The 72,089-nt window shown below is 43.9% G+C and overlaps 2 protein-coding genes and 1 pseudogene across 2 annotated transcripts; 2 read left to right on the top strand and 1 right to left on the bottom strand.

Moving 5' to 3' along the window:
• LOC109879285 (ras-interacting protein 1-like) overlaps positions 1-395 on the bottom strand; it is a 12,255-nt pseudogene extending 11,860 nt beyond the window's left edge.
• A 1,965-nt stretch (positions 396-2,360) lies between these two features.
• LOC109879278 (cytochrome c oxidase subunit 6B1-like) lies at positions 2,361-5,249 on the top strand. Its single transcript, XM_031787240.1, has 4 exons — positions 2,361-2,491; positions 3,171-3,308; positions 4,284-4,384; positions 5,037-5,249. Exons 2-4 carry the CDS (start codon positions 3,203-3,205, stop codon positions 5,088-5,090), a joined length of 261 nt encoding a protein of 86 aa, XP_031643100.1. The 5' UTR covers positions 2,361-2,491; positions 3,171-3,202; the 3' UTR covers positions 5,091-5,249.
• A 29,480-nt stretch (positions 5,250-34,729) lies between these two features.
• LOC109879295 (solute carrier family 2, facilitated glucose transporter member 3-like) lies at positions 34,730-60,381 on the top strand. The gene is made up of 11 exons (XM_031787239.1): positions 34,730-35,026; positions 35,434-35,608; positions 45,334-45,438; positions 45,985-46,145; positions 48,021-48,261; positions 48,520-48,682; positions 50,451-50,638; positions 53,443-53,547; positions 53,689-53,790; positions 56,556-56,759; positions 56,944-60,381. The coding sequence occupies exons 2-11, from the start codon at positions 35,585-35,587 to the stop codon at positions 57,202-57,204; spliced, it is 1,554 nt and encodes a 517-aa protein (XP_031643099.1). The 5' UTR covers positions 34,730-35,026; positions 35,434-35,584; the 3' UTR covers positions 57,205-60,381.
• Positions 60,382-72,089: the final 11,708 nt, after the last annotated feature.

The raw sequence follows: 72,089 nt of genomic DNA, 5'->3' as shown, positions 1-72,089 counted from the left end.
TGTGACCTCTAACAGCTTATCATGGATGACAGCTCAAATGTTAAAAAATCGAATGGAAAAGTAATGAACCAATGCAACACAATAGGCCCTCTAAAATAAAAGCGTACTTGAAAGTACTTACGAGAACGACTGCAGTTCCCTCTTCGTATAAGTGTTTTATTAGTCCTTCTCAATAGAAAAAAAGAAAATGGTTAAAAACAACTTCGTATTTTCCTTTTTCCCCAAGACAAAAACTCCATTTTCAAAACGTCTATCTGCGCCACAGGTATTTCTCTTTCTAAATCAGAACATATTTTTCTCCACTTTCTCTCGTTTTCTTTGTGTTTTCCAAGTAATGGTGGTACGGGCTCCTTCTCTCTCTTTCCCTGCCTCTGTGGGTCTATAGATAGAGAAACAGGCCCATTGTTCTAAGTGACAGAATTTCCTTCCTTCGCGCTGGACTACACCTATATCCTGAGAGAGAGAGAGAGAGAGAGAGAGAGAGAATGGGGAGATTATTTTGTGATGCACACACTTGCTGGCCCCTTGTACTGTATATACTGTACATACACGCGATAAAGAGATAAGACTAGAAATAGAGTTTGGGGAGAGGGTTTAATCCAGCATTCCCCTGTCTCCCCCAAGCACACATGCACACTCGTGGACACTGGTCGGATTCCGTTAGACCACTGCCTTTGGCATTAGGGTGCTTTGGAGCGCTGGGGTTGGGTACGAAGAAGATTGGGTGGAGGGGAGGGGGGGGGGGGGCAGTGAGAATCTGTGTTTAATTTGGACAACTAATTACTTTAGCCACTCAGAGAAAATAGGTTTATGATCCCAGCTTAAAAAGGATAGCAGTCAGTCAGAACGTATACCTTTTGTCTAGTTGTCCACAGGAATGTAACTTTTGAAGTGTAGTCCAGAGTTCAGCTCTTTGATAGTCCAAGAAATTGCATTGTAGTACATCAAGAAACAGGCCTATAATGTTTTCTAGAAAAGGACATAATTTGAGCAGCAGGTTTTTGCTGAAAAGAGGAAACACTGAGACAGGAAGTCAGAGAAAGAGGGACACCTGTGACCTCTGACCTTGTCTACAACAGGAAGATGGTGACAGGAAAAGAGAGGACAGGCAGGGAGAGGGGGAGCAAGAAAAGGAACAAGAAAAGGAGAAAGAGAGAAAGTTACATTGGATTCATCATAATATCTGAACCAATAGGATAAGGCTACATACATCCCTTCCACTATAATAAAAGATATAGTTCACACTATCCATTCTTAAAATGTGTTAATAACTGTACAATAAAGCTTGAAACTATGCAACTGAAATTATAGGCTATTACAGGTACTACCAAAACACACAAAAACTAGACACTTCCTTCGAAATGAGACAGTGTGCCAGACAGCGTACTTCCACTGAGAGGTAGTGAGCTCGTCCAGACACTCGGAGGTCTTTGGTTTGGAGAGGTGCTCACAGACAGGGATGGCCGGGTGACAGCAGCCTGTGAACACTCCTTTGCGTCATGGAGTTTCTTTGTTATGTTTGCTTTTGGCGCGCGGGTGATAACTCATACCCTTTTCCAGGTAGGCAACCCTCTGTGGGTTTTCGTTGGAATAACTGTAAACTTAAAGAATGACACTTTAAACTTGGCATTGTTCAGGTGTGGGCCTACATAGTATTATCTTCCTTCTCTATCTCTTTTCTTTGGGAACAGTGAAGAGTTAGAAGCTATTTATCTTTACTATTGTTAGACATACTGACACAGTTGCGGTGGATCTATTTTAGCCTGGGCAAAGCTTTATCACAATGTCCATTTTGGCCTGCTACTGTGGGCCTTGCATTTTCGAAACAAAACAAACAAGTTCTTCTCACAGGCTACATTGCTTACAAATGTGTGAGCAACTTTTATGAGCAAGACAACACTGCTGGAGGACAGAGATTTGCAGAGGTTTCTAGATGTTGAGAGGCAGGGGTAAAAATAAATGACTCTCAGCATTGGCCATCCTGTTGACTTGGGACGGAATTTCATCTTGTTGATTTGAGGCAGGATATCAGGCTTTTGATTTGGGACAGGATCAGGTGTTTTAGTCTGGGGCTACAGCAGAAAATGTGCTATTGGGGGTAATGGGAGACTGGCATTGGGAAACACTGTACTAGGCTGTCACTGACATGTTTGACATGATGTTCTTCGTGTAAATAATTGATGCAGTGATTACACTTCATATGGCTTGAAAATCCCAAAGTGATTCCCATAATTTATTTGTGTTTCTAATCATTGTTTATAGGCAATAGAGAAGGAATTATGCATAAAAACCTGGGAAACTGACTCATTCCTTTTCTCATTCCCATGCCAACTTTTCTCATTCCCATGCCAACTTTTCTCATTCCCATGCCATGGTGATTACGCTTGCTCGTCCACTCACAACCTCCAACATCCCAGCATACACTGCGTTACGGTTTTCCGGTGAGAGAGGACATCAATCATACCAGAGAGGACACAAGAAACAGTCCAAGGTAGGTCGTGGAAAATCATAATAATTAGGCTCTTTCAATTAATATACTGAGGGTCGTATTTTTTGTTTGTGTAAAAGTATTTTAATTGGGAATAACGTGTTCCGTGGCACGGTTTTGATACAGCCGGTTAGCTAGCTGGGTTCAAGCTACTGTAGCTAGCTAGCCAGCAAAAGCAAGCCAATAAATACATTTGAAGCTGTGCCAACAATGCTAGCAAGCTATGCTACATTAGTTCATTCGATGTGGTTAGCGAGCTGTAATTTCTAACTTTCTAGCTAGTCAGAAATCTCCATTCAAGTCTTTTACTTATTTGTTAATTACTGTTAGTTACCTGGAAATAAGGATTGATAAGTCCCCTTCCATGACTGAATTCTAGCTAGCTAAGGTTACCAGCTTTTTATCAGTCTGTCTGTCCTAGTTGTGAGTTGTTATTGCGGTAGCTATGACCTAGTCAAATAGACACCTGTACAGGTTCTCATGGATAAGTATTGTGCAAGCTAATAGGCCTATCTGAACTAGTCGATTCCATATTCTATTATCATGAAAATGACAACAAGATAATGTCCTACTCTATTTATCTTCGGAAGCCCAGTTTGGAAGGATGGCCTCGTGAGACTACTGTACAGCTCATGTTTAGTTTCGTGACATTATATGACATCTCCCTATCGATGTGTGTCAGTGTTGACATAGTGAGACCGCCAGCTAGCCAGCATGTCTGACGTTATTGAGGAGAAGATAAAGAACTACAGGACGGCTCCCTTCGACGCCCGCTTCCCCAACACCAACCAGACCCGCAACTGCTTTCAGAACTATCTGGGTAAGTTAGCTAGCTGATCAACTACTTCTCTTTTCTGACCCACCACACACATCTCCCCCTCTTTCTCCAGCCCTGCCAGCAGTCTACTGCTCATTTCTACCTCCCAACTGACACACACACACACAATGGTGAAAGGACAGGACACTTCTGGCCATCAGGCTCTTCTGCCACCCTGAACACTCTTGATTCCCTTCCCAGCAATTTTGTTCACAAAGATAAAGATCTTGGTTGGTTAACTAAACAAGGATTTTTATCTGCAGCCCAATTTAACCTCGTTTGCCTGGGCTAAGAATCATGTGGTTGATGATTTGCAATTGATGTGCATTGTAAACAGTGGTATTTGCTCTCGTAGCATTGATGCATGTCCAACTTCTTTGGTTGATAAGAGCTCCATGAGAAGCACCTCCTCTAAATCACTATCGGTTCACATTAGACCAGATAGAATGTTGGCTGTCCCTCAGCTATTCACCAAGGTACACCATCATAAGCCAGTCTGTACTGACTGACATGTCCGTTAGGCAAGGGTACTACTTGGGTAAGCCAGATCTTTTTGGTCTTCAACACTCGTTTAGTAAGGATAGCCTAATGTATTTGTCGTTGTACTTTTTTTAATGTTGACATTTTAGTCATTTAGCAGACTAACAGTAGTGATTGCATACATGTATTTTTTTTGCTTCATACTGGTCTCCTGTGGGATTCAAACCCACAACCTTGGCGTTGCACGCGCCCATGCTCAACCAATTGAGCCACACGGGACCCCACAGGTTCTCTCTCTGCTCTGTTAGTTTTAATTAGTGTCAGATTCATGTTGACATCATTTAGCACATCAGATAAGGGTCCATTTGTGGTGGCTGTTTGCATTTAGATGTTGAGGTTCAGAAACGTAACACCAGTGTCAGTAGAAGTTCTATTAACTGTCTTAATGCTTACCACTTCATTCTGTCAATATTAACTCTCTCCTCCCTCTCTTTCTAGACTTCCACAGGTGCAACAAAGCTTTGTCAGACAAAGGCCAGGATGTGGCTCCCTGTGACTGGTACCAGAGGGTCTACAAGAGTATCTGTCCCATGAGCTGGGTACGTATGCTGCTACTGTGGCTCATAGTATGGTGTGGGCACTCCTTTATAAGGTTTAGCAGAACTATTCAAACAAAGCCTAAAGGAGTGGGCATACACACAATGCCCCCTAACTGCCTTCCCATGGTTGTGTAGTATTGTCAGCAATGATTGGACCTCCCCTAGAGATGGATGATGAATCACTTTAATCAGCTCACGTTAGAACCTACTTTCACTCACATTAGCAGTGCCTCAACTATTCACAATGTGCCAACAGTCTGAGCACCACATTCCATAGAAGCCTTTAGTAGTTCCGGCATGTCTAAACTCTGCCAACAGTCTGTTCTGACATGTCCACTGAGTGGAACAGTTATGAATGTACCTGTTCTTCTGTGTCTCAAATGTCCTTACCTGAAGTGGTAGTTGGTATACAGTGTGGACCTCTGTTATGTTGCAAGTGTTCATACACTCTGTTTGTTGTGAGTCCAATAACTGACCATGTTCCCAGTCTGAAGTCGATTCCTACCCCCTACCCTTAGACACTTTTCATAGATCTGAAAGCATGGGATGGGTGTAAAGTGAAGGCAGAATGAAGGCTACAGTAGCTACTGTGTTATACCTGCATGTTACACTGATAGGCAGTTTAACCTCATGAGCGCATTTCCTCCTGCAGGTTGCCAAGTGGGACGACCAGATAGAGGCCGGAAGCTTTCCCGGCAAGATCTAAAATGGCTGACATCAGGACTTTCTGTTAGCCACACCTTCAACTTTGACCCTTGTAGTGTGACTAAAGACATGTGTTGACCACGTACCACATCATTCTTAATGTTATTAACAGTGTTACTTATGTTACAAGCACTTAATAAAAATGCACACCCGTTTTGAACCTGTCTGGTGGTGGTTCATTTGGTATTTTATTAGGATCCCCATTGGCTGTTGCAGATAAGAACAATAAAACTTAAAAACACACAACATATACAGTTGAAGTCGGAAGTTTACATACACCTTACCCAAATACATTTAAACTCAGTTGTTCACATTTCCTGAGATTTAATCCTTGTAGAAATTCCCTGTTTTAGGTCAGTTAGGATCACCACTTTATTTTAAGAATGTGAAATGTCAGAATAATAGTAGAGAGAATTATTTATTTCAGATTTGATTTCTTTCATCACATTCCCAGTGGGTCAGGCTTGCAAGCCTCCCCCTTTTTCCTCCAAACATATCGATGGTCATTATGGCCAAACAGTTCTATTTTTTGTTTCATCAGACCAGGGGATATTTCTCCAAAAAGTACGATCTTTGTCCCCATGTGCAGTTGCAAACCGTAGTCTGGCTTTTTTATGGCGGTTTGGAGCAGTGGCTTCTTCCTTGCTGAGCGGCCTTTCAGGTTATGTTGATATTGGACTATATAGATACTTTTGTACCTGTTTCCTCCAGCATCTTATGACAGCTGCGTGGCCCCATGGTGTTTATACTTGCGTGCTATTGTTTGTACAGATGAACATGGTACCTGCAGGTGTTTGGAAATTGCTCCCAAGGATGAACCAGACTTGTGGAGGTCTACCATTTTTTTCTGAGGTCTTGGCTGATTTCTTTTGATTTTCCCATGATGTCAAGCAAAGAGGCACTGAGTTTGAAGGTAGGCCTTGAAATACATCCACAGGTACACCTCCAATTGACTCAAATGATGTCAATTAGCCTATCAGAAGCTTCTAAAGCCATGACATATTTTTGGGGAATTTTCAAAGCTGTTTAAAGGCACAGTCAACTCAGTGTATGTAAACTTCTGACTCACTGGAATTGTGATACAGTCAATTATAAGTTAAATAATCTGTCTGTAAACAATTGTTGGAAAAATGACTTGTGTCATGCACAAAGTAGATGTCCTAACTGACTTGCCAAAACTACAGTTTGTTAACAAGAAATTTGTGGAGTGATTGAAAAACGAGTTTTAATGACTCCAACCTAAGTCTATGTAAACTCGACTTCGGCGATGTCATCTACAAAATAGCTTCCAATACTCTACTTCGCAAACTGGATGCAGTTTATCACAGTGCCATCTGTTTTGTTACTAAAGCACCTTATACCACCCACCACTGCGACCTGTATGCTCTAGTCGGCTGGCCCTCGCTACATATTCGTCGCCAGACCCACTGGCTCCAGGTCATCTACAAGTCCATGCTAGGTAAAGCTCCACCTTATCTCAGTTCACTGGTCACGATGGCAACACCCACCCGTAGCACGTGCTCCAGCAGGTGTATCTCACTGATCATCCCTAAAGCCAACACCTCATTTGGCTGCCCTTCGTTCCAGTTCTCTGCTGCCTGTGACTGGAACGAATTGCAAAAATCGCAGAATTTTGAGACTTTTATCTCCCTCACCAACTTCAAACATCTGCTATCTGAGCAGCTAACCGATCGCTGCAGCTGTACATAGTCTATCGGTAAATAGCCCACCCAATTTGACCTACCTCATCCCCATACTGTTTATATTTATTTACTTTTCTGCTCTTTTGCACACCAATATCTCTACCTGTACATGACCATCTGATCATTTATCACTCCAGTGTTAATCTGCAAAATTGTAATTATCTGCCTACCTCCTCATGCCTTTTGCACACAATGTATATAGACTCTTTTTTTCTACTGTGTTATTGACTTGTTAATTGTTTACTCTATGTGTAACTCTGTGTTGTCTGTTCACACTGCTATGCTTTATCTTGGCCAGGTCGCAGTTGTAAATGAGAACTTGTTCTCAACTAGCCTACCTGGTTAAATAAAGGTGTTCTCAACTAGCCTACCTGGTTAAATAAAGGTGTTCTCAACTAGCCTACCTGGTTAAATAAAGGTGTTCTCAACTAGCCACCTGGTTAAATAAAGGTGTTCTCAACTAGCCTACCTGGTTAAATAAAGGTGTTCTCAACTAGCCTACCTGGTTAAATAAAGGTGTTCTCAACTAGCCTACCTGGTTAAATAAAGGTGTTCTCAACTAGCCTACCTGGTTAAATAAAGGTGTTCTCAACTAGCCTACCTGGTTAAATAAAGGTGTTCTCAACTAGCCTACCTGGTTAAATAAAGGTGTTCTCAACTAGCCTACCTGGTTAAATAAAGGTGTTCTCAACTAGCCTACCTGGTTAAATAAAGGTGTTCTCAACTAGCCTACCTGGTTAAATAAAGGTGTTCTCAACTAGCCACCTGGTTAAATAAAGGTGTTCTCAACTAGCCTACCTGGTTAAATAAAGGTGTTCTCAACTAGCCTACCTGGTTAAATAAAGGTGTTCTCAACTAGCCTACCTGGTTAAATAAAGGTGTTCTCAACTAGCCACCTGGTTAAATAAAGGTGTTCTCAACTAGCCTACCTGGTTAAATAAAGGTGTTCTCAACTAGCCTACCTGGTTAAATAAAGGTGTTCTCAACTAGCCTACCTGGTTAAATAAAGGTGTTCTCAACTAGCCTACCTGGTTAAATAAAGGTGTTCTCAACTAGCCTACCTGGTTAAATAAAGGTGTAATAAAAAATAAATAAAAAAACTTCCGACTTTAACTGTACATACAAGATGTTAGGTCATGCAGCAGGGTTCCCCAACTGGTGAGCCAATTCAGGCCCACGAGTGATTTTATTTGGACCCCCAAGTTATTTTTTATTGTTGGACATAAAAACAGTAGCACATCAGCTCAAACTGATTTTAATTTTGGTAATCCAAAGTATTCCCACACATAATAGAGATATATATTTTATCATATAGGAATGTAAGCAAGGTTTGCAATTTTTATGTTTTAGTCCAGTGTTATGTCTGTTTGGACTTCTTGTGGTCAATTTTCAGTCTACAAATTATTTGTCATTCGGCCCGTGGCTGAATCTAGTTGATGATCTCTGTCATACAGGGTTAGAGGCCATGAGGTGTTGCCTCACTTTGTTTTTTTTAAACCATTTTTGCCGCTTGCCTAAGTGACCCGAGTTGTAAGTGAGTTCCATGCAACCATCGCTCGATACGATACTGTGCATTACCCTGAGTGCATTCCAGATTTGGGGACTGTGAAGTGACCCCTGGTGTTATGTCTGGTGGCTTAAGTACTGTGTCAGCTGTATGTAAGTGAATTATACAAACAATTTGGAATTTTCAACAGTATGTTTCTTACAAGAGTGATGTGGTCAATCTCATCTACTTTGCGCAATGAGAGACATTGGCTTGTATTTTCAACATTCATTCTCGATATTTTGACAGGGTACTTTTAACTTTGATATAGCATTTAGTTCAGCTTGACATGTTTGAGTTACAATGATGTTTCTGTGATAGTCGGTCTATTCAATAGTTGTTGGACATTAGGAATGAATATTTGACTGAGAAATTCCAATCAATCTTATACATTTTATGACTGGGCTCAGTCACAGCATAGACTGACATTGATTCTGCATCTTGTAAGTGTTCCATAGAAGCTAATCTCCATATGATGGCAGTTGTCATTACTGGAAATCTGTTCAATGCAATGCCCACTTTGTAACACAGGGTGGCAGTGTTGGATCAATTCAATGCATTTCTACTAATGTAACCAGTTTCTGCATACTGGTAGTCTTGGAGAGCTTTCTGATCAGTGAGAATGTCTGCAGATTTAAAAAAATAATAATAATAATAATTTGTGCCTTATATCATGACCACATCAGTAGGGTGGAGATGTAGTGTGTGAGTGCACATAACACACCACACACGCCTCATCCAAGATGGCATAGCAGTTCAGAAGTCTTTTGTCCTCGTCTTGTCGTGTCCCGTATATATATATATATATATTTACAACTTTTTTCACATACATTTTTTAAATTTTCCATAAACTCATCTTCAAAACACTCTCCTGCAACCCGCCTCACCAATTTATATTTATAAAAAAGTATTATTTACCTCAAATCTGTAATTCTCCAAGAAGCTAGCCAGAAACTAGCCAGAAGCTAGCCAGGAGCTAGCCAGAAGCTAATCCAGAAGCTAGTTAGCTTCTTTACTGGCAAATCATTAGTATTCAGCTAACCACGGTTTGTGGTCATCAGCTATCCTTTAGCTCGAAAATCTATCGCCAGTTTTGTACGGCGCAGCGCGGCTCGGAACGGAACATACCGGACCAATTTTTCTCTCCATGTCCCTGGATTTCAACCGCTAACTCTGGACATTCATACCTGGATCTCACAGCTAGCTAAGCTGCTATCCGTGTGACTACCGGCTTTCGTCGTTTCCGGAGCAAACATCAATTATTCCGGAGCTAGCCAGCTGAAGAGTTCCATCAATCACTCCTGGGCTGCAGTCACCTATCCGGACCCGTTTTACTGCCTACGCGGAGCCCCACCGGGCCTTCACAACTGGACTGCCGACGTTATCTACCCGAAGGAGTTAACCCGGCTGGCTCCTCCGTCGCGACGTTACCTGAACGCCCATCTGCAGCCTGCTAACCGTTAGCTGTCTTATCGGCTGCTATCTGAATAGACAATCGGACAATTAATTTATTTATTTGTATTATTATTATTATTTTTTCTTCTTCTTGGGCCTCTATAACTATATCTATTGTTTTTATTTTTGTTGTTGTTGTGTGATTTGGATTAATCCCCTCTACCACACTAATCTACTGACGGAACGCAAGAGGTGGCTAATAACAGACCTCCATCCTATGCTAGCTTGCTACCGATGGCCTGGCTAGCTGTCTAAATCGCCGTGACCCCCAACCAACCTCTCCACTCACCGGACCCTTTTGATCACTCGACTAAGCATGCCTCTCCTTAATGTCAATATGCCTTGTCCATTGCTGTTCTGGTTAGTGTTTATTGGCTTATTTCACTGTAGAGCCTCTAGTCCTGCTCACTATACCTTATCCAACCTATTAGTTCCACCACCCACACATGCAATGACATCTCCTGGTTTCAATGATGTTTCTAGAGACATTATCTCTCTCTTCATCACTCAATACCTAGGTTTACCTCCACTGGATTCACATCCTACCATACCTTTGTCTGTACATTATACCTTGATGCTATTTATAGCCCCTAGAAACTTCCTTTTACTCTCTGTTCCAGACGTTCTAGACGACCAATTCTTATTGCTTTTAGCCGCACCCTTATTCTACTCCTCCTCTGTTCCTCTGGCAATGTAGAGGTGAATCCAGGCCCTGCAGTGCCTAGCTCCACTCCTATTCCCCAGGCGCTCTCTTTTGATGACTTCTGTAACCGTAATAGCCTTGGTTTCATGCATGTTAACATTAGAAGCCTCCTCCCTAAGTTTGTTCTATTCACTGCTTTAGCCCACTCTGCCAACCCGGATGTTCTAGCTGTGTCTGAATCCTGGCTTAGGAAAACCACCAAAAATTCTGAAATTTTAATTCCAAACTACAACATTTTCAGACAAGATAGAACTGCCAAAGGGGGCGGTGTTGCAATCTACTGCAAAGATAGCCTGCAGAGTTCTGTCCTACTATCCACGTCTGTACCCAAACAATTTGAACTTCTACTTTTAAAAATCCCCCTCTCTAAAAACAAGTCTCTCACTGTTGCTGCCTGCTATAGACCACCCTCTGCCCCCAGCTGTGCTCTGGACACCATATGTGAACTGATTGCCCCCCATCTATCTTCAGAGCTCGTGCTGCTAGGCGACCTAAACTGGAACATGCTTAACACCCCAGCCATCCTACAATCTAAACTTGATGCCCTCAATCTCACACAAATTATCAATGAACCTACCAGGTACCTCCCCAAAGCCTTAAACACCCTCATAGATATCATCCTAACCAACTTGCCCTCTAAATACACCTCTGCTGTCTTCAACCAAGATCTCAGCGATCACTGCCTCATTGCCTGCATCCGTAATGGGTCAGCGGTCAAACGACCTCCACTCATCACTGTTAAAAACGCTCCCTGAAACACTTCAGCGAGCAGGCCTTTCTAATAGACCTGGCCGGGGTATCCTGGAAGGATATTGATCTCATCCCGTCAGTAGAGGATGCCTGGATATTTTTTTTAAATGCCTTCCTAACCATCTTAAATTAACATGCCCCATTCAAGAAATTTAGAACCAGGAACAGATATAGCCCTTGCTTCTCCCCAGACCTGACTGCCCTTAACCAACACAAAAACATCCTATGGCGTTCTGCATTAGCATCGAACAGCCCCCGTGATATGCAGCTGTTCAGGGAAGCTAGAAACCATTATACACAGGCAGTTAGAAAAGCCAAGGCTAGCTTTTTCAAGCAGAAATTTGCTTCCTGCAACACTAACTCAAAAAAGTTCTGGGACACTGTAAAGTCCATGGAGAATAAGAACACCACCTCCCAGCTGCCCACTGCACTGAAGATAGGAAACACTGTCACCACTGATAAATCCACCATAATTGAGAATTTCAATAAGCATTTTTCTATGGCTGGCCATGCTTTCCACCTGGCTACTCCTACCCCGGTCAACAGCACTGCACCCCCCACAGCAACTCGCCCAAGCCTTCCCCATTTCTCCTTCTCCCAAATCCGTTCAGCTGATGTTCTGAAAGAGCTGCAAAATCTGGACCCCTACAAATCAGCCATGCTAGACAATCTGGACCCTTTCTTTCTAAAATTATCTGCCGAAATTGTTGCCACCCCTATTACTAGCCTGTTCAACCTCTCTTTCGTGTCGTCTGAGATTCCCAAAGATTGGAAAGCAGCTGCGGTCATCCCCCTCTTCAAACACACTCTTGACCCAAACTGCTACAGACCTATATCTATCCTACCATGCTTTTGTAAGGTCTTCGAAAGCCAAGTCAACAAACAGATTACCGACCATTTCAAATCTCACCATACCTTCTCTGCTATGCAATCTGGTTTCAGAGCTGGTCATGGGTGCACCTCAGCCACGCTCAAGGTCCTAAACGATATCTTAACCGCCATCGATAAGAAACATTACTGTGCAGCCGTATTCATTGATCTGGCCAAGGCTTTCGACTCTGTCAATCACCACATCCTCATCGGCAGACTCGACAGCCTTGGTTTCTCAAATGATTGCCTCGCCTGGTTCACCAACTACTTCTCTGATAGAGTTCAGTGTGTCAAATTGGAGGGTCTGCTGTCCGGACCTCTGGCAGTCTCTATGGGGGTGCCACAGGGTTCAATTCTTGGACCGACTCTCTTCTCTGTATACATCAATGAGGTCGCTCTTGCTGCTGGTGAGTCTCTGATCCACCTCTACGCAGACGACACCATTCTGTATACTTCTGGCCCTTCTTTGGACACTGTGTTAACAACCCTCCAGGCAAGCTTCAATGCCATACAACTCTCCTTCCGTGGCCTCCAATTGCTCTTAAATACAAGTAAAACTAAATGCATGCTCTTCAACCGATCGCTACCTGCACCTGCTCGCCTGTCCAACATCACTACTCTGGACGGCTCTGACTTAGAATACGTGGACAACTACAAATACTTTGGTGTCTGGTTAGACTGTAAACTCTCCTTCCAGACCATATCAAACATCTCCAATCCAAAGTTAAATCTAGAATTGGCATCCTATTTCGCAACAAAGCATCCTTCACTCATGCTGCCAAACATACCCTTGTAAAACTGACCATCCTACCAATCCTCGACTTTGGCGATGTCATTTACAAAATAGCCTCCAATACCCTACTCAACAAATTGGATGCAGTCTATCACAGTGCAATCCGTTTTGTCACCAAAGCCCCATATGCTACCCACCATTGCGACCTGTACGCTCTCGTTGGCTGGCCCTCGCTTCATACTCGTCGCCAAACCCACTGGCTCCATGTCATCTACAAGACCCTGCTAGGTAAAGTCCCCCCTTATCTCAGCTCGCTGGTCACCATAGCATCTCCCACCTGAAGCACACGCTCCAGCAGGTATATCTCTCTAGTCACCCCCAAAACCAATTATTTCTTTGGCCGCCTCTCCTTCCAGTTCTCTGCTGCCAATGACTGGAACGAACTACAAAAATCTCTGAAACTGGAAACACTTATCTCCCTCACTAGCTTTAAGCACCAACTGTCAGAGCAGCTCACAGATTACTGCACCTGTACATAGCCCAAACAACTACCTCTTTCCCTACTGTATTTAATTAATTAATTTATTTTGCTCCTTTGCACCCCATTATTTTATTTCTACTTTGCACATTCTTCCATTGCAAATCTACCATTCCAGTGTTTTACTTGCTATATTGTATTTACTTTGCCACCATGGCCTTTTTTTGCCTTTACCTCCCTTATCTCACCTTATTTGCTCACATTGTATATAGACTTGTTTATACTGTATTATTGACTGTATGTTTGTTTTACTCCATGTGTAACTCTGTGTTGTTGTATCTGTCGAACTGCTTTGCTTTATCTTGGCTAGGTCGCAATTGTAAATGAGAACTTGTTCTCAACTTGCCTACCTGGTTAAATAAAGGTGAAATAAATAAAATGAAAAAACACCCCCCCCTCCTTCTGTTGACTTACAGCAGGCTTTCACAGCTCCTTGGCAATGCAATGTTATTGGCTTAGAGAGACCACATGACCAGTGGAGATGTTGGCCGATTGGTTTCCCTGGCAACAGCTCTGAGACCACAGACAGGATGTGACAGAGGAGGGAGACAGTGATAGACTAAGCAAAAGTCATGTCTGTCAATCCCATGTAATCAAACTTGTGGGTCCCTGTCAAATGATCAAATTCCTTTTGTCAGGATTTACTTGTTTTTGGACCGAAAGCAAACACATTCCAAACTAGACTTAAGCAATGCATGTCATTCAGATTTTTGGTGGATAGTTGAAAGTGTTGAAAGATTTTCCTTCTCAGTAGTGAAGGTACCTCCTCTACATCCTTCTCATTTTATAGATGTTTCATAGGCAATAATGTCTTGGAGGAGAACAGGCAGGATTTCATAGGCAATCATGTCTTGGAGGAGAACAGGCAGGGTTTGTGGGTGCAAATATAACACATAGACAAATGCATAAGATGTATAGAATAGCTGAAGGAGGGGGTCAGTCAAATGACTAACTGATGACCAATAGACATAGTTCGCATATTTTTGAGCTAAGTGCAGAGCCAAAGCATAGGGCTGTAAAATAGAGGAATGTATAGTATTTTTAGTATAGCTGGACACGCTAGAAACTGAGGAGACACATAGTCTGCTCATCCGAGATAAAAGACACACATACAAAGGGACACATGGAGTTAATTACAGGGTCAAAACATAGGCCATAGGATAGAGGGACGTATATTATCTTTAGGTCAAAGCAAGGGTCTTGTCATCATTAGGATCTAATGGAAAGCAGATGTGGGCGTTATTGGCTGAACAAGCAGGATGCACGGAGTAGGATGGACTCATGTATTGTGTGTGTATAAAATGAGAGCCAGAAAACTCTGAAAGGTGTGTGTTCCGCGGAGCACTCCGGCTTGCTATACTCTTGTATTAAAAGTCTATAATTGAATTCAAAGTTCTTGAGTGCATCATATATGAACCAATTGTCCACGACAGGTTTCATAGGCAATAATGTCTTGGAGGAGAACAGGCAGGGTTTCATAGGTGTTAGCAGTTGATGTTACTCTTCAATAATACAGGCCCCAAAGCAAATCAGGGGGGAGGAAAATAGGTTTATTGAAAGAGAACAAATCATGTGGGGAGGTAGATGTTCATTCTCCCCTGTCCTCAGTGATACCTCAGCCACGCTCAAGGTACTAAACGATATCATAACCGCCATCGATAAAAGACAGTACTGTGCAGCCGTCTTCATCGACCTTGCCAAGGCTTTCGACTCTGTCAATCACCATATTCTTATCGGCAGACTCAGTAGCCTCTGTTTTTCGGATGACTGCCTTGCCTGGTTCACCAATTACTTTGCAGACAGAGTTCAGTGTGTCAAATCGGAGGGCATGCTGTCCGGTCCTCTGGCAGTTTCTATGGGGGTGCCACAGGGTTCAATCCTCGGGCCGACTCTTTTCTCTGTATATATCAATGATGTTGCTCTTGCTGCGGGCGATTCCCTGATCCACCTCTACGCAGACGACACCATTCTATATACTTCCGGCCCGTCCTTGGACACTGTGCTATCTAACCTCCAAACGAGCTTCAATGCCATACAACACTCCTTCCGTGGCCTCCAACTGCTCTTAAACGCTAGTAAAACCAAATGCATGCTTTTCAACCGTTCGCTGCCTGCACCTGCACGCCTGACCAGCATCACCACCCTGGATGGTTCCGACCTTGAATATGTGGACATCTATAAGTACCTAGGTGTCTGGCTAGACTGTAAACTCTCCTTCCAGACTCAAATCAAGAGTCGGCTTTCTATTCCGCAACAAAGCCTCCTTCACTCACGCCGCCAAACTTACCCTAGTAAAACTGACTATCCTACCGATCCTCGACTTCGGCGATGTCATCTACAAAATTGCTTCCAACACTCTACTCAGCAAACTGGATGCAGTTTATCACAGTGCCATCCGTTTTGTCACTAAAGCACCTTATACCACCCACCACTGTGACTTGTATGCTCTAGTCGGCTGGCCCTCGCTACATATTCGTCGCCAGACCCACTGGCTCCAGGTCATCTACAAGTCCATGCTAGGTAAAGCTTCGCCTTATCTCAGTTCACTGGTCACGATGGCAACACCCATCCGTAGCACGCGCTCCAGCAGGTGTATCTCACTGATCATCCCTAAAGCCAACACCTCATTTGGCCGCCTTTCGTTCCAGTTCTCTGCTGCCTGTGACTGGAACGAATTGCAAAAATCGCTGAAGTTGGAGACTTTTATCTCCCTCACCAACTTCAAACATCTGTTATCTGAGCAGCTAACCGATCGCTGCAGCTGTACATAGTCTATCGGTAAATAGCCCACCCATTTTTACCTACCTCATCCCCATACTGTTTTTATTTATTTACTTTTCTGCTCTTTTGCACACCAATATCTCTACCTGTACATGACCATCTGATCATTTATCTCTGCAAAATTGTAATTATTCGCCTACCTCCTCATGCCTTTTGCACACATTGTATATAGACTCCCCTTTTTTTTACTGTGTTATTGACTTGTTAATTGTTTACTCCATGTGTAACTCTGTGTTGTCTGTTCACACTGCTATGCTTTATCTTGGCCAGGTCGCAGTAGCCTACCTGGTTAAATAAAGGTGAAATAAATCAAATAAATAATAAAATACCCGTGTGATTCTCTCCACAGAATAAAGCGACAGGGTGTAATTTATAACCCACAGCCCTAGCCTATGGTTGACCAATTATAATTCCTTGCAGTAAAATTGGGCCTATGGCAAAATAACAAGTGTCCTATATTAAACTCAATGTACAGACGATTCAGACCAATGAAAACGGGACACACGTAGCTATGAGTCCAGGACTGATAGTACTACACAGATTATAAACATGTTGAACTGAAAACCTTTAGTCTTCTTGTCCTCTGCGTTGTGTATTATCTTAAAATATTCTTACATAGGCATGACGTCTTGGAGAACGGGCAGGGTTTCATAGGCATGACGTCTTGGAGAACGGGCAGAGTTTCATAGGCAGTGACGTCTTGGAGAATGGGCAGGGTTTCATAGGCATGACCTCTATGAGAACGGGCAGGGTTTAATAGGCATGACCTCTATGACAACGGGCAGGGTTTAATAGGCATGACCTCTATGAGAACGGGCAGGGTTTCATAGGCATGACCTCTATGAGAACGGGCAGGGTTTAATAGGCATGACCTCTATGAGAACGGGCAGGGTTTCATAGGCATGACATCTTGGAGAACGGGCAGGGTTTCATAGGCATGACCTCTATGACAACGGGCAGGGTTTCATAGGCATGACCTCTATGAGAACGGGCAGGGTTTCATAGGCATGACCTCTATGAGAACAGGCAGGGTTTAATAGGCATGACCTCTATGAGAACGGGCAGGGTTTAATAGGCATGACGTCTAGGAGAACGGGCAGGGTTTCATAGGCATGACCTCTAGGAGAACGGGCAGGGTTTCATAGGCATGACCTCTAGGAGAACGGGCAGGGTTTCATAGGCATGACGTCTTGGAGAACAGGCAGGGTTTAATAGGCATGACCTCTATGAGAACGGGCAGGGTTTAATAGGCATGACCTCTATGAGAACGGGCAGGGTTTAATAGGCATGACCTCTATGAGAACGGGCAGGGTTTAATAGGCATGACCTCTATGAGAACGGGCATGGTTTAATAGGCATGACCTCTATGAGAACGGGCAGGGTTTCATAGGCATGACCTCTATGAGAACGGGCAGGGTTTAATAGGCATGACCTCTATGAGAACGGGCAGGGTTTAATAGGCATGACCTCTATGAGAACGGGCAGGGTTTAATAGGCATGACCTCTATGAGAACGGGCAGGGTTTAATAGGCATGACCTCTAGGGTTTCGTGCAGGATGGAAGATGCAAATGGAAGTCAGTGGTCGGCTCTCACTGTATGATCACACTTCTGATAATCTGTCTGCTGCACTTGGTGACTGGTTCCTGTTCTCATTTCACAGTTTCCTGTTTCAGACAAGGAAGTTGACTCAAGACTCACAGTTGCAGACAGAGAAAGACCGAACAGCAGTATCCCTCCCCAAGTTTTAAAAACAACTGAAAACAGAATTCTTCACCAACCTTATATTTCTTGCACTCGTACCTGAACTTGTCTTATCTTTCTGGCACTGATTCTGCTGATAACCGCTATTTTTAAGAAGAGTCTACTCTCAATGATTGTGATATGTGGTTGTTTTACCTTACTAAATATGTTTGAAGGCACTGACCATGAGTCATTCTGGCTTAAGCGTCTGCTAAATGACTCCAATGTAAGAAGTTTTTCAGAAGTGCATATACAAAATGAAATGGCAGCACCCCGCATTAAGTTCTTCAGAAGTGACACAGACGCACACACACACACAATGTAGCTGTTGACAGATCCATTACTAGCAGAGAGAACAGAGTCTAGTCCTTTCGTTCACTGTGTTCCTCCACTCTCTGGCAGGGTCCAGGCCTCATTTGTTCTAATTAAGAACATTCTTCACTTCATACCCTCACCCTACCCTCTCCCACAATGCACCACCGGCCAACTCCAACAAGCCCTGGTCAGGCCCTCTCTGTACGCAGCCTGCCTCTGTTCCGTACCTACAGACATCCATCCATCTTCCAGGTCAGCACACCTGTCACTACCACGCCAGTTTTCTCTGTTTCTCTCTGTTCTTCTCCCTCTTTGTTCTGCAGGAGGAGTTCTGGATTTAGAGAGGTAGTGTGTTGGTTAAGCATAATAAATAAATAAAATTGTGAGGGATAAAAAAGTAATATGCTACATGAAAGCAGAATTTGTATGAACAGAAATATTTAGTAGACTAATTATTATGCAGTAGTCTAGGCAGGAGAGTTTGTCAGGTTCCAGACAGGGAATTTGTGGGTAATGAAGATTAGAATGTGTTGATCGAGATTAAAATGAGCAGGCCATTCTTACTGTTGTTTTACCACCCACTGTGCTGGTCTCATGATTTCTGCATGACCGTGCTTTTGTGCCCTAACTCATTGGCCATAGTCTTTTGTTCTCGGGCTTGCGGTGGGCAGCACAGAGCTTCCATTCACCGAGGCTGTTTGTTGTCAATCTCGCGATCCGCACGCATTCCCGAGCACTCCGTCCCCCAGTCAAGCGCAAAAACCAAAAATATTGTTGCGCCACTGGTCCACACATTACAGTATTCACTAAACACGTCTACTCAGAGCTGATGGCGCGTCTGGCATGTAAGGCCTGAACAGCGCCTAACCGGCAGCTTTATCTCCCAGGCTGTATGCCGCCAAGACCATACCGGAAAAAAACACTTCTCATCTGTGGTAGGCTAAGTGAATAACGTGATGCGCCTCCTCCTGTAATATTTTATTTTATAAGGGTGGGGGACAAGTTTACCATTGAAGCTGCTTCACTCAACTCTGCCTCACGCCTTACACCAATACATAGTTTAGTTAGCTTCTTTGCTATCTGTAAAAAGTGTTAGTGTTATTAGCCTTAGCCCATTTAGCTAACTTGAACCAGATAATCTCCCACTGCCACGATGGACATCAAACATTGGCTCCGCCGAAGTATCCAAACAAAGCCGAAGGAGAGCAATGAGCAGCAGCAGCATCAAACCACCGAGGCCGCCGCCAAGCCCATTAGTGATGATGCTGCCGAGCTCCAGCTAGCTCCGCGTGCAGAGCCTTCCCCCTCTTTCACAAGCTCTGCCAGGATAATGGCTCCGCAGCCCATTCCACCTCCGACTGTTAACCGGAGCCAGCCCCGGTTAGCCTAGAATCCTACCCAAGCTGTAGGTTTTCTGTCCAAAAACATTTGTTTCATAGCAACTGGTTCATAGGAAGAGAGTGTCTGGAATATTTGGTTACTGCAGATGCAAAAAAAAAATCTCCCATGTCGAAAGTTCTGTGTTGGGTCCAATGTTAATGCAGACAAGGCCTTCACCAAATTTTTTATTTATTTTATTTTATTTTACCTTTATTTAACCAGGTAGGCAAGTTGAGAACAAGTTCTCATTTACAATTGCGACCTGGCCAAGATAAAGCAAAGCAGTTCGACAGATAAAACGACACAGAGTTACACATGGAGTAAAAACAAACATACAGTCAATAATGCAGTATAAACAAGTCTATATACAATGTGAGGTGAGAAGGGAGGTAAAGGCAAAAAAGGCCATGATGGCAAAGTAAATACAATATAGCAAGTAAAATACTGGAATGGTAGTTTTGCAATGGAAGAATGTGCAAAGTAGAAATAAAAAATAATGGGGTGCAAAGGAGCAAAATAAATAAATAAATTAAAATTAAATACAGTTGGGAAAGAGGTAGTTGTTTGGGCTAAATTATAGGTGGGCTATGTACAGGTGCAGTAATCTGTGAGCTGCTCTGACAGTTGGTGCTTAAAGCTAGTGAGGGAGATAAGTGTTTCCAGTTTCAGAGATTTTTGTAGTTCGTTCCAGTCATTGGCAGCAGAGAACTGGAAGGAGAGGCGGCCAAAGAAAGAATTGGTTTTGGGGGTGACTAGAGAGATATACCTGCTGGAGCGTGTGCTACAGGTGGGAGATGCTATGGTGACCAGCGAGCTGAGATAAGGGGGGACTTTACCTAGCAGGGTCTTGTAGATGACATGGAGCCAGTGGGTTTGGCGACGAGTATGAAGCGAGGGCCAGCCAACGAGAGCGTACAGGTCGCAATGGTGGGTAGTATATGGGGCTTTGGTGATAAAACGGATTGCACTGTGATAGACTGCATCCAATTTGTTGAGTAGGGTATTGGAGGCTATTTTGTAAATGACATCGCCAAAGTCGAGGATTGGTAGGATGGTCAGTTTTACAAGGGTATGTTTGGCAGCATGAGTGAAGGATGCTTTGTTGCGAAATAGGAAGCCAATTCTAGATTTAACTTTGGATTGGAGATGTTTGATATGGGTCTGGAAGGAGAGTTTACAGTCTAACCAGACACCTAAGTATTTGTAGTTGTCCACGTATTCTAAGTCAGAGCCGTCCAGAGTAGTGATGTTGGACAGGCGGGTAGGTGCAGGTAGCGATCGGTTGAAGAGCATGCATTTAGTTTTACTTGTATTTAAGAGCAATTGGAGGCCACGGAAGGAGAGTTGTATGGCATTGAAGCTTGCCTGGAGGGTTGTTAACACAGTGTCCAAAGAAGGGCCGGAAGTATACAGAATGGTGTCGTCTGCGTAGAGGTGGATCAGGGACTCACCAGCAGCAAGAGCGACCTCATTGATGTATACAGAGAAGAGAGTCGGTCCAAGAATTGAACCCTGTGGCACCCCCATAGAGACTGCCAGAGGTCCGGACAGCAGACCCTCCGATTTGACACACTGAACTCTATCAGAGAAGTAGTTGGTGAACCAGGCGAGGCAATCATTTGAGAAACCAAGGCTGTCGAGTCTGCCGATGAGGATATGGTGATTGACAGAGTCGAAAGCCTTGGCCAGATCAATGAATACGGCTGCACAGTAATGTTTCTTATCGATGGCGGTTAAGATATCGTTTAGGACCTTGAGCGTGGCTGAGGTGCACCCATGACCAGCTCTGAAACCGGATTGCATAGCAGAGAAGGTATGGTGAGATTCGAAATGGTCGGTAATCTGTTTGTTGACTTGGCTTTCGAAGACCTTAGAAAGGCACGGTAGGATAGATATAGGTCTGTAGCAGTTTGGGTCAAGAGTGTCCCCCCCTTTGAAGAGGGGGATGACCGCAGCTGCTTTCCAATCTTTGGGAATCTCAGACGACACGAAAGAGAGGTTGAACAGGCTAGTAATAGGGGTGGCAACAATTTCGGCAGATAATTTTAGGAAGAAAGGGTCCAGATTGTCTAGCCCGGCTGATTTGTAGGGGTCCAGATTTTGCAGCTCTTTCAGAACATCAGCTGAATGGATTTGGGAGAAGGAGAAATGGGGAAGGCTTGGGCGAGTTGCTGTTGGGGGTGCAGTGCTGTTGTCCGGGGTAGGAGTAGCCAGGTGGAAAGCATGGCCAGCCGTAGAAAAATGCTTATTGAAATTCTCAATTATGGTGGATTTATCAGTGGTGACAGTGTTTCCTATCTTCAGTGCAGTGGGCAGCTGGGAGGAGGTGTTCTTATTCTCCATGGACTTTACAGTGTCCCAGAACTTTTTTGAGTTAGTGTTGCAGGAAGCAAATTTCTGCTTGAAAAAGCTAGCCTTGGCTTTTCTAACTGCCTGTGTATAATGATTTCTAGCTTCCCTGAACAGCTGCATATCACGGGGGCTGTTCGATGCTAATGCAGAACGCCATAGGATGTTTTTGTGTTGGTTAAGGGCAGTCAGGTCTGGGGAGAACCAAGGGCTATATCTGTTCCTGGTTCTAAATTTCTTAAATGGGGCATGTTTATTTAAGATGGTTAGGAAGGCATTTTTTAAAAATATCCAGGCATCCTCTACTGACGGGATGAGATCAATATCCTTCCAGGATACCCCGGCCAGGTCGATTAGAAAGGCCTGCTCGCAGAAGTGTTTCAGGGAGCGTTTTACAGTGATGAGTGGAGGTCGTTTGACCGCTGACCCATTACGGATGCAGGCAATGAGGCAGTGATCGCTGAGATCTTGGTTGAAGACAGCAGAGGTGTATTTAGAGGGGAAGTTGGTTAGGATGATATCTATGAGGGTGCCCGTGTTTAAGGTTTTGGGGAGGTACCTGGTAGGTTCATTGATTATTTGTGTGAGATTGAGGGCATCAAGTTTAGATTGTAGGATGGCTGGGGTGTTAAGCATGTTCCAGTTTAGGTCGCCTAGCAGCACGAACTCTGAAGATAGATGGGGGGCAATCAGTTCACATATGGTGTCCAGAGCACAGCTGGGGGCAGAGGGTGGTCTATAGCAGGCGGCAACGGTGAGAGACTTGTTTTTAGAGAGGTGGATTTTTAAAAGTAGAAGTTCGAATTGTTTGGGTACAGACCTGGATAGTAGGACAGAACTCTGCAGGCTATCTTTGCAGTAGATTGCAACACCGCCCCCTTTGGCAGTTCTATCTTGTCTGAAAATGTTGTAGTTTGGAATTAAAATGTCTGAGTTTTTGGTGGTCTTCCTAAGCCAGGATTCAGACACAGCTAGAACATCCGGGTTGGCAGAGTGTGCTAAAGCAGTGAATAGAACAAACTTAGGGAGGAGGCTTCTAATGTTAACATGCATGAAACCAAGGCTATTACGGTTACAGAAGTCGTCAAAAGAGAGCGCCTGGGGAATAGGAGTGGAGCTAGGCACTGCAGGGCCTGGATTCACCTCTACATCGCCAGAGGAACATAGGAGGAGTAGAATAAGGGTACGGCTAAAAGCTATGAGAATTGGTCGTCTAGAACGTCTGGAACATAGAGTAAAATCTGGGTGTTCTAACTGGAAGCATGCTATTGATACTAATGGATTCGCTAGGCATGCATAATGAAGAGCATTTTAAATGCACTGTACTGTGGAAAGAAAAAATAGTTTGGGTTTGGGTACTCAGCGGTCAACACTTGTTACTGATGGGCGGCTGGCAAGAAATCACATGTAAGTGTCGGCGATTGTTTCAAACCAGCAACCACTGAGGGGGGGACATTGGATGCAATAGAGTCAAGAGCGGAGGGGGGCAGTGGACTTTTTCTGTCTATGATGGAACATACTCTCTGAGATGACAAGGAACTCGCCAAGGTGTTTAGCACCATACCCCACAATACCACATACACGTCACACATTACTCTAAATGAAATCATAGGGCTTATTAGTGGTATTGTCACTGAGGAAGCTAAGTGCGAGAACTAATTGTCCACTTAGAGAAACGCGTTCAGCCAGCAGAGAAGAAGCATGCTACACTGAATGAAAGCTTAACTAATCCAACTGGCATTTGAGGGGGATCTTACAAAAAGTTTTGGAGAGAATGGAATGATCGATTACTCAGGAAGTTCCACAGAGCATCAATGAGGCTGCAAGTGTTCAGAAAAGATGAGTTACAGTTCATATAAGGAAATCAGTCAATTGAAATCGATTCATTAGGCTCTAATCCATGGATTTCACATGACTGTGCAGGGGCACAGCCATGGGTAGGCCTGAGAGGGCCTAGGCTCACCCACTTTGGAGCCAGGCCTAACCACTGGGGAGCCAGGTCCAGGCAATCAGAATGAGTTTTTCCCTAAAAAAGGGCTTTATTAGAAACAGAAATACTCCTCAGTATCATCACCTGTCCGGGTGGCTGGTCTCAGACAATCCCGCAGGTGAAGAAGCCGGATGTGGAGGTCCTGGGCTGACGTGGGTACACATGGTCTGCGGTTGTGAGGCCAGTTGGATGTACTGCCAAATTCTCAAAAACACCATGGTAGAGAAATGAACATGAAATTATCTGGCAACAGCTCTGGTGGACATTCCTGCTGTCAGCATGCCAATTGCACGCTCAAAACTACACATTTTAGAGTGGCCTTTTATTGTCCCCAACACAAGGTGCACCTGTATAATGATAATGCTGTTTAATCAGCACTAATCACCTGCCAGATTGATGGATTATCTTGGCAAAGGAGAAATGCTCACTAACAGGGATGTAAACACATTTGTGAACAAAATTTGAGGAAAGAAAGCTTTTTGTGCATAGAGAACATTTCTGGGATCTTTTATTTCAGCTCATGAAACATGGGACTAACACCTTACATTGGGTTTATATTTGTGTTCAGTAGATTAGGTCATGCCTGGAGCAAACCCAACGCCTCTCATCACCCCGAGAACAGCATGGTGGTGGCAGCATCATGCTGTGGGAATGTTTTTCATCTGCAGGGACTGGGAAACTGGTCAGAATTGAAGGAATGATGGATGGTGCTAAATACAGGGAAATTCTTGAGGGAAACCTGTTCAGTCTTTCAGAGATTTGACACCGGGACGGAGGTTCACCTTCCAGCAGGACAATGAGCCTAAGCATACTGCTAAAGCAGCACTCGAGTGGTTTAAGGGGAAACATTTAAATGTAAATGTTTAAAGCTGTTTTGCAAGGAGGAATGGGAAAACATTTCAGTCTCTCGATGTGCAAAACTGATAGAGACATACCCCAAGCGACTTACAGCTGTAATCGCAGCAAAAGGTGGTGCTACAAAGTATTAACTTAAGGGGGCTGAATAATTTTGCACGCCCAATTTTTCTGTTTTTGATTTGTTGAAAAAGTTTGAAATATCCAATAAATGTCGTTCCACTTCATGATTGTGTCCCACTTGTTGTTGATTCTTCACAAAAAAATACAGTTTTATATCTTTATGTTTGAAGCCTGAAATGTGGCAAAAGGTCGCAAAGTTCAAGGGGGCCGAATACTTTCGCAAGGCACTGTATATACAGTTGAAGTCGGAAGTTTACATACACCGAAGCCAAATACATTTAAACTCAGTTTTTCACAATTCCTGACATTTAATCCTTGGTGAAATTCCCTGTCTTAGGTCAGTTAGGATCACCACTTTAGTTTAAGAATGTGAAATGTCAGAATAATAGTAGAGAGAATGATTTATTTCAGATTTATTTTTTTCATTACATTCCCAGTGGGTCAGAATACACTCAGTTACATACACTCAGTTAGTATTTGGTAGCATTGCCTTTAAATTGTTTAACTTGGGTAAAACGTTTTGGGTAGCCTTCCACAAGCTTCCCACAATAAGTTAGATGCATTTTGGCCCATTCCTCCTGACAGAGCTGGTATAACTGAGTCAGGTTTGTAGGCCTCCATGCTTGCACACCCTTTTTCAGTTCTGCCCACAAATGTTCTATAGGATTGAAGTCAGGGCTTTGTGATGGCCACTCCAATACCTTGACTTTGTTGTCCTTAAAGCCATTTTGACACAACTTTGGAAGTATGCTTGGAGTCATTGTCCATTTGGAAGACCCATTTGCGACCAAGCTTTAACTTCCTGACTGATGTCTTGAGATGTTACTTCAATATATCACATAATTTTCCTCCTTCATCTATTTGTGAAGTGCACCAGTTTCTCTTGCAGCAAAGCACTCCCACAACATGATGCTGTGTTCTTTGACTTGCAAGCCTCCCCCTTTGTCCTCCAAACATAACGATGGTCATTATGGCCAAACAGTTCTATTTTTGTTTCATCAGACCAGAGGACATTTCTCCAAAAGTACGATTTTTGTCCCCATGTGCAGTTGCAAACCGTAGCCTGGCTTTTTTATGGTGTTTTTGGAGCAGTGGCTTCTTCCTTGCTGAGCGGCCTTTCAGGTTATGTCGATATAGGACTCGTTTTACTGTGAATACAGATACTTTTGTACCTGTTTCTTCCAGCATCTTCACAAGGTACTTTGCTGTTGTTCTGGGATTGATTTTCACTTTTCGCACCCAAGTACGTTCATCTCTAAGAGACAGAACGCATCGCCTTCCTGAGCGGTATGATGGCTGCGTGGTCTCATGGTGTTTATACTTGCGTACTATTGTTTGTACAGATGGACGTGGTACCTTCAGGCCTTTTGGAAATTGCTCCCAAGGATGAACCAGACTTGTGGAGGTTCACAAAAAAATGTTGAGGTCTTGGCTGATTTCTTTTGATTTTCCCATGATGTCACTGAGTTAGGTAGGCCGTGAAATACATCCACAGGTAGTTTGTTAACAAGAACAAGAATTTAACAAGAAATTTGTGAAGTAGTTGAAAAACGGGTTTTAATGACTCCAACCTCAATGTATGTAAACTTCCGACTTCAACTGTATATATATATTAAGGCTCTCTGTTATGGATATTACGACAGCACAAGCAAGACAGTCTACACACGAAATCTACACATTGCATTGGGACAAAACTAGCAGCATTTTGTGTGAAAATCCGGAACTGCGGAACACTTCATGTTTTGTGGATAAAATAAAAATGTACAGAGATCCATTCCTGACAGGCTGATCAGATTAGCTTTCAGCCTCAGAGCTTGATAAGATTTAATAGCAGCTTCAGAGGCTGATAATTCAGGATGCTGCTTTCTTGGCTGTTTCATGAGTAATGGAGTAATGGAGGCATATTACCAGTCCAAGTGCTGTATAGGCTGATACATACATATGATATGAGTGGGTGAGCTCTATTCCTGCCATGCTGATCAGATTCAATAGCAGCCTCAGAGGCTCATAAATCATGATGCTACCATTTATGGTTCCATGTTGACTCAATTAACCACATCCTTCCTCTTTGCCGTAGAAAACTCTTGCATATTGTGTCATTCTTAATCCCCCAGTGGGTCAGAAGTTTACATAAACTCAATGAATATTTGGTACTAAAGTTCTACAATGAAAAGACAATGTAGTATTATTTAGGTTTAGCTGTGTATGGCCTGTATGTCCCATCTCTCTCTGCCTGGGTGTAACTGTATGGGGAGCCTAGGCAGGGTAGCCTAGTGGTTAGAGTGTTGGACTAGTAACTGAAAGGTTACCGAAAGGTTGCAAGTTCAAATCCCTGAGCTGACAAGGTACAAATCTGTCATTCTTCCCTGAACTGGAAGTTAAACCACTGTTCCTAGACCGTCATTGAAAATAAGAATTTGTTCTTAACTGACTTGCCTAGTTAAATAAAGGTTAAAAATAAATAAAACAACTTTTTTTATCATGCACTCAATATCTATGGACTATAGCAGCACAGCTGCAGGAAGTAGGGGTGCTGAGGGTACTGCATCACTTGATGAGAATTCAGAATAAGATAGTTCTGGGCCTTTACTCGTCCTGGGCCTTTACTCGTCCTGGGCCTTTACTAGTCCTGGGCCTTTATTAGTCCTGGGCCTTTACTAGTCCTGGGCCTTTATTAGTCCTGGGCCTTTATTAGTCCTGGGCCTTTACTCGTCCTGGGCCTTTACTAGTCCTGGGCCTTTACTAGTCCTGGGCCTTTATTAGTCCTGGACCTTTACTAGTCCTGGGCCTTTATTAGTCCTGGTCCTTTACTAGTCCTGGGCCTTTACTAGTCCTGAGCCTTTTTCTAGTCCTGGGCCTTTACTAGTCCTGGGCCTTTACTAGTCCTGGGCCTTTACTCGTCCTGGTCCTTTATTAGTCCTGGGCCTTTACTCGTCCTGGTCCTTTACTCGTCCTGGGCCTTTACTAGGCCTGGGCCTTTACTAGTCCTGGGCCTTTACTAGGCCTGGGCCTTTACTAGTCCTGGGACTTTATTAGTCCTGGGCCTTTACTAGTCCTGGGTCTTTACTAGTCCTTTACTAGTCCTGGGCCTTTATTAGTCCTGGGCCTTTACTAGTCCTGGGCCTTTATTAGTCCTGGGCCTTTACTAGTCCTGGGCCTTTACTAGTCCTGGGCCTTTATTAGTCCTGGGCCTTTACTAGTCCTGGGTCTTTACTAGTCCTGGGCCTTTATTAGTCCTGGGCCTTTACTAATCATTGGTCTTTACTAGTCCTGGGCCTTTATTAGTCCTGGGCCTTTACTAGTCCTGGGTCTTTACTAGTCCTGGGTCTTTACTAGTCCTGGGCCTTTACTAGTCCTGAGCCTTTTTCTAGTCCTGCCTTTACTAATCCTGCCTTTACTAGTCTTGGGCCTTTACTAGTCCTGGGCCTTTACTAGTCCTGGGCCTTTTTCTAGTCCTTCCTTTACTAGTCCTGGGCCTTTCTCTAATCAAATCAAATCAAATTTATTTATATAGCCCTTCGTACATCAGCTGATATCTCAAAGTGCTGTACAGAAACCCAGCCTAAAACCCCAAACAGCAAGCAATGCAGGTGTAGAAGCACGGTGGCTAGGAAAAACTCCCTAGAAAGGCCAATACCTAGGAAGAAACCTAGAGAGGAACCAGGCTATGTGGGGTGGCCAGTCCTCTTCTGGCTGTGCCGGGTGGAGATTATAACAGAACATGGCCAAGATGTTCAAATGGTCGAATAATAATAAGGCAGAACAGTTGAAACTGGAGCAGCAGCACAGTCAGGTGGAAGTTGAAACTGGAGCAGCAGCATGGCCAGGTGGACTGGGGACAGCAAGGAGTCATCATGTCAGGTAGTCCTGGGGCATGGTCCTAGGGCTCAGGTCAGTTGAAACTGGAACAGCAGCATGGCCAGGTGGACTGGGGACAGCAAGGAGTCATCATGTCAGGTAGTCCTGGGGCATGGTCCTAGGGCTCAGGTCCTCTGAGAGAGAGAAAGAAAGAGAGAAGGAGAGAATTAGAGAACGCACACTTAGATTCACACAGGACACCGAATAGGACAGGAGAAGTACTCCAGATATAACAAACTGACCCCAGCCCCCCGACACATAAACTACTGCAGCATAAATACTGGAGGCTGATACTAGTCCTTCCTTTACTAATCCTGGGCCTTTTTCTAGTCCTGAGCCTTTTTCTAGTCCTGGGCCTTTTTCTAGTCCTGGGCCTTTACTAGTCCTGGGCCTTTACTAGTCCTGGGCCTTTACTCGTCCTGGGCCTTTACTCGTCCTGGGCCTTTACTCGTCCTGGGCCTTTACTAGTACTAGGCCTTTACTAGTACTAGGCCTTTACTAGTACTAGGCCTTTACTAGATGACAGATATCTGTAGGGTGGGCAATTTTTTTACGGACAGTCCTGAATAATAATGAGTGAGAAAGTTACAAAGGAATAATTATTAAAGCCACCCAGAAAATGTAGGGTTAGCATGTGTCAAGGATTTCCTCCTCTTCTTCTTCCGAGGACCAATATGCGGCGTGGTAAGTGTCCATGGTTCTTTTAATACGTAAACGTACACATGAACAACTGATTACAAAAAAACAAGAAACGTGTGAAACCCTAAACAGCCCTATCTGGTGCAAAACACAGAGACAGGAACAATCACCCACAAACACACAGTGAAACCCAGGCTACCTAAGTATGATTCTCAATCAGAGACAACTAATGACACCTGCCTCTGATTGAGAACCATACTAGGCCTTAACATAGAAAAACAAACATAGACTGCCCACCCAACTCACGCCCTGACCATACTAAATAATGACAAAACAAAGGAAATAAAGGTCAGAACGTGACAGCATGTCTTGGGGGTATGATATTTGTGCGTCTGTAACGCTCAATCATCATTATTCACGATTCATTCAGGACTTTAGATAGTCATGGTAGCATCCACATTAATATAGAAGTTTTTAGAAACATTATATTCTTCTTTACAATAAAAGTGACTCCAAAATGTCACAATACATTATTTAGCATTAATTTCTATTGGGCTCAAAATAATCTGAAACACAACCAAACAAACAGTAAATGCATCAAACAAGTTTGTAGAGTCTCTACACACAATACCCCATAATGACAAAGCAAAAACAAGATTTTATACATTTTTGCTAACTTATTAAAAACACAAAACTGAAATGTCACATTTAAATAAGTATTCAGACCCTTTACTCAGTACTTTGTTGAAGCACCTTTGGCAGCTATTACAGCCTTGAGTCTTCATGGGTATGATGCTACAAGCTTGGCACACCTGTATTTGGAGAGTTTCTCCCATTCTTCTCTGCAGATCCTCTCAAGCTCTGTCCGGTTGGATGGGGAGCGTCGCGGCACAACTACATTCAGGTCTTTCCAGAGATGTCCGATCTGGCTCAAGTTCGGGCTTTGGCTGGGCCACTCAAGGACATTCAGACACTTGTTCCTGAAGCCACTCCTGCGTTGTCTTGGCTGTGTGCTTAGGGTCATTGTCCTGGTGGAAGGTGAATCTTTGCCCCTGTCTGTAGTCCTGAGAGCTCTAGAGCAGGTTTTGATCCAGGATCTCTCTGTACTTTGCTCTGTTCATCTTTCCCTCAATACTAACTAGTCTCCCAGTCCCTGCCACTCAAAAACAACGTGATGCTGCCGCCACCATGCATCACCGTAGGGACGGTGCCAGGTTTCCTCCAGACATGAAGCTTGGCATTCAGGCCAAAGAGTTCAATCTTGGTTTCATCAGACCAGATCATCTTTTTCTCAAGGTCTGAGAGTCCTTTAGGTGCCTTTTGGCAAACTCCAAGTGGGCTGTCATGTGCATTTTACTGAGGAGTGGCTTCTGTCTGGCCACTCTACCATAAAGGCCTGACTGGTAGAGTGCTTCAGATATGGTTGTTCTTCTGGAAGGTTCTCCCATCTCCCCAGAAGAACTCTGGAGCTCTGTCAGAGTGCTCTTCTCCCCCGATGGCCAGGTGGCCAGATCTAGGAAGAGTCTGGGTGGTTCCAAACTTCTTCCATTTAAGAATGATGGAGGCCACTGTGTTCTTGGGGACCTTCAATGCTATATTAAGTTTTGGTACCCCCAGATCTGTGCCTTGACACAATCCTGTCTCGGAGCTCTATGGACAATTCCTTCGACCTCATGGCTTAGGACCTTATATAGACAGGTGTGTGCCTTTCCAAACCTTGTCCACAGGTGGACTCCAATATAGTTGGAGAAACATCTCAAGGGTGATCAAAGGAAACAGGAGGCACCTGAGCGCAATGTTGAGTCTCATAGCAAAGGGTCTGAATACTTATGGAAAAAAAATATTTTGGATTTATAATTAGCAAAAAAAAACACAAAAAAAACAGTTTTCGCTTAGTCATTATGGGGAATGTGTGTAGAATGATGAGGGAATAAATAAAAAAAATCCATTGTAGAACAAGGCTTTAACTTAACAAAATGTGGAAAAAGTCTAGGGGTCTGAGTATTTTCTGAATGCATTTATCCCAATACTTTTGGTCCCCTAAAATGGGGGTAATATGTGCAAAAAGTTCTGTCATTTCTAAACGGTTCACCTGATATGAATGAAAATACCCTCAAATGAAAGCTGTATCATTTCAAATCGAAAAGTGCTGGAGTACGGAGTCAAAACAACAAAAATTCTGTCACTGTCCCAATACTTTTGGAGCTCTGTACCACTGAAAGACGTAATGTAGAACACCCTTAACTGTAACTGGTAAGACTCAAGTGTGTAAATGACAAAACAGACCAACACTAACGTCAGCCGTGCGCACTAGATCACCTGCTGGGTGTCGATGAACAGTGGCCATTCAACATTTAGAAAAATCACAATATTCTGTGGTCTGAGGCTGTGCAAGGTCGACGTTAGTGTTGGTCTGTCGTGTCCTTAATAAGGAACAAAGTAAGACGAGACAAGCCATCATCTTCAACAGAGCATTTATTGTCACTGGTCTAATTGAATATTGCCTCCACAGTGCTTCTATCAGAACACACTATCAGAGTGCACCATTTAGGCTCCTTCAGGGCTGACTCAGTTCATGCGGGGCTGACTCAGTTCATGCGGGGCTGACTCAGTTCATGCGGGGCTGACTCAGCTCATGCGGGGCTGACTCAGCTCATGCGGGGCTGACTCAGTTCATGCGGGGCTGACTCAGCTCATGCGGGGCTGACTCAGTTCATGCGGGGCTGACTCTGTTCATGCGGGGCTGACTCAGTTCATGCGGGGCTGACTCAGTTCATGCGGGGCTGACTCAGTTCATGCGGGGCTGACTCAGCTCATGCGGGGCTGACTCAGTTCATGCGGGGCTGACTCAGTTCATGCGGGGCTGACTCAGTTCATGCGAGGCTGACTCAGTTCATGCGGGGCTGACTCAGCTCATGCGGGGCTGACTCAGTTAATGCGGGGCTGACTCAGTTCATGCGGGGCTGACTCAGCTCATGCGGGGCTGACTCAGTTCATGCGGGGCTGACTCAGTTCAATAATGGACTTTTTACTCTATACATTTTCCTTGACACCTAAAAGTACTCGTTACATTTTGAATGCTTAGCAGAACAGGAAAATGGTCCAATGGTCCAATCAAGGGAACATCCCTGGTCATCCCTACTGCCTCTGATCTCAACTTACTGTTGCAAGTTAGAATCGTAGAATACACAAGGTGCAATTTCGACATTTGGTTGTTCATCAGCCGTTTTTCTCGTTATGTCAGTCACTGATATTCAGTAAATAGCCCAGCTAACATTTTTTCAATTGCTAAGTTAGTTTAGCGGCAGTTATCTAAACTTGTTAACATGGTCGAATTACCAGCCGGGGGGCCTCCATTGATTTCAAATTTTTAAAACTGCAAGACATTTCTCTCCACCCTATGGAAAATTGTATAGAATTACAGGAAATTAGCTGTTAAACTGCAAATGTTCCTCTCTGCCCCATAGCAAAATTAGTAGAATTGCAGGAAATTTGTTATAAAATTGCAAAATCTTTCTCTCTGCCTCATGGCAAAATGTGTAGATGTGCAGCAAACTTGCTTTAAAACTATAGGCTCGTAAGACCATCCTGAAATCTCCAGAGCTTCCACTGTTCTGCCTACAGTTTGAATCCACAAGTGGAAGCTTGCGAGTGGAAGCTTGCGAGTTCAACATGGTAATGAGAGGGTACTATGACTATGAATTTGAGAGAGTAAACATTTCTCCTACGTCATTCTTCAGCATTATGTGGCAGGGCTACCTTTTATGTTTCCATTAGGACTATGGAGTGCACCATTAAGTTGAAACAATATTATGTTACACAATATCAGATGCGTAACTTACTGTACAGCAATGCTTCAGAGACACCATTCCTCTTATCACAGCGTTCCTTGCTGAATCACTAAGTTTTCCTCCATCTTGTCTTATTAGCCAATGATGTACTGCCTGAGAGAGAAAAGAACTTTTCTGCTTTTTTAGACCCTTCTTACATTTTCTTGTTATTCCTACCTTTCTTTGGACTAAATGACTGTTCCAATTGCTTCCAACTTGCAATCACTGTAGTCCTATGTAAACCAATCAGCCCGGCAAGCATGTCCATATGTAAATATGGCAATTAATCATTGTGACACTGAATTTTGAAAAGAGGCTGTCAGATAATTTCATAAAACTTACTTGTAGCACATGGAACCAGCAAAGTAACACTGCAGACTGTGAGGGGGGGGGGGGGGGTGTTTAACAACGGTAGGCATCTAATATGTTGCATTAATGCTCCCAACTGGACTATAGTATAAATCCATTATACTTTGTGATACCCCAAAGATATATACCCAATTTTGTTTATAATAATACACCCTTCTGACTACCCAATTCCACTACTTTGACCCTATCTGCTCCTGCACCATGCCAACGGTCTGGGAGGACAGGACACCACCTCTCAACACACTCTCTAACTCTTCAGAAGTCAAATCTCGTACACCCAAGTACTGCAGCTGCCAACACAACATCTATTTTCTGTGATTGACATTCCATTTCTGAGGTAGAGTTGATGACCATTGCTATGAATGCTAAGAAGCCCACCTTACTGAAGCATATATCACTCCTTGGCCTATTCCTCTGTGCTGGTACAGATCTACTACTCACAGGCATACCACTGGAAGTAGGGGTGCTGAGGGTGCTGCAGAATATAAAATACAAATGTAACTTTTTTTTGTTCCACAAAATTAGTGCACTGGGCCTTTAATAGTCCTGTATTAGCGGATATATGCATCTGCAGAACGAGTTCGAGCAAAAAGACTTGTCCAGCAAAAGGCCTGGATCCACTTTCTCCAAGAATTGAACTCCCGCTGTGCAAAACGTATCTTTATCATAACCATGTCCATCAATGCAAGGCTCAGCTTGCGAGATTCTCACCACACCTTCCACCTCACTTAAATCTCCCTCATTCACTTCCAGTTCACTTCCAGAACTCGGTCTGGTGGACAGCGCACCCTGTTTGTACTTGACCCCAGACTTCTTCTACACACCATCTTCATCTTCATTAAATTCCAATTCAGCCTCTGCTTTCTTCATTCTCTTCGACCTCTTCTTCCTCCTCCATTCCTCCTTCGAAATCCACCTTTCCGTGTACCTGTCCCAATATTTTTCTCCTCCTGGCTTCGCTAGCAGCCCAGTGGCATCCCGATGTAACTCCATCTCATAATTGTCTTGCTCAACTCGAAAACGTGTCTTCTACAGGCGCCGACATTTTGAGAGAATGGGCAGTGGCACAACTCCCAACCAGCCTACACCATCCTCAAACGTTCTCTCAGACAGGATCAGACTGCCTGCCAGGCGCTGTTCAGGGCTCAAATGCCCCACGAGCGCAATTATTTGGTAAAAAAAAAGCTTGAGTTTTTACGTGTAGGAGCAAGCATGACCAGAGATTACCAGGGCGCGTAGGATGTCGGCAAAGCTAGGAAACGTGCGGACAGACTTGTGCCACTATCGTATATAAATCGGTGACGAGAGAGAGAGGGGAGCAAGTGCTAGACATTCTTCTAAGCATACAGTTCTAGATAACGGACTAAAGGGAGATACGATAACCTATTTGGCACCAAACAGGAATTACGGTAAAATAGCCTATATCGTTTTACTATTGTGAAGTTAGCAAACGTTTTTATTTGTTCATTTAGAATGAGAAGGGATATATTTATAGACGTAGATTTATTTATAGACTTTAGCCAATAGTAGTCAACAGGAGGACGCTCTATCAGAATTAGTGGTGTATAGAATAGGACGAAATGTAATGTATGCATGAAAATGAAACGTGTATCTTCACTACTTTCGTAAAATACATCATAATGTATATTGCTGCTCAAGCCAGATAGTATACTCTACAGAGGAGGTTGAATTTGTGCATCCACAGGTAGAATATACTCTGCTGTCTGTGCAGCTGCTAGGTTTGATGTGCTTCAGGTGTTTTAGTTCATCACTTCTAATGTATTAAAATGCTTCTGTTTTTATTTTTTCTCTGCAGGTGGTTCCTCTGCAAACTGCTGTTTGAACTGCCTACATTGTTAACCTTGCAAATGAGAGCCTAGTTTTGGAAGGAGAAACTCAAACAAACTATTTAACTTGGAGTTATTTGATCTTTCCTGAGGAAGTCAGACAGTGAAACATAATTCAAGATGGAGAATATGGGAGCTGGGAAGGTAAGCAACACATTAGGTCTGTCATCTTCTCACATTCTCCCCTGCTTGACTTGGACTGAAATAGGTGCTGGTACTCATTTTGGGTGCTGGTACTATTTATATTTAGGTGCAGGAACTCCACAATAGTTGTGCGATAATATTCTATAAAAGTTGCAGGAACTCAAGCAGTAGTAATTTTGAGGTGCTGGTACTCGGCTCTGGTGAGCTGATTAGATCATATGATTGTATTCATTTATTCATGTTGCTTCTTTTTGTTGTTGTTGCAGTTACAGTTTTTTATGTTTCCTTCCAAAACACAACAATGCAATTGAAATACATCACCATTTGAACCACATTAGTTACTCTACCATCACACCAGTTGTGCAACAGTATTTATACTACTACTTTTCTCCTCCACCCCTTTAAACAGTACACATTCATTTATCTCTGGTGACTATTTCATAAACAATCCTCATCCACCAGCACTGTTTCCTGAGGAAGAGTAGAGCAATGTTTTTTTTCCCTCCATGTCTTTGTCTCCCTACCTTTAATGAGTCAGTCAGAGAATGGTATTTACAAGGAGACGGGTGAACACTACTTTTCTTCTACAGGGGCTGGGGTGGAAGGGAAGTGGGAGAGGAAAGAGAGAGAGAGGGGGGGGGGGGGGTAGAGAAGGAGAAAGGGGATTGGCGGATGCTACAGATACAGGTGGCGTGTCTGAACTTGAGCGGGTCTGTTTTATTCTCTAGCCTGTACCTGCATGTAGGGCTAGGAGAGACAGACAGAATGAGTGAAGAGAGAGTGATATGTAGTAAGGGAGGTGGGTATAGGAAATGATGTGTGAGGTGAGAGAAAGGAGTAGAAAGAGTCACATGATAGAGGGAGCAATAGCAATAGTAATAGTGTGACAGAGGGATAGAGTTATAAGCCCTAGAGGCCTAGATTGGCCATCAGACCCCCCCGCCCCCCCACACACACTGCTAACCTAGTCATGATCACACTCTTAAACCACTCTAAAATACAGATGGATTCGATGCTTATTGTTACCAGATGCTTCTTCATATGGTTGCCTAACTACAACATGGCTTGTCTTTTGAAACAGGTTGCACACTGTTGGTTGTCTTTCTCTTCTTTGTGGCTTTTAGGCAATGAGACTTTCCTACCAACCGTTGATTTGAAATTGAGCTTCTTGCCAATAGCATGTCACTCACTGACCATGTTGTTACACTACATGACCAAAAGTATTTGGACACCTGCTTGTCGAACATCTCATTACAAAATCATGGGCATTAATATGAAGTTGGTCCCCCATTTGCTGCTAGAACAGCCTCCACTCTTCTGGGAAGGCTCTCCACTAGATGTTGGAACATTGCTGCGGGGACTTCCATTCAGCCACAAGAGCATTAGTGAGGTCGGGCACTGATGTTGGGTCGATTAGGCCTGGCTCACAGTCAGTGTTCCAATTCATTCCAAAGGTGTTTGATGGGGTTGAGGTCAGGCCTCTGTGCAGGCCAGTCAAGTTCTTCCACACCAATCTCAACAAACCATTTCTGTATGGATCTCGCTTTGTGCACAAGGGCATTGTCATGCTGAACAGGAAAGGGCCTTCCCCAAACTGTTGCCACAAATTTGGAAGCACAGAATCGTCTAGAATGTCATTGTATGCTGTAGTGTTAAGATTTCCCTTCACTGGAACTAAGGGACCTAGCCGAACCATGAAAACAGGCCTAGATCATTATTCGTCCTCCACCAAACTTTACAGTTTGCACTATGCATACGGGCAGGTAGCGTTCTCCTGGCATGCGCCAAACCCAGATTAATCTGATGGACTGGCAGATGGTGAAGCGTGATTCATCACTCCAGAGGACGCATTTCCACTGCTCCAGAGTCCAATGGCTATGAGCTTTACACCACTCCAGCTGACACTTGGCATTGCGCATGGTGATCTTAGGCTTGTGTGTGACTGCTCCGCCATGGAAACCCTTTCCATGAAGCTCCTGACGACCAGTTATTGTGCTGACTTTGCTTCCAGATGCAGTTTGGAACTTGGTAGTGAGTGTTGCAACCGAGGACAGACCATTTTTACACTCTAGGAGCTTTAGCACTCAGCGGTCCCGTTCTGTGAGCTTGTGTTGCCTACTATTTGCGGGTGAGCCCTTGTTGCTCCTAGACGTTTCCATTTCACAATAACACCACTTACAGTTGACAGCTCTAGCAGGGCAGAAATTTGACAAACTGACTAGTTGGAAAGGTGGCATCTTATGACGGTGCCAAGTTGAATGTTACTGACCTCTTCAGTAAGGCAATTCTACTGCCAAGGTTTGTCTATGGAGATTGCATGGCGGTGTGCTCGATTTTATACACCTGTCAGCAACAAGTGTGGCTGAAATAGCCAAATATACTACTTTGAAGGGGTGTCCACATTCTTTTGTATTTCTAGTGTATATTGACTAACAGCACTGATGGGAAATGAGAAATGTTACAAATAGGAGGTTCAAGACCCTCGTAAGGCATTCACAGTAAAATGGAGGGATTTATTGCAAAAGGAAACAGCAAAACGGTATTATACTGGGAAAGAAGTGTTAGTCTGTGGACATTGGAGGGTTGGAGTTAAGATCAGAATGAATGGTGGATTGGCCACCATGGGTGAAAATCCAGCACTTGCAGAAAGATGAAATGAGGAATAGCGAGAAAGAGGATCAGATGGACAGATAATAGGATGAGAAACAGAAGGACTTCATTATACATCAGAAATCACTTTTCCGGGCATGTGACACACACACACACACGCACACACACACACACACACACACACACACACACACACACACACACACACACACACACACACACACAGGCACACATTGACAAAAATGCACGTCTATATAGGTTTGTGTAAAACAGTTGTGCTAGTCAACAAGCTTTACAGTCTTTTTAGTATAGTACAGTATGTGTGGTATACACACACTCAACCATGCTACTCACTGTTTATTATCTATGAGTCACTTTACTCCTACCTACATGTACATATTACCTCAATTACCTCGACTAACCTATACCCCTGCACATTGACTCGGTACCGGTACCCCCTGTATATAGCCTTGTTACTGTTATTTTATTGTTGCTCTGTTATTTTTTACTTCAGTTATTTAGTAAATATTTTCTTAACTCTTTTTTTTCTTAAAACTGCATTGTTGGTTAAGGACATGTAAGTAAGCGTTTCACGGTAAGGTCTACACCTGTTGTATTCGGCGCATGTGACAAATACACTTTATTTGATTAGACACACACATACTGTAGGATTCTGCACTGTCACACACTGTGCTCCTTACTCACTCAGCCACTCCCTTATTTAGTCATGTTATGAACTGTGACAGTATTCAGAACAGTAAATGATGTGCTCACACACTCTTTCTCGCTGTCTTACTCAACATTAAAGCTGGAATCCTTAATGGTCAAACATCAGTTTGGGCTATTACAACAACAAAGAAGTTACTGGAAACAACGAACACTGTATTTTCTTCCTCAGACATTGCAGGAACGATAGTGTACCACGTTGGGTTATCAGTGTAACTTGGGTAATGAAACCCTTAGAGCATTTTATTCTTATGGCACCGGCGTCTGTGTTTTTAGTGTTAGCTCAGGTTACCTCCTTATGTAGTCATTCTGTGTCAGTTGGTCTTTGATTTGAATTATGTTCCAGAACTAGGCCTCTTAATTATGCCTCCTACACATACAGTACCAGTCAAAAGTTTGGAAACACCTACTCATTCAGTTAAAAACTTTTTTTTTTACTATATTTTCATAATCAAAACTATGAAATAACACACGTAATCATGTAGTAACCAAAAAAGTGTATTATATTTTATATTTGAGATTCTTCAAAGTAGCCACCCTCTGCCTTGATGACAGCTTTGCACACTCTTGGCATTCTTTCAACCAGCTTCATGAGGTAGTCAGTCACCTGGAATGAATTTCAATTAACAGGTGTGCCTTGGTAAAAGTTAATTTGTGGAATTTCTTTCCTTAATGCGTTTGAACCAATCAGTTGTGTTGTGATAAGGTAGGGGTGGTATACAGAACATATCCCTAGTTGGTAAAATATCAAGTCCATATTATGGTAGGAACAGCTCAGAGTTACCTCTGCCGCAGAGGATGAATTCATTACAGCTAACTGCACCTCAGGATTGCAGCCCAAATAAATACTTCACAGAGTTCAAGTAACAGACACATCTCAACATCAACTGTTCAGAATAGACTGCGTGAAACAGGCCTTCATGGTCGAATTCCTGTAAAGAAACCACTACTAAAGGACACCAATCATAAGAAGAGACTTGCTTGGGCCAAGAAACGATGGACATTAGACCGATGGAAATCTGTCCTTGGGTCTGATGAGTCCAAATTTGACATTTTTGATTCCAACCACTGTGTCTTTGTGAGACGCAGAGTAGGTGAACGAATGATCTCGGCATGTGTGGTTCCAACTGTGAAGTATGGAGGAGGAGGTGTGATGGTGTGGGGGTTCTTTGCTGGTGACACTGTCAGTGATTTATTTAGAATTCAAGGCACACTTAACTGGGATGGCTACTACAGATTTCTGCAGCGTTACGCCATCCCATCTGGGGTGCACTTAGTGGGACAATGACCCAACACACCTCCAGGCTGTGTAAGGGCTACTTGACCAAGAAGGAGAGTGATGGAGTGCTGCATCAGATGACCTGGCCTCCACAATCACCCGACCTCAACCCAATTGAGATGGTTTGGGATGAGTTGGACCGCAGAGTGAAAGAAAAGCCACCAAAAATTGCTCTGCAAATGTGGGAACTCCTTTAAGACTGTTGGAAGAGCAGTCCAGGTGAAGCTGGTTTAAAAAATGTCAAGAGTGTGCAAAGCTGTCATCAAGGCAAAGGGTGGCTACTTTGAAGAATATAAAATATATTTTGATTTGTTTTTTGGTTACTACATGATTCCATATGTTATTTCATAGTTTTGATGTCTTCACTATTATTCTGCAATGTAGAAAATAGCAAAAACAAAGAAAAACCCTTGATTGAGGAGGTGTGTCCAAACTTTTGACTGGTACTGTATATTAGGATCGTTATGATAAATTAACGATCAGTTTTCCTTTACATTCCTGTACACACGTAGCCTATAGCTCAAAACATTAAGACAAAGGAGATGATCGTGGACTACAGGAAAAGGAGGGATGAGCATTCTCATAGACAGGGCTGTAGTGGAGCAGGTTGAGAGCTTGATGTCCACATCACCAACAAACTATCATGGTCCAAACACACCAAGATAATCGTGAAGAGAGCAACAATAACGCCTATTCCCCCTCAGGAGACTGAAAAGATTTGGCACGGGTCCTCAGATCCTCAAAAAGTTCTACAGTCGTGGCCAAAAGTTTTGAGAATGACACAAATATTAATTTCCACAAAGTTTGCTGCTTCAGTGTCTTTAGATATTTTGGTCAGATGTTACTATGGAGTACTGAAGTATAATTACAAGCATTTCATAAGTGTCAAAAGATTTGATTAACAATTACATGAAGTTGATGCAAAGAGTCAATATTTGCGTGTTGACCCTTCTTTTTCAAGACCTCTGCAATCCGCCCTGGCATGCTGTTAATTAACTTCTGATCCACACCCTGACTGATAAGAATAATCAATGCTTGAAGTTTGTCAGAATTTGTGGGTTTTTGTTTGTCCACCCAAAACTCTGGGGAGTTTCCTGGCCCCAAAATATTGATGTTTTGTTTCCCAAGCCACTTAGTTATCACTTTTGCCTTATGGTAAGGTGCTCCATCATGCTGGAAAAGGCATTGTTCGTCACCAAACTGTTTGTGGATGGTTGGGAGAAGTTGTTCTCGGAGGATGTGTTGGTACCATTCTTTATTCATGGCTGTGTTCTTAGGCAAAATTGTGAGTGAGCCCACTCCCTTGGCTGAGAAGCAACCCCACACATGAATTGTCTCATAATGCTTTACTGTTGGCATGACACAGGACTGATGGTAGTGCTCACCTTGTCTTCTCCGGACAAGCTTTTTTCCGGATGCCCCAAACAATCTGAAAGGGGATTAATCTGAGAAAATGACTTTACCCCAGTCCTCAGCAGTCCAATCCCTGTACCTTTTGCAGAATATCAGTCTGTCCTTGATGTTTTTCCTAGAGAGAAGTGGCTTCTTTGCTGCCCTTCTTGACACCAGGCCATCCTCCAAAAGTCTTTGCCTCACTGTGCGTGCAGATGCACTCACACCTGCCTGCTGCCATTCCTGAGCAAGCTCTGTACTGGTGGTGCCCCGATCCCGCAGCTGAATCAACTTTAGGAGACGGTCCTGGCACTTGCTGGACTTTCTTGGGCACCCTGAAGCCTTCTTCACAACAATTGAACTGCTCCCCTTGAAGTTCTTGATGATCCGATAAATGGTTGATTTAGGTGCAATCGTACTGGCAGCAATATCAGTCAGTTATTCAAACTGAATCAGCCTGAATCAGATCTCCAGCCTTGTCCTCGTCAACACTCACACATGTGTTAACAAATCATTGACATGATTTCAGTTGGTCCGTTTGTGGCAGGGCTGAAATGCAGTGGACATATTTTTGGGAGATTCAGTTCATTTACATGGCAAAGAGGGACTTTGCAATTAATTGAAATTCTTCTGATCACTCTTCATAACATTCTGGAGTATATGCAAATTGCCATCATTGTTACGGTAAATGAGTGAAGAGGTGTGGAGTCAGGCGCAGAGAGCAAAAGATGTGGGAAAAACACACTTTAATGTCCAGGAAAAATAACATGAACAAAAGTAGGAAAACAAATTATCTGAAATAATAACGGACAGCGCGAAACCCGGAAATGCAAACAAAATACACTCAAACACAGAACAGACGAAACAAGCCCGCACGAAACAGAAGCGGGCTGAACAAACTTATATAACCCCACCCTAACAACCAAACAAGAAACAGGTGATACCAATCAGACAAAACCAAAGGAACACAGAACAATGGATCGGTGAATGCTAGTAGACCGGTGACGACGACCGCCGAGCGCCACCCGAACAAGAAGGGGAGTCACCTTCGGTAATATTCGTGACAATCATACTACAAACTGAGGCAGCAGACTTTGTGAAAATTCATGTGTCATTCTCCAAACTTTTGGCCAAGACTGTACAGCTGCACCATCGAGAGCATATTGACTGGTTGCATCACCGCCTGGTATGTCAACTTCTTGGCCTCTGACTGCATGGCACTACAGTGGGTAGTGCGTACGGCCCAGTACATCACTGGGGCCAAGCTTCCTGCCATCCAGGACCTCTATACCAGGCGGTGTCAGAGGAAGGCCCTAAAAATGGCCTAAGACTCCTGCCACCCTAGTCATAGACTCTTCTCTCTGCTACAGCAAGGCAAGCGATACCGGAGCGCCAAGGCTAGGTCCAAAAGGCTTCTTAACAGCTTCTACCCCCAAGCCATAAGACTGCTGAACAGCTAATCAAATGGCTACCCTGACTATTTGCATTGACCTCAATTATGTACATATTACCTCGACTAACCTGTATGTGTGTGTAATATTATATTAACTAATATAATCCATCAGTTATACCTTGACTGCAGTGCAATAGAACATGAACTAGAGTGTAATAGTGCAACTTAATGTTAAGTGTTATCCACCCAGCTTTATATCCTATCATATCCTATTCTGTTGCTGACAGTAGCATGAAACCATGAAAACAATATCTTGCGTTTCTTCTGGCTAGTCTTTTCTCCCTAGTAACTGGGTCTGCGTTAATCTTTTGTCTGTGTCGTGCAGCCTTCTCCTTATTAGACAACGGCATCTACAATATAAAGATAACGTGCCTTGAAAATACCTTAAAATGCCATAAAATAGTTTAAAATTATAATATTCAGTATTCATACAACAATTAAATCTGAATTAAATTAAATTATTAAGTGTTGTAAACTTGTGAAAACATGGGATAACAAAGCTACTGTCATTCAGAATAATGGGTGACATTGTGGTATAACATGAAACTTTTGTTGTGCTGAAGGACAAAAGCGTGATACTGAAGGATGGATTTCATACATAAACATATTTAACAGGCAGTTCTTTGGCCACCTATATAAAGTAATGACCTTGATCTATAAATATTATCCTTACTTTTCATTTTTAATATAGCTTTTTATAAAATAATAACATTAAAAATATGTTTTCTGTGAAGGACATGCGTTTTTGGTACAAAGATTACGAGAGGTTGAAAAGGTGAAATCATCAGAGGTTTACTCACCTCATCACATTGATAGAGGGTCTTCAATGGGTCTTCTTTGTGATTTCACACACTGTCACATGATTACCTTTAAAATGGCTTTTTACCTTTGTGATACTGAATGACATTGATGAAGAGCAAAAGTCCAGACAAAAGTTATTTTAAAAAAAGAGATTTTTTAGATTCAGTATGTTGCCCATTAGTCTATATATTGTTGCAAACACACATAATTATGCCATGAGTGTTAATTTGTATTTTTAGGATGAATTTCTCAATTTTAAAAACAATTTTAACACGGACAGTTTCACTGAAGGACATTTTGACACTTTAGAGCTCAATAACTCCCTTAATTGAATAGTTTGCAACACCAATATTTCTAGGTCAAGAGAAGGGTAAGAGTTGAGTGATTTAACATTATATTTTTACATATTTCTCTTTTTATGTTAAATGAATGGTCTTTGAACACCAAATTTAAACGTCTCGTCTTTGGCCCATCTACTTGTATGTGTAATAGTGTGTGTCATAAAGAGTAGCCTACCTTTGTGTAATAATAACTGACACTGTTATGTCACTTTCCTACAGCCTACATTCTCTGTAAAAGAGATGTGGTATTTGAGATGAGTAGGTTTTGGTCCGTTAAAAGAGACCACATCAAACAGGGTTTCTTTCCCTGGTCTGGCCCAGGGCTTTGTATAGCAGACTTTCATTATAACCAATCAGCTTGGTGCTGCTATGTTGCTCAGCTTGGTGCTGCTATGTTGCCCAGCTTTAAATGTCACAACTGACTATCATTCATCAAAAACCCACAGCTAAAAAGAAAACAACTTCATGCCAGATGTATTCACTCGGTATTTGTTTAAGTAGTAGTTAGGATTAGTATATTAACGCATATTGGACTGGTATAACAGCCGAACCCAATACAATAGGCCTCAACAGTAAAATAAAGTAGCATAAATCCATAGTAGCATAGAGTCTCTATTCTTCTCACAGTTCATCCTCAAGACTCCGGGTCGATCAGGATTGCGAAACATGGTTCCATTTCTACTGTTTTGTAACACCGAGGCTAGCGTGGCAGTGTAGACAGTGACAGCTTGTGGGTGCTCAGAGAGAAAGCAGAAGAGAGGGAGAACAATCACAAACAGAATGGTTCATTGTGTATGTTCTACTGTCACTGGGAACAACAAGAGCCTTGTGAGCCAAGACACTGGCTATGATGACAATGACAGAATTATTGTACACTACATCTCCATCCATATGCATTAGACCAGTGGATATCTAATTTCCTGTTTCTCTCTCTCTCTCTCTCTCTCTCTCTCTCTCTCTCTCTCTCTCTCTCTCTCTCTCGCTATCCTTTTCTCTGTCACTTTCTTGTTATCTGTTTCTCTCTCTCTATTATTTTAACACCCCTCTCCCTCCATCACTCCCTCTCTCTCCCCATTTTCACTCCCCCTCTCTCTTCCTCCCTCTATCCGTCCTCCATCCCCAGAAGAAGAAGGGAGTGACCTGTTACCTCCTCTACTGCATCACTACAGCCGTCATCGGCTCCCTGCAGTTCGGATACAACACAGGAGTCATCAATGCCCCTGAGCAGGTGTGTGTGTGTGTGTGTGTGTGTGTGTGTGTGTGTGTGTGTGTGTGTGTGTGTGTGTGTGTGTGTGTGTGTGTGTGTGTGTGTGTGTGTGCGTGTGCGTGCGTGTGTGCGTGTGTGTGTGTGTGTGTGTGTGTGTAATACGGGAGTGGTCATAATGGTCATCATTATTAATGTATTATTAGTTCAAAAAGGATTGATACCTCCTTTTATAATCAACTTAGCATTGTGTCATACTAGTTGGCACACGCACACACACACACACACACACACACACACACACACACACACACACACACACACACACACACACACAGAGTTGGGTGGATGTGCTGTTGTTTTCAACTTTGTTTCCCCCTTGTGGGCAGTCAGTGGCAGTACTCATCTGTATTGACTATAACAGTCAGGGCTGGAACAGGGCTGGAACAAATGCCTGCACCCTCTGTACATCTCCAGGACTAGGATTTTAGACCACTTGTCTAAATCGTCAGTGATATTCCCACCCTTTAACCTCTGAAGGTTCTAAGGTTCTGTCATCTCCACTCTCAGAAACTGCGACGGTTCTTCCAGAATGTGTCTATGGATCGTTATGGAGAACCCTTCTCCTCTGGGACTAACACCATGGTTTGGAGCTTCGCTGTGGCCATCTTCAGTGTGGGGGGCATGGTTGGGTCCTTGTCTGTGGGGGTCATGGTGGACAGGTTTGGGAGGTGAGTTAAGGACTAATGATACAAAGAAATGCAGATGTACAGTAAATGTGTGTGTGGAAGTGGTTTTGTATCTGTAATGACTTTGTACTGTTTTATTCATTTTATTCCCAGCACCACAATGAGAGTTGTGCGGCTTGTAAATATTTGCTCTCAAAGATGAGCCAAGGGCCTTTATTCGATTCTGTGCTGTAATGTTAATTGAGGCTCTAATGTTCAATGCGGTCTAACCTCCTAACTAGAGGTCGACCGATTATGATTTTTCAACTCCGATACGGATACCGATAAAGAATATTGGAGGACCAAAAAAAGCCGATACCGATTAATCGTCCGATTATTTATATATATATTTGTAATAATGACAATTACAACAATACAGAATAAACACTCATTTTAACTTAAAATAATGATTCAATAAAATCAATTTAGTGTCAAATAAATGGTTTAAATAATGCAAAAACCCAGTGTTGGAGAAGAAAGTAAAAGTGCAATATGTGCCATGTAAAAAAGCTAACGTTTAAGTTCCTTGCTCAGAACATATGAAAGCTGGTGGTTCCTTTTAACATGAGTCTTCAATATTCCCAGGTAAGAAGTTTTAGGTTGTAGTTATTATAGGACTATTTCTCTCTATACCATTTGTATTTCATATATCTTTGACTATTGTATGTTCTAACAGGTACTTTAGTATTGCCAGCCTAATCTCGGGAGTTGATAGGCTTGAAGTCATAAACAGCGCAATGCTTGAGGCACAGCGAAGAGCTGCTGGCAAATGCAGGAAAGTGCTGTTTGAATGAATGCTTACGAGCCTGCTGCTGCCTACCCCCACTCAGTAAGACTGCTCTATCAAATCATGACTTAATTATAATATAATAACACACAGAAACCCGAGCCTTAGATCATTAATATGGTCAAATCCGGAAACTATAATTTTGAAAACAAAGCGTTTATTCTGTCAGTGAAATACGGAACCGTTACGTATTTTATCTAACGAGTGGCATCCCTAAGTCTAAATATTGCTGTTACATTGCACAACTTTCAATATTATGTCATAATTATGTACAATTCTGGCAAATTAATTAGTTAGGAAGAAATGGTCTTCACACAGTCCAGGCGGCCCAAACTGCTGCATATACCCTGCCTCTGCTTGCACAGAACGCAAGAGAAGTGACACAATTTCCCTAGTTAAAAGAAATTCATGTTAGCCAGCAATATTAACTAAATGTGCAGGTTTAAAAATCTATACTTGTGTGTATTGATTTTAAGAAAGGCATTGATGTTTATGGTTAGGTACACATTGGTGCAATGACAGTGCTTTTTTCGCGAATGCGCTTGTTAAATCACCCGTTTGGCGAAGTAGGCTGTGATTCAATGATAAATTATCAGGCACCGCATCGATTATATGCAATGCAAGACAATCTAGATAAACTAGTAATATCATCAACCATGTGTAGTTAACTACTGATTATGTGAAGATTGATTGTTTTTTATAAGATATGTTTAATGCTAGCTAGCACCTTACCTTGGCTCCTTCCTGCACTCGCATAACAGGTAGTCAGCCTGCCACGCAGTCTCCTCGCTGAGTACAACGTAATCGGCCATAATCGGTGTCCAAAAATGACGATTACCGATTCTTAGGAAAACTTGAAATCAGCCCTAATTAATCGGCCATTCCAATGAATCGGTCAACCTCTACTCCTAACCTGGCCTCATCTCACCTCACTTCATCACTCTTTATTTAGCAGGCCATTCATGGTCTCTGGCAGGGCACTGGACTAAATGGCTTCCCCCATCTTTCTAACCACCACACATTTTTCCTCCCACTGTCCTTCTTTTCTTTCCCCTTTTCCTATCCTCCTCTCTCTCTCTCCCTCTCCCCAGGCGGAAGTCCATGCTCCTGGCCAATGTGCTGGCCCTTCTGGGTGGAACTCTGATGGGTCTGTCCAGCCTGTGTAAGTCCTTTGAGATGGTCATCATTGGCAGGCTGGTCATTGGCGTGTTCTGTGGCCTGTGTACGGGACTGACGCCCATGTATGTGGGAGAGCTGGCCCCCACGCACCTCAGGGGGGCATTCGGCACCCTCCACCAGCTGGGAGTGGTCATTGGCATCCTGGTGGCACAGGTACCACAGAGAGGACCAGGCACTGGTTCACTTTCATTTAGGTTATTTTGGTTCAAACTCTACTGAGTTTATTGTAATTAATTGAATGTTATTGAGGTCAACTGATTTAAATGCTGTTAATTTCACTGAATGTAATTGACCGATCTCCTTTTTCTATATAATCAAGTCAGTTAAATCTGTTTTAGTTTGAGAATAACTTTTTCTACTACCTTAAGCTTTAACCCTGGCCATCCTGTTGTCCCTCTCTCTGCTCTGTAGGTCTTTGGTCTGGAGTTTCTGCTGGGGTCAGACTCCCTGTGGCCCCTCCTGCTGTCCCTGACGGCCATCCCTGCTGTGGTGCAGAGCATCATGTTGCCCTTCTGCCCAGAGAGCCCCCGCTACCTCCTCATCAGCCTAAACCAGGAGGAGGAGGCTCGCAAAGGTCAGGGAGAGGAGACATGTTACTGATCATATTACACATAGGGGATGTTACTGATCATATTACACATAGGAGATGTTACTGATCACATTAAATCAAATCAAATCAAATTTATTTATATAGCCCTTCGTACATCAGCCGATATCTCAAAGTGCTGTACAGAAACCCAGCCTAAAACCCCAAACAGCAAGCAATGCAGGTGTAGAAGCACGGTGGCTAGGAAAAACTCCCTAGAAAGGCCAATACCTAGGAAGAAACCTAGAGAGGAACCAGGCTATGTGGGGTGGCCAGTCCTCTTCTGGCTGTGCCGGGTGGAGATTATAACAGAACATGGCCAAGATGTTCAAATGGTCGAATAATAATAAGGCAGAACAGTTGAAACTGGAGCAGCAGCACAGTCAGGTGGAAGTTGAAACTGGAGCAGCAGCATGGCCAGGTGGACTGGGGACAGCAAGGAGTCATCATGTCAGGTAGTCCTGGGGCATGGTCCTAGGGCTCAGGTCAGTTGAAACTGGAACAGCAGCATGGCCAGGTGGACTGGGGACAGCAAGGAGTCATCATGTCAGGTAGTCCTGGGGCATGGTCCTAGGGCTCAGGTCCTCCGAGAGAGAGAAAGAAAGAGAGAAGGAGAGAATTAGAGAACGCACACTTAGATTCACACAGGACACCGAATAGGACAGGAGAAGTACTCCAGATATAACAAACTGACCCCAGCCCCCCGACACATAAACTACTGCAGCATAAATACTGGAGGCTGAGACAGGAGGGGTCAGGAGACACTGTGGCCCCATCCGAGGACACCCCCGGACAGGGCCAAACAGGAAGGATATAACCCCACCCACTTTGCCAAAGCACAGCCCCCACACCACTAGAGGGATATCTTCAACCACCAACTTACCATCCTGAGACAAGGCTGAGTATAGCCCACAAAGATCTCCGCCACGGCACAACCCAAGGGGGTCCTACATTACACATAGGAGATGTTACTGATCATATTATACATAGGAGATGTTACTGATCATATTATACATAGGGGATGTTACTGATCATATTACACATAGGATATGTTACTGATCATATTACACATAAGATATGTTACATATCATTTTAAATAAAGGAGGTGTTACTGATCATATTACACATAGGAGATGTTACTGATCAAATTAAATAAAGGAGATGTTACTGATCATGTTACACATAGGAGATGTTACTGATCATATTACACATAAGATGTGTTACTGATCATAACAAACCTAGGATATGTTATTGATCATATTAAATAAAGGAGATTTTACAGATGAATATTACACATAAGATATGTTACTGATCATATTAAATCATGGAGATGTTACTGATCATATTAAATAATGGAGATGCTACTGATCATATTTTATATAGGAGGTGTTACTGATCATATTAAATAATGGAGATGTTACTGATCATATTTTACATAGGAGGTGTTACTGATCATATTAAATAAAGGAGATGTTACTGATCATATTTTACATAGGAGGTGTTACTGATCATATTAAATAAAGGAGATGTTACTGATCATATTTTACATAGGAGGTGTTACTGATCATATTAAATAAAGGAGATGTTACTGATCATATTGCACAGTACTCATTTAGGTAACTTTTCTATTTGACTGTTTACTTAGAAACAATGTGGTGTAAAAGTAATTACATGACAATTACTCTGTTGTTTATTTGGGATTCATTAGTATCAGAAAGTATCTTGTATTTAAAAAAATATCTCGCCCTCCCTCCAGCCCTGGTGCGTCTGCGTGGCTGTGGGGACGTAAGTGATGACATCCAGGAGATGAAGGAAGAAGGGATGAAGATGGGCATGGAGAAGAAGGTCACTATTCCAGAACTCTTCCGCTCGCCAGCCTACCGTCAGCCAATCATCATCGCCATCATCCTGCAGCTCTCCCAGCAGCTCTCTGGCATCAACGCGGTGAGTAGACTACAACTCACAATGCAACATAATTAGGGCCAGGAGTTATTCCATACTACATTATCAAACTAGGAAAAACATTAGGGAAAAAAAGCCTTTAAGAAGGACAGAGAGTTTTTCCTTCTCTTAATCCATGACCCCTGATCTAACAATACATGACAGGTGGAAGCAATATGGTGGAAACCTATCCAGCCCTTTTATAAATTAGTAATGAAGGAAAGGAGATGAGGAAAGAGAAGCATAACCACAGATTTCAAAAGAATAAGTTCTCAATGAGCCTTTCCAGATCAAGTTATTACGTATAGGCATATGTAGTAGGACGTGTAATGTTGCAACTCTCACAGTTCTAAACTTGTTCAGTTTATGTCTCAGTTGTTGAATCTTGTTATGTTCATACAAATATTTACACATGTTAAGTTTGCTGAAAATATACGCAGTTGACAGTGAGAGGACATTTATTTTTTTGCTGAGTTTATTACACATAGGAGATGTTACTGATCATATTACACATTGGAGATGTTACTGATCATATTACACATATGATATGTTACTGATCATATTACACATATGAGATGTTACTGATCATATTACACATTGGAGATGTTACTGATCATTTTACACATATGATATGTTACTGATCATATTACACATATGAGATGTTACTGATCATATTACACATTGGAGATGTTACTGATCATATTACACATATGAGATGTTACCGATCATATTACACATATGAGATGTTACTGATCATATTACACATTGGAGATGTTACTGATCATATTACACATAGGAGATGTTATCGATCATATTAAATAAAGGAGATGTTACTGATCATATTAAATAAAGGAGATGTTACTGATCATATTACACACAGGATATGTTACTGATCATATTACACATAGGATGTGTTACTGATCACAACAAACCTAGGATATGTTATTGATCATATTAAATAAAGGAGATTTTACAGATGAATATTACACATAAGATATGTTACTGATCATATTAAATCATGGAGATGTTACTGATCATATTAAATAATGGAGATGCTACTGATCATATTTTACATAGGAGGTGTTACTGATCATACTAAATAATGGAGATGCTACTGATCATATTTTACATAGGAGGTGTTACTGATCATATTAAATAATGGAGATGTTACTGATCATATTAAATAATGGAGATGCTACTGATCATATTTTACATAGGAGGTGTTACTGATCATATTAAATAATGGAGATGTTACTGATCATATTTGACATAGGAGGTGTTACTGATCATATTAAATAAAGGAGATGTTACTGATCATATTAAATAATGGAGATGTTACTGATCATATTTTACATAGGAGGTGTTACTGATCATATTAAATAAAGGAGATGTTACTGATCATATTAAATAAAGGAGATGTTACTGATCATATTTTACATAGGAGGCGTTACTGATCATATTAAATAAAGGAGTTGTTACTGATCATATTTTACATAGGAGGTGTTACTGATCATATTAAATAAAGGAGATGTTACTGATCATATTAAATAAAGGAGATGTTACTGATCATATTGCACAGTACTCATTTAGGTAACTTTTTTATTTGACTGTTTACTTAGAAACAATGTGGTGTAAAATGTAGGGATGTAGGGGGAAAAAAGCCTTTAAGAAGGACAGAGAGTTTTTCCTTCTCTTAATCCATGACCCCTGATCTAACAATACATGACAGGTGGAAGCAATATGGTGGAAACCTATCCAGCCCTTTTATAAATTAGCATAACCACAGATTTCAAAAGAATACGTTCTCAATGAGCCTTTCCAGATCAAGTTATTACGTATAGGCATATGTAGTAGGACGTGTAATGTTGCAACTCTCACAGTTCTACGGAAGTCACAGTTCAACGTTAGAATACTGAAACTAAATGATTCAGTGAAGAGATGCCAACATACAGAGACTGTCAAGGCACCACCTCCTCTTCAGCCCAGAGGCTGAGGATGGAAGCGTTTTATTAAGTGGAATGGATGTAGCATAATAACATGACTAGCGGGATGATCACCCTAAGATCTAATGGAGATTGTCTGTTGATAAGGTCAGTTAACCTGGCTGTCAGTCTGAGTTAGCGTTAGCCAAGTTTATCCTGACTCAGACAGACCCAGGTTAAAGGTCAATGCAATGACCTTTAGACTGGGCCTAATTCAGACGGCTGTTAGAGGGCTCTTTTACTGAACAATGTGTATGTTTCATATGATTGTGTTTTTCTTTTCGTGTTTTGTGTTTGATGTGTTGATAGATATGTATAGCAAAATTGTTGTTTATTGATGTGTATATAGATATGTATAGTAAAACTGTTGTATATTGATGTGTATATAGATATATATAGTAAAACTGTTGTTTATTGATATGTATATAGATATGTATAGTGAAACTGTTGTTTATTGATATGTATAGTGAAACTGTTGTTTATTAATGTGTATATAGATATATATAGTAAAACTGTTGTTTATTGATGTGTATATAGATATGTATAGTAAAACTGTTGTTTATTGGTGTTCATGCAGGGCTCATCTGCTAAAGAGACTGTGGTCTCAGCATGACTCCCTTCTTAAATAAAGGTTACATAAAACAATTATAAATACAGCATCAATCAAACCCAGATGGCCACAGAACACACTGAAACAACAGCCCTCTCTCTGTCTGTAGGAGTAAACATGGGTCGACAACAACTAGATTTAACTAGATACATATCCTCATATTGGTTATGAATCAATAATCAACTTCCTCTCCCTCTCTCCTACTTCCTCCTCAGGTATTCTACTATTCGACAGGTATATTTGACACTGCCGGGGTGACCCAGCCCATCTACGCCACTATAGGAGCTGGGGTGGTCAACACTCTATTCACAGTGGTGTCTGTAAGTATTTTAACACATATCTGGTCAAGTATAATAATACAGAAATAGTACAGTTTGATAGTGCACTACCTTAGACCAGATTCCAATATTAAATGTAATACCCTTAGACACATTCTAAGCACGTCCTTGTTTGATTCACAGCTCTTTCTGGTGGAGAGGGCAGGACGAAGGACCCTGCACCTTATCGGATTGGCTGGAATGGCTGTCAGTGCTCTGCTCATGACCATCTCCCTCTCATTGGTGGTGAGTTTGAATCTTGGCTGTCCATCATTTCAAATGTCAAGAACCCGACAATAACTATTCTTGTCACACCATAAATATCCTTGACTGGATTTAACTCCACTGCTTAACATAAAAAATTATCCGCCGCCATTGTTACAACCCCTATTACTAGCCTGTTCAACCTCTCTTTCGTATCGTCTGAGATTCCTAAAGATTGGAAAGCGGCCGCAGTCATCCCCCTCTTCAAAGGGGGTGACACTCTAGACCCAAACTGTTACAGACCTATATCCATCCTGCCCTTCTAAAGTCTTCGGAAGCCAAGTGAACAAACATATCACAGACCATTTCGAATCCCACCGTACCTTGTCCGCTATGCAATCTGGTTTCCAAGCTGATCATAGGTGCACCTCAGCCACGCTCAAGGTCCTAAACGACATCATAACCGCCATCGATAAAAGACAGTACTGTGCAGCCGTCTTCATTGACCTGGCCAAGGCTTTCGACTCTGTCAATCACTGTATTCTTATCGGCAGACTCAACAGCCTTTAATGACTGCCTCGCCTGGTTCACTAACTACTTCTCAGGTAGAGTTCAGTGTGTCAAATTGGAAGGCCTGTTGTCCGGACCTCTGGTGGTCTCTATGGGGGTGCCGCAGGGTTAAATTCTCAGGCCGACTCTTTTCTTTGTATATATCAATGATGCCGCTCTTGCTGCTGGTGATTCTTTGATCCACCTCTACGCAGACCTCACCATTCTGTATACATCTGGCCCTTCTTTGGACAAATCAAATCAAATCAAATTTATTTATATAGCCCTTCGTACATCAGCTGATATCTCAAAGTGCTGTACAGAAACCCAGCCTAAAACCCCAAACAGCAAGCAATGCAGGTGTAGAAGCACGGTGGCTAGGAAAAACTCCCTAGAAAGGCCAATACCTAGGAAGAAACCTAGAGAGGAACCAGGCTATGTGGGGTGGCCAGTCCTCTTCTGGCTGTGCCGGGTGGAGATTATAACAGAACATGGCCAAGATGTTCAAATGTTCATAAATGACCAGCATGGTCGAATAATAATAAGGCAGAACAGTTGAAACTGGAGCAGCAGCACAGTCAGGTGGAAGTTGAAACTGGAGCAGCAGCATGGCCAGGTGGACTGGGGACAGCAAGGAGTCATCATGTCAGGTAGTCCTGGGGCATGGTCCTAGGGCTCAGGTCAGTTGAAACTGGAACAGCAGCATGGCCAGGTGGACTGGGGACAGCAAGGAGTCATCATGTCAGGTAGTCCTGGGGCATGGTCCTAGGGCTCAGGTCCTCCGAGAGAGAGAAAGAAAGAGAGAAGGAGAGAATTAGAGAACGCACACTTAGATTCACACAGGACACCGAATAGGACAGGAGAAGTACTCCAGATATAACAAACTGACCCCAGCCCCCCGACACATAAACTACTGCAGCATAAATACTGGAGGCTGAGACAGGAGGGGTCAGGAGACACTGTGGACCCATCCGAGGACACCCCCGGACAGGGCCAAACAGGAAGGATATAACCCCACCCACTTTGCCAAAGCACAGCCCCCACACCACTAGACACTGTGTTAACAAACCTCCAAATGAGCTTCAACGCCATTCAACACTCCTTCCGTGGCCTCCAACTGCTCTTAAATGCTAGTAAAACTAAATGCATGCTCTTCAACCGATCACTGCCTGTACCCGCCCGCCCGACTAGCATCACTACTCTGGACGGTTCTGACTTAGAATATGTGGACAACTATAAATACCTAGGTGTCTGGCTAGACTGTAAACTTTCCTTCCAGACTCACATTAAGCGTCTCCAATCCAAAGTTAAATCTAGAATCGGCATCCTATTTCGCAACAAAGCCTCCTTCACTCATGCTGCCAAACATACCCTGGTAAAACTGACTATCCTACCGATCCTTGACTTCGGCGATGTCATTTACAAAATAGCCTCCGACACTCTACTCAGCAAATTGGATGCAGTCTATCACAGTGTCATCCGTTTTGTCACCAAAGCCCCATATACTACCCACCACTGCGACCTGTATGCTCTCGTTGGCTGGTCCTAGCTACATATTCGTCGTCAAACCCACTGGCTCCAGGTCATCTATAAGTCCTTGCTAGGTAAAGCTCTGCCTTATCTCAGCTCACTTGTCACCATAGCAACACCCACCGGTAGCACACGCTCCAGCAGGTTTATTTCACTGGTTATGCCCAAAGCCAACACCTCCTTTGGCTTCCTTTCCTTCCAGTTCTCTGCTGCCAATGAAAATCACTGAAGTTGGAGACTCATATCTCCCTCACTAACTTTAAGCGTCAGCTGTCAGAGCAGCTTACTGATCGCTGCAGCTGTACACAGCTCATCTGTAAATAGCCCATCTAACCAACTACCTACCTCATCCCGATATTTGTTTTTGTTTTTCTGCTCTTTTGCACACCAGTATTTCTACTTGCACATCCTCACCTACACATATATCACTCCAGTGTAAATTGCTAAAATGTAATTACTTCGCCACTATTGGCCTATTTATTGCATTACCTCCTTACTTCATTGGCACAGACTGTATAAAGATTTTTCTAGTGTGTTATTGACTGTTTGTTTATCCCATGTTTAACTCTGTGTTGTTTTTTTTGTCGCACTACTTTGCTTTATCTTGGACAAGTCGCAGTTGTAAATGAGAACTTGTTCTCAACTGGCCTACCTGGTTAAATAAAGGTGAAAAAAAACCTAAAACAAACATGTTTGATCCCTCCATTCCCTCCCTCCTCTCTGAGTAGAAGACCAACCCGTCTCTGAGCTACCTGGCCATCGTGGCGGTGTTTGCCTTCGTGGCCAGTTTTGAGATGGGTCCAGGTCCTATCCCATGGTTCATAGTTGCTGAGTTGTTCTCCCAGGGGCCTCGGCCTGCAGCTATGGCCGTCGCCGGCTGCTCCAACTGGACCGCCAACTTCCTGGTCGGGCTGGGCTTCCCCAAACTGGAGGTTGGTTGTTCTTCCTCATCCTACCCCTCGTACTACAGACACATATGTATATGTATCAAGATAAATCTGCAGGCCTCAAAGCTGAATGAATGGGATTGGCACCATTATAAGACCAAAACATCAGACAAACTTTACAGCTTAGATTGTGTTTCTCTCTAACCTCCTCTCTCTCTCTCCTTTACAGGAGCTGTGTGGTCCTTACGTCTTCATCATCTTCATGATCTTCCTCATATTCTTCATCGTCTTCACCTACTTCAAAGTCCCGGAGACCAAGGGGCGGACCTTTGACGACATTGCCAAAGGATTCGCCGGCACTGCAGGAGCCCAATCTCCTCCCCCAGAGGGTATGGTCACCCTGCCCGTCTCCCCGACAACGGAGAAAGTTCCAATGGTTGAGTTTCCGACGGAAGAGAAGGAGAACAAGGGATCGTCAGCGAATCTGTAGATAGTGGAACAGTTAGAGAACAGGGTTACAGGGTTAGACAAGCCCCTTGTGCATTGATACTGTAATGTAGTTTAAGTTCAAAACAAAATCCATTTGAGGTTGAATTGGACTTTTAAAGTGCAGGACTAGAGATATGCACTGTTATGGAAAAGAGCTTCCATATGAAATAGCAGCTTAGTGTGGGTGTGTGTATAGTGTGTGTTGGGAATAGGGTCGGGGATGATAATGCAGGCATCATGAGAGTACGTGTCAAAGAGGATCTATGTTTACTGTGTGTCAGTATGTGTGTGTGTGTGTGTGTGTGTGTGTGTGTGTGTGTGTGTGTGTGTGTGTGTGTGTGTGTGTGTGTGTGTGTGTGTGTGTGTGTGTGTGTGTGTGTGTGTGTGTGTGTGTGTGTGTGTGTGTGTGCCTTCAGTCATTTTCTTTTAAACTGCCTAAAGTATTTATTACTGTAAGTTATTAATGATAATTTGTAATGATCTTTTACCAATGCCCAAGTAATTTATGACATTTATTTTTAGGTGACTTACCTCATAGAGGTAATCATTAATTAATCAATGACAATTTTTTATGGTACTTTTTAATGATTGACATTACAATAAAAACCTTTATAGTATTAGCATTTAAGAGGATAAACATTCCAACAAATATGTTCAGTAATAAACTTCCCGTATTGTCCTTCACTTGGGTGAAAGGGTATTAGGATTTGGGTGGGTTTGGGAGGATAGTACGGGAACCTAAAAAGGGTTTCATCTGAAATCCTCTCTGCCTGGTGTATCCTAACCTAGCATATCTGTCTCTCTGCCTGGTGTATCCTAACCTAGCCTATCTGTCTCTCTGCCTGGTGTATCCTAACCTAGCCTATCTGTCTCTCTGCCTGGTGTATCCTAACCTAGCCTATCTGTCTCTCTGCCTTGTGTATCCTAACCTAGCCTATCTGTCTCTCTGCCTGGTGTATCCTAACCTAGCCTATCTGTCTCTCTGCCTGGTGTATCCTAACCTAGCCTATCTGTCTCTCTGCCTGGTGTATCCTAACCTAGCCTATCTGTCTCTCTGCCTGGTGTATCCTAACCTAGCCTTTACTTCTCTGGAGCCTGACCTTGAACTGTCACAGAGACTCAACAGCACGACGTGTCTCTCCATGAACACTGCTTCAGCTAGAACACTGGCCCACCAATGGCTCACCCATATCTGTGGCTTCTGTCTGCCTCATCAGACTACAGTATACGCTTCCAATGCCTGGCTGGCCTATCATAGCTATGCTAATGAGGAGTTCAGTAGTAAAATGTATTCAAATCTCCAAATAGTACATCAAACATAGATTCTGGGTTTGGCCTGATAACAGTCTCTTCAAGACAGTTAGATTGAGAGAATGTGTGGAGGAACATTGAAGAATCTAAGATGTACTCCAACTCATGGGGCAGCAGGTAGCCTAGTGGTTAGAGTGTTGGGCCAGTAGTCAAAAGATCACTGGATCAAATCCCCGAGCTGACAGGGTAAAAATCTGTCGTTCTGCTCCTGAACAAGGCAGTTAACCCACTGTTTCCCGGTAGGCTGTCATTGTAAGTAAGAGTTTGTTCTTAACTGACTTGCCTAGTTAAATAAATGTTAAATAAAAACATGTATGTATCAGATAGGGGTAGAGGTAATATATGGAGCAAAGCCATTCAAGCCCTATGGAACAATGACATTCAACTAGTACTTGGAAGGTCTACATTGACCTCAGTATGATGTATAGTGGCTGCACAGTTTTTGGAGTGAGATCTAACAGTCTAACGTGAGCTGTGTTTGCTTTGTGTGTGAAGACTTCTATATATTCTATATATCATAGAATAGAATTTATCATAGACTACATCTGAATGTGAATTTCTAGTCATTTTAACAACCTACCAAGTGTGAAGTATATGATCACAGTAGAAGACAATATATGATTTGTTAGGAACATAGATTTGTTAGGAACATCCTGAAAATAGTTGTTCCAACGAGGTGTTAAATGAGAGCATATACCAACCCTAGAGTAATAGTATTTATTGTGACAACAACAGTGTGTAAAAATCATGACATTTCAGTGGTGTAATACTGTATTGTGATTGTGGAGTCTTGTGTAGGTTTTGACCAGGTTAGTTGTTGTTATACATGGTTGTAAGTTATTTCTACTATATTGTAGCTAGTATTCCCTAATGATGGCAAATATCTTCTCTGTGTCTCATACAGTATCTACTAATGCATTTTGGTTGTGTTATTACTCATGTGATGTTGTTACTCATTGATAACTGAGCACTTTTCTACCTTTTGGCCTAAAACAACATTTGACCTATCATCACTTTGGCAATCTGGCTTTTCTTCGATGGTTGTGAATGTGGTGTGTACATATGTGTCTGTTACAAAATACATTCCTGTTATGATAGCTTTCCTCATAACTTTCATAACTCATTTCATCATGTTTCTGACACTGCTGCTTGCACTCTGCACACACTACTGAATGTAACTATCGTGATATACTCTACCATTCGCTGCCATACATATTGTGCTAACATGATGTTAATGTGGATATTATGAATGCAATGGTTCAATGGGCGCTCTTGTGTATTAATTAATTGTCTTAGTATGTAAATGTTCCACTGTACAGAATAATTTTTTCTTCTTAAATAATTACATTTCTTGGTCCAATCCTTTTTCATTTTAACAACCTAGAAAGTTTAAGAATAGCCTCCCTCCTTGTCCACTGTACAAAAACCTGACGCCCCACACCCCTGCAAACCCCCAGTGTGTATGAGAGAGAGAGAGAGAGAGAGACTGTATAAATTAGTGTTTTTTTCTTCCTTATTATGTTGTAATAAAGAGTCACTCAAGCTTTGAACAACTAAAATAAAATATGTTTTTATTTTAAAGGGAATCTGTGACTATATTTTTGCGCCATTGAAAAATGAGAAGAGTCTTATATTCTCAGTTGGGGTTTTTTCTTCCTCAAAGACATAAAGTCACTTTCTGTGTATATCAACCTCACTGTATGTATTCTGTGTGTGTTTATACTATGGTTATTTCTGTGTTCTTCTTCTTGGTGGAAACTACATTTCCCACGATACAACACAAAACCTCCTCTGCCTTGTAGAATTCACTAAACACTGTAACAACGTAATGACGTTTGACCTGGAAATAAAGCCACTAGTGACCATACCAACTGGTGAGTGCTGATTCCTTGTACAGTCAAACACTCAACTCCCAGTTAGTGCAGCACATGTGATAAGTGCAGTGCACATCACCAGTCCTCATTCAATTATTTGTAATTTCTCCTGATACCCCTGATTCTCCTGATACAGTGTCTGCATGTCCTGGTTTAGTACACACATTTACAACAGTGCCAAACCGTTGCATTAGTCAGAGGTCTACTGTTACTCTAGGCTAGGATAGATGGATTACATTTCTTACTGTCTCTGCCTCCCTAAATGAGGATCACAGTTCAGCAGATACTTCTCCAATCTCTGACGGGTTGGGTAAAACGCAAAAGACACATTTCAGGTGAATACATTCAGTTGTACAACTGACTAGGTATCCCACGTTCCCTTTCCTTTCCATGGAAAATCTACCGAATGTTTAGTCACTGCAGAGAATTGTAGCATGAAAGTCTGCTTGAGCATCAACAAGCTGTAGTAACCAGGCCTGACCAGCAGGTATCAACAAGCTGTAGTAACCAGGCCTGACCGGCAGGTATCAACAAGCTGTAGTAACCAGGCCTGACCGGCAGGTATCATCAAGCTGTAGTAACCAGGCCTGACCGGCAGGTATCAACAAGCTGTAGTAACCAGTCCTGACCAGCAGGTATCAACAAGCTGTAGTAACCAGGCCTGACCGGCAGGTATCAACAAGCTGTGGTAACCAGGCCTGACCAGCAGGTATCAACAAGCTGACCGGCAGGTATCAACAAGCTGTAGTAATCAGTCCTGACAGGCAGGTATCAACAAGCTGTAGTAACCAGTCCTGACCAGCAGGTATCAACAAGCTGTGGTAACCAGTTCTGATCGGCAGGTATCACCAAGCTGTAGTAACCAGTCCTGACCAGCAGGCATCAACAAGCTGTAGTAACCAGTCCTGATCAGCAGGTATCAACAAGCTGTAGTAACCAGTCCTGACCAGCAGGTATCAACAAGCTGTAGTAACCAGTCCTGACAGGCAGGTATCAACAAGCTGTAGTAACCAGTCCTGACCAGCAGGCGTCAACAAGCTGTAGTAACCAGTCCTGACAGGCAGGTATCAACAAGCTGTAGTAACCAGTCCTGACAGGCAGGTATCAACAAGCTGTAGTAACCTGTCCTGACCAGCAGGTATCTACAAGCTGTAGTAACCAGTCCTGACAGGCAGGTATCAACAAGCTGTAGTAACCAGTCATGACCGGCAGGTATCAACAAGCTGTAGTAACCAGTCCTGACAGGCAGGTATCAACAAGCTGTAGTAACCAGTCCTGACAGGCAGGTATCAACAAGCTGTAGAAACCAGTCCTGACCAGCAGGTATCAACAAGCTGTAGTAACCAGTCCTGACCAGCAGGTATCAACAAGCTATAGTAACCAGTCCTGACCGGCAGGTATCACCAAGCTGTAGTAACCAGTTCTGACCAGCATGCGTCAACAAGCTGTAGTAACCAGTCCTGACCGGCAGGCGTCAACAAGCTGTAGTAACCAGTCCTGACCGGCAGGTATCACCAAGCTGTAGTAACCAGTCCTGACCAGCAGGCATCAACAAGCTGTAGTAACCAGTCCTGACCAGCAGGTATCAACAAGCTGTGGTAACCAGTTCTGATCGGCAGGTATCACCAAGCTGTAGTAACCAGTCCTGACCAGCAGGCATCAACAAGCTGTAGTAACCAGTCCTGATCAGCAGGTATCAACAAGCTGTAGTAACCAGTCCTGACCAGCAGGTATCAACAAGCTGCAGTAACCAGTCCTGACAGGCAGGTATCAACAAGCTGTAGTAACCAGTCCTGACCAGCAGGCGTCAACAAGCTGTAGTAACCAGTCCTGACAGGCAGGTATCAACAAGCTGTAGTAACCAGTCCTGACAGGCAGGTATCAACAAGCTGTAGTAACCTGTCCTGACCAGCAGGTATCTACAAGCTGTAGTAACCAGTCCTGACAGGCAGGTATCAACAAGCTGTAGTAACCAGTCATGACCGGCAGGTATCAACAAGCTGTAGTAACCAGTCCTGACAGGCAGGTATCAACAAGCTGTAGTAACCAGTCCTGACAGGCAGGTATCAACAAGCTGTAGAAACCAGTCCTGACCAGCAGGTATCAACAAGCTGTAGTAACCAGTCCTGACCAGCAGGTATCAACAAGCTATAGTAACCAGTCCTGACCGGCAGGTATCACCAAGCTGTAGTAACCAGTTCTGACCAGCATGCGTCAACAAGCTGTAGTAACCAGTCCTGACCGGCAGGCGTCAACAAGCTGTAGTAACCAGTCCTGACCGGCAGGTATCACCAAGCTGTAGTAACCAGTCCTGACCAGCAGGCATCAACAAGCTGTAGTAACCAGTCCTGACCAGCAGGTATCAACAAGCTGTAGTAACCAGTCCTGACAGGCAGGTATCAACAAGCTGTAGTAACCAGTCCTGACCTGCAGGTATCAACAAGCTGTAGTCACCAGTCCTGACAAGCAGGCGTCAACAAGCTGTAGTAACCAGTCCTGACCAGCAAGTGTCAACAAGCTGTAGTAACCAGTCCTGACAAGCAGGCGTCAACAAGCTCTAGTAACCAGTCCAGACCGGCAGGTATCAAGAAGCTGTAGTAACCAGTCCTGACCGGCAGGTATCAACAAGCTGTAGAAACCAGTCCTGACAGGCAGGTGTCAACAAGCTATAGTAACCAGTCCTGACAGGCAGGTATCAACAAGCTGTAGTAACCAGTCCTGACCGGCAGGTATCAAGAAGCTATAGTAACCAGTCCTGACCGGCAGGTATCAACAAGCCGTAGTAACCAGTCCTGACAGGAAGGTATCAACAAGCCATAGTAACCAGTCCTGACAGGCAGGTATCAACAAGCTGTAGTAACCAGTCCTGACAGGCAGGTATCAACAATCTGTAGTAACCAGTCCTGACCAGCAGGTATCAACAAGCTGTAGTAACCAGTCCTGACAGGCAGGTATCAACAAGCTGTAGTAACCAGTCCTGACCAACAGGTATCAACAAGCTGTAGTAACCAGTCCTGACCAGCAGGTGTCAACAAGCTGTAGTAACCAGTACTGACAGGCAGGTATCAACAAGCTGTAGGAACCAGTCCTGACCGGCAGGTATCAACAAGCTGTAGTAACCAGTCCTGACAGGCAGGTATCAACAAGCTGTAGAAACCAGTCCTGACCAGCAGGTATCAACAAGCTGTAGTAACCAGTCCTGACCGGCAGGTATCACCAAGCTGTAGTAACCAGTCCTGACCAGCAGGCGTCAACAAGCTGTAGTAACCAGTCCTGACCAGCAGGTATCAACAAGCTGTAGTAACCAGTCCTGACAGGCAGGTATCAACAAGCTGTAGTAACCAGTCCTGATCAGCAGGTATCACCAAGCTGTAGTAACCAGTCCTGACCTGCAGGTATCAACAAGCTGTAGTCACCAGTCCTGACAAGCAGGCGTCAACATGCTGTAGTAACCAGTCCTGACCAGCAGGTGTCAACAAGCTGTAATAACCAGTCCAGACCGGCAGGTATCAAGAAGCTGTAGTAACCAGTCCTGACCGGCAGGTATCAACAAGCTGTAGAAACCAGTCCTGACAGGCAGGTGTCAACAAGCTATAGTAACCAGTCCTGACAAGCAGGCGTCAACAAGCTGTAGTAACCAGTCCTGACAAGCAGGCGTCAACAAGCTCTAGTAACCAGTCCAGACCGGCAGGTATCAAGAAGCTGTAGTAACCAGTCCTGACCGGCAGGTATCAACAAGCTGTAGAAACCAGTCCTGACAGGCAGGTGTCAACAAGCTGTAGTAACCAGTCCTGACCAGCAGGCGTCAACAAGCTGTAGTAACCAGTCCTGACCAGCAGGTATCAACAAGCTGTAGTAACCAGTCCTGACAGGCAGGTATCAACAAGCTGTAGTAACCAGTCCTGATCAGCAGGTATCACCAAGCTGTAGTAACCAGTCCTGACCTGCAAGTATCAACAAGCTGTAGTCACCAGTCCTGACAAGCAGGCGTCAACAAGCTGTAGTAACCAGTCCTGACCAGCAGGTGTCAACAAGCTGTAGTAACCAGTCCTGACAAGCAGGCGTCAACAAGCTCTAGTAACCAGTCCAGAACGGCAGGTATCAAGAAGCTGTAGTAACCAGTCCTGACCGGCAGTTATCAACAAGCTGTAGTAACCAGTCATGACCGGCAGGCGTCAACAAGCTGTAGTAACCAGTCCTGACCAGCAGGTATTAACAAGCTGTAGTAACCAGTCCTGACAGGCAGGTATCAACAAGCTGTAGTAACCAGTCCTGACAGGCAGGTATCAACAAGCTGTAGAAACCAGTCCTGACCAGCAGGTATCAACAAGCTATAGGAACCAGTCCTGACAGGCAGGTATCACCAAGCTGTAGTAACAGGTTCTGACCAGCATGCGTCAACAAGCTGTAGTAACCAGTCCTGACCGGCAGGCGTCAACAAGCTGTAGTAACCAGTCCTGACCGGCAGGTATCACCAAGCTGTAGTAACCAGTCCTGACCAGCAGGCGTCAACAAGCTGTAGTAACCAGTCCTGACCAGCAGGTATCAACAAGCTGTAGTAACCAGTCCTGACAGGCAGGTATCAACAAGCTGTAGTAACCAGTCCTGACCTGCAGGTATCAACAAGCTGTAGTCACCAGTCCTGACAAGCAGGCGTCAACAAGCTGTAGTAACCAGTCCTGACCAGCAAGTGTCAACAAGCTGTAGTAACCAGTCCTGACAAGCAGGCGTCAACAAGCTCTAGTAACCAGTCCAGACCGGCAGGTATCAAGAAGCTGTAGTAACCAGTCCTGACCAGCAGGCGTCAACAAGCTGTAGTAACCAGTCCTGACCAGCAGGTATCAACAAGCTGTAGTAACCAGTCCTGACAGGCAGGTATCAACAAGCTGTAGTAACCAGTCCTGATCAGCAGGTATCACCAAGCTGTAGTAACCAGTCCTGACCTGCAGGTATCAACAAGCTGTAGTCACCAGTCCTGACAAGCAGGCGTCAACATGCTGTAGTAACCAGTCCTGACCAGCAGGTGTCAACAAGCTGTAATAACCAGTCCAGACCGGCAGGTATCAAGAAGCTGTAGTAACCAGTCCTGACCGGCAGGTATCAACAAGCTGTAGAAACCAGTCCTGACAGGCAGGTGTCAACAAGCTATAGTAACCAGTCCTGACAAGCAGGCGTCAACAAGCTGTAGTAACCAGTCCTGACAAGCAGGCGTCAACAAGCTCTAGTAACCAGTCCAGACCGGCAGGTATCAAGAAGCTGTAGTAACCAGTCCTGACCGGCAGGTATCAACAAGCTGTAGAAACCAGTCCTGACAGGCAGGTGTCAACAAGCTGTAGTAACCAGTCCTGACCAGCAGGCGTCAACAAGCTGTAGTAACCAGTCCTGACCAGCAGGTATCAACAAGCTGTAGTAACCAGTCCTGACAGGCAGGTATCAACAAGCTGTAGTAACCAGTCCTGATCAGCAGGTATCACCAAGCTGTAGTAACCAGTCCTGACCTGCAAGTATCAACAAGCTGTAGTCACCAGTCCTGACAAGCAGGCGTCAACAAGCTGTAGTAACCAGTCCTGACCAGCAGGTGTCAACAAGCTGTAGTAACCAGTCCTGACAAGCAGGCGTCAACAAGCTCTAGTAACCAGTCCAGAACGGCAGGTATCAAGAAGCTGTAGTAACCAGTCCTGACCGGCAGTTATCAACAAGCTGTAGTAACCAGTCATGACCGGCAGGCGTCAACAAGCTGTAGTAACCAGTCCTGACCAGCAGGTATTAACAAGCTGTAGTAACCAGTCCTGACAGGCAGGTATCAACAAGCTGTAGTAACCAGTCCTGACAGGCAGGTATCAACAAGCTGTAGAAACCAGTCCTGACCAGCAGGTATCAACAAGCTATAGGAACCAGTCCTGACAGGCAGGTATCACCAAGCTGTAGTAACAGGTTCTGACCAGCATGCGTCAACAAGCTGTAGTAACCAGTCCTGACCGGCAGGCGTCAACAAGCTGTAGTAACCAGTCCTGACCGGCAGGTATCACCAAGCTGTAGTAACCAGTCCTGACCAGCAGGCGTCAACAAGCTGTAGTAACCAGTCCTGACCAGCAGGTATCAACAAGCTGTAGTAACCAGTCCTGACAGGCAGGAATCAACAAGCTGTAGTAACCAGTCCTGACCTGCAGGTATCAACAAGCTGTAGTCACCAGTCCTGACAAGCAGGCGTCAACAAGCTGTAGTAACCAGTCCTGACCAGCAAGTGTCAACAAGCTGTAGTAACCAGTCCTGACAAGCAGGCGTCAACAAGCTCTAGTAACCAGTCCAGACCGGCAGGTATCAAGAAGCTGTAGTAACCAGTCCTGACCGGCAGGTATCAACAAGCTGTAGAAACCAGTCCTGACAGGCAGGTGTCAACAAGCTATAGTAACCAGTCCTGACAGGCAGGTATTAACAAGCTGTAGTAACCAGTCCTGACCGGCAGGTATCAAGAAGCTATAGTAACCAGTTCTGACCGGCAGGTATCAACAAGCTGTAGAAACCAGTCCTGACAGGCAGGTGTCAACAAGCTATAGTAACCAGTCCTGACAAGCAGGCGTCAACAAGCTGTAGTAACCAGTCCTGACAAGCAGGCGTCAACAAGCTCTAGTAACCAGTCCAGACCGGCAGGTATCAAGAAGCTGTAGTAACCAGTCCTGACCGGCAGGTATCAACAAGCTGTAGAAACCAGTCCTGACAGGCAGGTGTCAACAAGCTATAGTAACCAGTCCTGACAGGCAGGTGTCAACAAGCTGTAATAACCAGTCCAGACCGGCAGGTATCAAGAAGCTGTAGTAACCAGTCCTGACCGGCAGGTATCAACAAGCTGTAGAAACCAGTCCTGACAGGCAGGTGTCAACAAGCTATAGTAACCAGTCCTGACAAGCAGGCGTCAACAAGCTGTAGTAACCAGTCCTGACAAGCAGGCGTCAACAAGCTCTAGTAACCAGTCCAGACCGGCAGGTATCAAGAAGCTGTAGTAACCAGTCCTGACCGGCAGGTATCAACAAGCTGTAGAAACCAGTCCTGACAGGCAGGTGTCAACAAGCTGTAGTAACCAGTCCTGACCAGCAGGCGTCAACAAGCTGTAGTAACCAGTCCTGACCAGCAGGTATCAACAAGCTGTAGTAACCAGTCCTGACAAGCAGGCGTCAACAAGCTGTAGTAACCAGTCCTGACAAGCAGGCGTCAACAAGCTCTAGTAACCAGTCCAGACCGGCAGGTATCAAGAAGCTGTAGTAACCAGTCCTGACCGGCAGGTATCAACAAGCTGTAGAAACCAGTCCTGACAGGCAGGTGTCAACAAGCTGTAGTAACCAGTCCTGACCAGCAGGCGTCAACAAGCTGTAGTAACCAGTCCTGACCAGCAGGTATCAACAAGCTGTAGTAACCAGTCCTGACAGGCAGGTATCAACAAGCTGTAGTAACCAGTCCTGATCAGCAGGTATCACCAAGCTGTAGTAACCAGTCCTGACCTGCAAGTATCAACAAGCTGTAGTCACCAGTCCTGACAAGCAGGCGTCAACAAGCTGTAGTAACCAGTCCTGACCAGCAGGTGTCAACAAGCTGTAGTAACCAGTCCTGACAAGCAGGCGTCAACAAGCTCTAGTAACCAGTCCAGAACGGCAGGTATCAAGAAGCTGTAGTAACCAGTCCTGACCGGCAGTTATCAACAAGCTGTAGTAACCAGTCATGACCGGCAGGCGTCAACAAGCTGTAGTAACCAGTCCTGACCAGCAGGTATTAACAAGCTGTAGTAACCAGTCCTGACAGGCAGGTATCAACAAGCTGTAGTAACCAGTCCTGACAGGCAGGTATCAACAAGCTGTAGAAACCAGTCCTGACCAGCAGGTATCAACAAGCTATAGGAACCAGTCCTGACAGGCAGGTATCACCAAGCTGTAGTAACAGGTTCTGACCAGCATGCGTCAACAAGCTGTAGTAACCAGTCCTGACCGGCAGGCGTCAACAAGCTGTAGTAACCAGTCCTGACCGGCAGGTATCACCAAGCTGTAGTAACCAGTCCTGACCAGCAGGCGTCAACAAGCTGTAGTAACCAGTCCTGACCAGCAGGTATCAACAAGCTGTAGTAACCAGTCCTGACAGGCAGGTATCAACAAGCTGTAGTAACCAGTCCTGACCTGCAGGTATCAACAAGCTGTAGTCACCAGTCCTGACAAGCAGGCGTCAACAAGCTGTAGTAACCAGTCCTGACCAGCAAGTGTCAACAAGCTGTAGTAACCAGTCCTGACAAGCAGGCGTCAACAAGCTCTAGTAACCAGTCCAGACCGGCAGGTATCAAGAAGCTGTAGTAACCAGTCCTGACCGGCAGGTATCAACAAGCTGTAGAAACCAGTCCTGACAGGCAGGTGTCAACAAGCTATAGTAACCAGTCCTGACAGGCAGGTATTAACAAGCTGTAGTAACCAGTCCTGACCGGCAGGTATCAAGAAGCTATAGTAACCAGTTCTGACCGGCAGGTATCAACAAGCCATAGTAACCAGTCCTGACCTGCAGGTATCAACAAGCTGTAGTCACCAGTCCTGACAGGCAGGTATCAACAAGCTGTAGTAACCAGTCCTGACAGGCAGGTATCAACAAGCTGTAGTAACCAGTCCTGACCAGCAGGTATCAACAAGCTGTAGTAACCAGTCCTGACCAACAGGTATCAACAAGCTGTAGTAACCAGTCCTGACCAGCAGGTGTCAACAAGCTGTAGTAACCAGTACTGACAGGCAGGTATCAACAAGCTGTAGTAACCAGTCCTGACCGGCAGGTATCAAGAAGCTATAGTAACCAGTCCTGACCGGCAGGTATCAACAAGCCATAGTAACCAGTCCTGACAGGAAGGTATCAACAAGCCATAGTAACCAGTCCTGACAGGCAGGTATCAACAAGCTGTAGTAACCAGTCCTGACAGGCAGGTATCAACAAGCTGTAGTAACCAGTCCTGACAGGCAGGTATCAACAAGCTGTAGTAACCAGTCCTGACCAGCAGGTATCAACAAGCTGTAGTAACCAGTCCTGACCAACAGGTATCAACAAGCTGTAGTAACCAGTCCTGACCAGCAGGTGTCAACAAGCTGTAGTAACCAGTACTGACAGGCAGGTATCAACAAGCTGTAGTAACCAGTCCTGACCGGCAGGTATCAAGAAGCTATAGTAACCAGTCCTGACCGGCAGGTATCAACAAGCCATAGTAACCAGTCCTGACAGGAAGGTATCAACAAGCCATAGTAACCAGTCCTGACAGGCAGGTATCAACAAGCTGTAGTAACCAGTCCTGACAGGCAGGTATCAACAAGCTGTAGTAACCAGTCCTGACCAGCAGGTATCAACAAGCTGTAGTAACCAGTCCTGACAGGCAGGTATCAACAAGCTGTAGTAACCAGTCCTGACCAACAGGTATCAACAAGCTGTAGTAACCAGTCCTGACCAGCAGGTGTCAACAAGCTGTAGTAACCAGTACTGACAGGCAGGTATCAACAAGCTGTAGTAACCTGTCCTGACCAACAGGTATCAACAAGCTGTAGTAACCAGTCCTGACCAGCAGGTGTCAACAAGCTGTAGTAACCAGTCCTGACCAGTAGGTATCAACAAGCTGTAGTAACCAGTCCTGACCCGCAGGCGTCAACAAGCTGTAGGAACCAGTCCTGACCGGCAGGTATCAACAAGCTGTAGTAACCAGTCCTGACAGGCAGGTATCAACAAGCTGTAGAAACCAGTCCTGACCAGCAGGTATCAACAAGCTGTAGTTACCAGTCCTGACCGGCAGGTATCACCAAGCTGTAGTAACCAGTCCTGACCAGCAGGCGTCAACAAGCTGTAGTAACCAGTCCTGACCGGCAGGCGTCAACAAGCTGTAGTAACCAGTCCTGACCGGCAGGTATCACCAAGCTGTAGTAACCAGTCCTGACCAGCAGGCGTCAACAAGCTGTAGTAACCAGTCCTGACCAGCAGGTATCAACAAGCTGTAGTAACCAGTCCTGACAGGCAGGTATCAACAAGCTGTAGTAACCAGTCCTGATCAGCAGGTATCACCAAGCTGTAGTAACCAGTCCTGACCTGCAGGTATCAACAAGCTGTAGTCACCAGTCCTGACAAGCAGGCGTCAACAAGCTGTAGTAACCAGTCCTGACCAGCAGGTGTCAACAAGCTGTAGTAACCAGTCCTGACAAGCAGGCGTCAACAAGCTCTAGTAACCAGTCCTGACCGGCAGGTATCAACAAGCTGTAGAAACCAGTGCTGACAGGCAGGTGTCAACAAGCTGTAGTAACCAGTCCTGACCAGCAGGCGTCAACAAGCTGTAGTAACCAGTCCTGACCAGCAGGTATCAACAAGCTGTAGTAACCAGTCCTGACAGGCAGGTATCAACAAGCTGTAGTAACCAGTCCTGATCAGCAGGTATCACCAAGCTGTAGTAACCAGTCCTGACCTGCAAGTATCAACAAGCTGTAGTCACCAGTCCTGACAAGCAGGCGTCAACAAGCTGTAGTAACCAGTCCTGACCAGCAGGTGTCAACAAGCTGTAGTAACCAGTCCTGACAAGCAGGCGTCAACAAGCTCTAGTAACCAGTCCAGAACGGCAGGTATCAAGAAGCTGTAGTAACCAGTCCTGACCGGCAGGTATCAACAAGCTGTAGTAACCAGTCATGACCGGCAGGCGTCAACAAGCTGTAGTAACCAGTCCTGACCAGCAGGTATTAACAAGCTGTAGTAACCAGTCCTGACAGGCAGGTATCAACAAGCTGTAGTCACCAGTCCTGACAAGCAGGCGTCAACAAGCTGTAGTAACCAGTCCTGACCAGCAAGTGTCAACAAGCTGTAGTAACCAGTCCTGACAAGCAGGCGTCAACAAGCTCTAGTAACCAGTCCAGACCGGCAGGTATCAAGAAGCTGTAGTAACCAGTCCTGACCGGCAGGTATCAACAAGCTGTAGAAACCAGTCCTGACAGGCAGGTGTCAACAAGCTATAGTAACCAGTCCTGACAGGCAGGTATCAACAAGCTGTAGTAACCAGTCCTGACCGGCAGGTATCAAGAAGCTATAGTAACCAGTCCTGACCGGCAGGTATCAACAAGCCATAGTAACCAGTCCTGACAGGAAGGTATCAACAAGCCATAGTAACCAGTCCTGACAGGCAGGTATCAACAAGCTGTAGTAACCAGTCCTGACAGGCAGGTATCAACAAGCTGTAGTAACCAGTCCTGACCAGCAGGTATCAACAAGCTGTAGTAACCAGTCCTGACAGGCAGGTATCAACAAGCTGTAGTAACCAGTCCTGACCAACAGGTATCAACAAGCTGTAGTAACCAGTCCTGACCAGCAGGTGTCAACAAGCTGTAGTAACCAGTACTGACATGCAGGTATCAACAAGCTGTAGTAACCAGTCCTGACCGGCAGGTATCAAGAAGCTATAGTAACCAGTCCTGACCGGCAGGTATCAACAAGCTGTAGTAACCTGTCCTGACCAACAGGTATCAACAAGCTGTAGTAACCAGTCCTGACCAGCAGGTGTCAACAAGCTGTAGTAACCAGTCCTGACCAGCAGGTATCAACAAGCTGTAGTAACCAGTCCTGACCCGCAGGCGTCAACAAGCTGTAGTAACCAGTCCTGACCAGCAGGTATCAACAAGCTGTAGGAACCAGTCCTGACCGGCAGGTATCAACAAGCTGTAGT

The sequence above is a fragment of the Oncorhynchus kisutch genome, linkage group LG13 (genome assembly GCF_002021735.2).
Source record: "Oncorhynchus kisutch isolate 150728-3 linkage group LG13, Okis_V2, whole genome shotgun sequence".
Lineage (NCBI taxonomy): Eukaryota > Metazoa > Chordata > Actinopteri > Salmoniformes > Salmonidae > Oncorhynchus > Oncorhynchus kisutch.
This window is presented reverse-complemented; position numbering and strand designations above follow the sequence as displayed.

Coding starts and splice junctions, on each gene's coding strand:
- LOC109879278 (XM_031787240.1), top strand. CDS start 3,203: ATGTCTGACGTTATTGAGGAGAAGATAAAGAACTACAGGACGGCTCCC. Junction 3,309..4,283: donor CTGCTTTCAGAACTATCTGG/GTAAGTTAGCTA, acceptor CTCTCTTTCTAG/ACTTCCACAGGTGCAACAAA. Junction 4,385..5,036: donor GTATCTGTCCCATGAGCTGG/GTACGTATGCTG, acceptor TTCCTCCTGCAG/GTTGCCAAGTGGGACGACCA.
- LOC109879295 (XM_031787239.1), top strand. CDS start 35,585: ATGGAGAATATGGGAGCTGGGAAG. Junction 46,146..48,020: donor ATGGTGGACAGGTTTGGGAG/GTGAGTTAAGGA, acceptor CCCTCTCCCCAG/GCGGAAGTCCATGCTCCTGG. Junction 56,760..56,943: donor TGGGCTTCCCCAAACTGGAG/GTTGGTTGTTCT, acceptor TCTCCTTTACAG/GAGCTGTGTGGTCCTTACGT.